Source organism: Microtus pennsylvanicus, chromosome 15 (assembly GCF_037038515.1).
Source record: "Microtus pennsylvanicus isolate mMicPen1 chromosome 15, mMicPen1.hap1, whole genome shotgun sequence".
Lineage (NCBI taxonomy): Eukaryota > Metazoa > Chordata > Mammalia > Rodentia > Cricetidae > Microtus > Microtus pennsylvanicus.
The window spans coordinates 58,306,419-58,378,507 of NC_134593.1; the positions used below are offsets into that span (position 1 = coordinate 58,306,419).

The 72,089-nt window shown below is 39.5% G+C and overlaps 1 long non-coding RNA gene across 1 annotated transcript; it reads left to right on the plus strand.

Moving 5' to 3' along the window:
• The first annotated feature begins 15,180 nt into the window (after positions 1-15,180).
• LOC142835685 (uncharacterized) lies at positions 15,181-40,998 on the plus strand. The gene is made up of 4 exons (XR_012907916.1): positions 15,181-15,243; positions 19,300-19,418; positions 36,813-36,837; positions 40,890-40,998. It is a non-coding gene; the product is annotated as an uncharacterized LOC142835685 (long non-coding RNA).
• The last annotated feature ends 31,091 nt before the right edge of the window (positions 40,999-72,089 follow it).

Genomic DNA, 72,089 nt, shown 5'->3' on the forward strand with positions numbered 1-72,089 from the left:
CTTGAGCAAGGACCCTGGGTACTCAGCATCTTCATTTTCCACAAACTGTCACCAGTCTTGCAAGCTGAACCGAATCACTTCGCAACCTAAGTCTTTGGCTAGTAATGGCATGATGTCTCCTGTGCCCACCTCCTGTTTCTCTTTGGTTTTGTTCTAAATAACAAGCTCATTTTTGAAGTAGACTTACTTTACCTATGGAACTGAGCATCTCAGGTTTTCCGGGTAACAGGGTTGTCTTTATGACTCTTCATTGTTTGATTTGAGATAAGCTTTCACTCTGTAGCCCTGGTCAGTCTGGCACCAACTGTATAAAACAGGCTGGCCCTTAGCCCACTGTAATCCTCCCGCCTCAGCCTTCCTGGTGCTGGAATGACAGGCTTACACTACCACACCCAGCTGGTTATTTCATTTGCATAGCTGAAATTATGTCACACACAATTTAATTAATGATGTTAACCGCAGGCAATAATAGAGACGGGTTCTAATCTCACTTTCGCTGTGATTATTGAGTCTGCAGTTCTCTGAGTGAGAGACTCAGACACTTGTGTTTTGTTTTTAGTTCCTGATGCTAGCTGGATTCCTCTATTAGGCCATGTCTCCTTGGGTTAGTGCTATCGAAAGTTGTGCTTCAGAAAGGCCTGACTGGGGTAGAGTGAAGCCAGACAGCCAGATGTTCACAGACATTTTGATTAACTTGCCCCCTTTCAGCCACTTTTCAAATCTAAGACTGTTTCTGCAGAACAGACAAAATTCTTTGCCCCCCTAATGCATCAAAACTGGATTAGGAATAACAGTCCAGTGACTGTTTCTTGCGTGTCTGTGGTAGGATTACTTGTTGCTCAAAGGTTAATATTTAAAATTTTTTAGACCATAAGCTTTCTGATAATCAGCAGTGATTTTTTTAGCCATATGTTGATTTTCTAAAATTGAAATAGTTATGTTGTGTGTGTGCGTGTGTGTGTGGTGTGACTAAAGACTGTGTGTGTGTGTGTGTGTGTGTAAACCAGTGCTCTACCACTGAGCCACACCCATATTCCCTAGCCACTACATCTGCAAACTTGATATTTTATATAAAACCTTGACTTCTAACTTTTAAAATTTGGAAGGGGCTAGCATCAACTGCGCAGCTTTCTTTGAATGAATGAAGTTGTGAGGTGTGATTCAATGATTTTTTTTCTCTTTACAATACCGAGTTCACAAGGACTCACTTGGGCCTGTGGTGAAGGAAGAAGAAGAAAATACTGTTCCCACTATCAGTGGTGACATCTTTATTACATGTGTTTTACATATGTGACTGTTTCTGGAACATTATATCTAATTAATTTATTGTCTTTTTGAGTCTGTCTCATCTCACTTTAGCATAATGGTCTCTAGTTCATTTATCTCCTGAAAATGACACAGTTTTATTTTTTCATATAGCTGCATACAACCCCATTTTGCATTTATGCTGTTTTTAAAGGGAATCGTATGTTGACAGTCACTCAGACTGACTCCCTCTTCTGACTACTCTGAATACTACTGTAATAAAAAATGAATGTTGGGGTCCTGCTGCCGTCCGTAGCCACATGGTTAAAGTAGTTCTTCCTTGTTACACAGCAAACCTCTTCCCGCTCTTGCAAGCATTCTGATTGCTGCTATTGCTGGGTCAGTGGATCTGTTCCCCCTAGATGGATCTTACAGAGCTTCAGGATTTGCCCTGGGAAAGGGTCAATCGCCGATGATGGAGTCCTCCTGCCCAAATCAGTGAGCTACAACGTGGTTGCTTGGGCATGGATCTGTTTATAACTATTTCTGTGCTGCCAAGCTTAATGTTCTGAGTTCAACTCCCCAAGCCAACAAGGAGGAAGAAGATTGATGCCACAAGTTTTCCTCTGACCGCTGATCCTCACATTCAACAGGAGAGATAAATAATTCAATTCAATTCATTAATCAGAAGATAAGGCCTCTGCTGCAGCTGTTTTATGAACTCACTAAGAAGTAATGTGCTCATATTTTTTCATTCTATCTTCACTGTTGTAACAACAGTCTACTAAATTATGTTAAATGGCTTTTTCTTCATTAAGTTTCATAGCCTGATTCCACTTTAGGAGGCCTAAAAGTATTTCCCAACCTCTTTTTTTTTTTTCTCTCAGGTAGGCCTAAATTGAGTTGAACATCAAGGGTTGTTGTGACAAAGAATGACACAAAAATGTCTTGCAGACTGAAGGGGCAATAGAAGCAGTCTGTCCTGACAGTTTGTCTTGGAACACTGGGAGGATTTACGTGCTGGCTCTGTAAACTAAAACCCCAGAGAGATGGGACTTGTTCGACAGGTCCCTCAGGAAACCCATCCGCTCCAAGCCACACCAGGCAGTGTTAGGTCCTTCTTCAGGAACAGAGATCAGAGTCACTGTCTCATTAATTCTAGAAGTCTGGCTCTGTGTCTCACCTTTTTTCTCCTCCCCATCTTCCATCCAGTGGGAGCTGTAAAAGATAGAGGACTGGGGGATCGCTGTGCACTCAGGAATCATTGGGTTTGCTTAGCTGGAAAAGGCGAGTAAATTGGGGACAGGCATGACATAAAGAGCAGCCTTCACTGTTTTAATCATAATGCCATTTTGTTCTCTAAAGTGATTATTATTGTTCGAACATCTATTTGAAACAGACCTCGCAGACGGCACATCAATTACTTCAAAGCCCCTGAATTCTCGCCCCCTAGCTAAGCCGATCATGGAACTGGTGATTGAGAACAACTGAGACATGTGGATTACCAGAATAGAGAGAGGAGAGAAAACATTATTGGAAAAGCAGAGGTCAGCTATAAATTGCCTTGCTGGAGTGTTTTTGGAAGGGAAACAGTGCTTTAGGAAGGTCATCGTCAGTGATGACAGTGTGAAGAATGAGTGGGGGGAGCCGGTGAATAATGGCACCTGACCAGGATGTGGTTAGAGCAAGAATGGCAAGGAGGGGCTGGCTGCTGCCTTTCATTACCTCCCTGTCCCTTCCCAACATCTGCACGTGAAATGAAACAGGAAGAGTTTGGATTTATATGGGAGACTTCTAGTGTGCAGTTGGTGCATTGTGACTCTTCCACAGATTGTGTTCCTCAAGTGTCTAGCTATGTCTCTAACCCCCTAAAATAAGATAACCAGTCAGGATCTAGCTCTACGTTCTTCTCTTCTGCTTCCATGACTGCCTGCACATTTCTTCAGTTGTGAAGTAAGGTAATTAAGTTGGGTAGCCTCCAAGGTCCTGACAGCTTTGACAGCTTGAGGCTCTGCCTTTGAGAAGCCAGAGGTTTTGTGATTTCTTACCCAATTTAAATATCGAGTGACATCTATACAGTGTGTGGTGATATTATAGGTAATTCCTGAACCTTCATGTATTTTACTTATGCTAGAAACTTCCAGATGCTCAACATCAGACTCCATTTTCTCCAGGTGGATTGTGAACACCTTCAAGCCTTTTGCCTGACCATGCAGTGCTTGGCATCATTTTAATGCCAGCAAAGTCAAGAGGAAGACGATGCTTGTGGCTCGGCTTATTAGGCCAGTCCAGTTACAGGCACAGTGGGGTTGGCTAAACTAAAGCCATGCTTACTGACTGATGGTCAAGTCGCACAGCACAGTGTCATTAACTCTGCTCACCTCTCAGTTTAACAATCTTTGATACTGATTGCTTTGAAGTGTGTCAGTCTATCCAAAGGCCAAAGCAACAGTCTTGGGAGCAGAATTATGCATATCAAGCATCATTAACATATCTGCCCAGAATAAATGTGTGGACTTGGCACAGTGAAAAGGAACTTGTACTAAAGTTGGTGTTCTTAGGAGTTTATCGTTTATTTGCTAGGAATCCTTAAGGAAGTCAGTAACCTCAATTTTCTAATTAATCTTAATGCTATTTATAAGCATTTGCCATGTGATTGTACTGTTTTAAAAGTTTCTCCATCATTTTAATGTTTTTGTTCGTTGGCTCATTAAATCCCTAGAACAGGATCATGGTCAAAAGGTTTTGGAGGCTGGAAACTATGTAGTACAGTCCTTACCACCTCCATCCTGCGCCTTGATTACTAGAGTTAAGTATAGTACTCGGGCTGTGAACAAGCATCCTTCAAGGCCAAAGAGCCCCCTTGCTCCTTCCGAGTGAGGGGGGGAAGGGAAGAATTTATTATATTGGTACTTCTGTATCTATCACATTTCAGGAACAGTAAATAGACTTTTAGTGGCTTGTGTTGGACAGGTGTTGACAGTGATAGTTCTCTGACCTAACATTGACGTCATTTCTACTGAAAGAAAGATCCGTTTTCATTGGTGAGGCCTGAAATTTACGTTGTTGGTATTTGCTCACAACGAAGCAAAAACTAAAATTTTCCCTGCAAGAATTATCTTCTAATTAAAATAGAGACAAATTATATCCAATGTATAAACACGTATCAGCCAATTCCTGCAATTTGATCTGGTAAGAAGTAGAAAGGGAGGCAAGAAATTCCCACAGAAGATTTTTCTCAAGAAATTACATCCGGCAATCAGAATCAGAATAAGCTTGCCAACTCGAAAGGGAATTGAGGTCATGCGTGTGAGCCGGCAGTTCTGCAGCCCAAGCACATACATGGGCTACTGAGAGCACATATCAGAAGCAAAGTCTTTCCCGTGCTCTATTTACCAGAAAGTCTTTTCAGCAGTTTCTGTAAATCCTTACCTTGTTGCCAACCACTGATCTGAGGTTCAAAAGCAACCAGAGAATAGAGCTATTATTTCTGTGACTTTTCATTAATTCTGGGCCTATGGTGACTGAACATCTTTCTTTCCAGAAACTCGGAGGCATTGTTTGCTGAGCTGCTATGCTAATTTGTACTTTGGAGCAAGGCTTGAGCTAGGGCCCACTGCAGAGATGATGCAAATGGGCTGGGGAGAGGCTATGGCACCCAGACGCTGGAGTTGGAGATGGCTAAGCAGGATTTAACCGTTACTCTGTGTTTCATTGCTCTGAATTCTGATGATATGAAAGTACCACACATGCCTTCTTCATCTTAAATTCAACAGGTCACGTATGAATTCGCTAACACCCCCACCCCAACTTGATATTCTTTGGGTATTTTATACCTTGATCTTTCAAAATACTTTTTTTTTTACTCCTTGAAAGTTCTGTACATTTAAACAAACGTATATTGATCATATCTGCCCGCCACCATCTCTCCCTTAAGCTCCCAGCACCCCCACCTTCATTAATCATTCACTAGTCATGTAGAAATCCAAGCTAGAAACCACTCCATTCCTCTTGATTCTTCTTTTCGTCCGGCATTTATACTCAATGAACGTCTCCTGACCATCCGTTCCACCTCTAAAATGTCTTTAAATCTGCTCGTTCCTCCAACCACTATCCTCATTTTCTCTCTCCTGGATCTTTGTCAGAGCCTAATGGGTCTGCCTGTCTCCAGGGCAACCACTTTCTATTCCACCCACTGATCTGTGCCAGGGTGTGCTTTCTGAATAGCAAATCTGATCTTGTCACTCACACAGTTAAAATCCTCCAGTGGATCCCAGCCACTTACGGCATGGAAATTTAGGCTCCTGAGCTCAGCCTACAAAGGCTGCTTTTAATTCGGCTCCTGCGTCTTCCACCTGCAACCCAAGCCACCCTCTCTAAAATTTTCAGTTTGGCATCTTATATGCGCTCTTAAGGCTCCATGGCATTGCATGTGCAGTGGCCACGCCTGAAACAGCTTTCCTAGCCTGCGTCCCCCGAACACCTACTCATTCCTTCTAGATGGAATTCTAGCGACACCTGTTCAGAGCAGCTCAGCTTCCTCGTGCCTCCTGTGTGCGTAGTCTCAGGAACAATCTCACATGCAGGCATGTTTTTGGATGCCTTTCCCCCATCTTTCTTTGAATTCATTTGAGCATTGTCTTTGTGTTCTCAGCCTCCAGCCAAGCGCCTGGCAGAGGAGAGGAACCCACTACGTGTTTGCTGAATATGAATGAACACCCCGAGGCAGCTGGTTTCAGTAACAGCAGAGCCACTCTGGGCATGCAACTTAAAGTCCTTTGAGACTTTGTCCTCATTTGCAAAATCAGGGACAAAACCAGAGCTATCTTCCTGTGCTGTTCTAAGTAGTAGAGAAGACACTGGCGTGCTCTGGGAACTGATGCTCTGGTATAAGAAAGTGTAATTATTGTGACTCATTACACAACATATATTTATTTTTAGGTTTTTTTCCTGTGTGTATGGGTATGTGTCTATGTGTTTGTGTAGGTGTGTGCATATGAATGCAAGTGATCTCAGAGGTCAAAAGAGGTCAGCCAGACATGGGTGCAAGAGACCAAACAAGGGTCTACTGGAAAAGTAGCCAGTGCCCTTAATAGCTGAGCCATTATTCCAGTGCCCTCCAACATATTTTAAACCTTATTTACAGATACACATAACAAGGATACATCACTAAACAGATTTGTAATTTACCTTGCCTCTACTGGGCTCCTGGCAAATTTACCTGGCAAAGTCTGGCCCACTAGTCTTTCCGAGCTGCTTCTGTCCTAGACCAGGCCAAGCTTAGCAGGCTTTGTCTCGCTGCACATAAACTTGGCAGTGCCTGCTTCTCTGGTAAATCACACTGGGCCATTTCACATGGTCATCTTTTCTGTATTCGTTTGTTTTATCCTTAAGGACAAAACGAGTCAGATTTCCAGACCAAACTGAGGATAGTGTAGACAGAATATCCACATACTGACCATTCTCCGGACTGCCCTGCTTCTGCTTGAGGAGTGGTCCAAGAGGTGCCCCTGGGCTTGTGAATCCTCCTCCAAAGTTTCCCTTGATGGCCATTTGACTTTGCCTGGCGATCTAGAGCGTGTGGGAGATTCCCCAGGTCACTGCCATCTCTGTCATTTACTTCAGAGCTCTTAGTGGGCACAGCATTCTTGGTTTCTCAGCATCAAGTCTGTGAGACTTGGCATAGCATTCCTGCTATTCAGGTGCATATTACCTAGATAAAAGCCAGTGTCTTTCTGGGACCTTCCACCCTTCCTCCTTCCTGAGCTGCTGACCTACTCACAATCCTATTACTGGCAATGTTTTTAAAGGATGGTTAATATTCCCTGGTGATTTGTCCAGTGTTTTGCCTTGTGCTATACACAACACATACGGCCAGTCACATTTTCCTTGTATAAAATCTTCGAGGAGCTATTATAATACCCATCTTTGAAGGGCAAAAGACACAGCAAGGCGTAGAGAAACACGCCTTGGGTGACGTGTCAAAAGGCTTGAATGTGCTCATGAGCAGGGTGAGATTCTGCCCCTGAAACATCCAGATACTACCGCTCTTCTCCGCATCTGTACCTTTGCCTTCCTCTGAGGCCTTTACCCTTCCTCCAGTGGCACATAGCTGAATCTACATATCTTTGACTCAAGATGAATTTGCCAACTCTCGACTGTGGTAAATCACAATCACACCCACTGTGTGACCTCCAGCTGTCTCAGTCCTTACATTTCTCTGGTACCATGCCAGGTTTCCTTCAACCTTTGAAATGGAGCAGAAAGGCAAAAACTGATGGCTCCTTCTTCTGTATATTCCTACATTCCGTCACAGGCTAGCCTCAGCCAAACCCGTTAGGCAAATACGTTAATGATCTTTATTGACATAAAAAGCAAAAGGAATGAATGAGTATAATACTGTTACAGTCCTTCTCTGTCTGAGTCGGGCTCTCAGGTAGCTGAGGTAGGTTTTCAGCTTCTGATAATTGTCCTCTTGCTTTCTCCTCTGGAATTTCAAAACTACCACACTGAGGTTATGGGATTTGAGGGGTTGAACATGGGGACTTTGCTGGAAAAACGCTATATCGGATAAGCTGAATCTGCATCCCTGCTCCCCACGCACACTTTTCCTGCATGACTTTAGGAACTGAACCAGGGCCCCACACATGCAAAACATTCAACCACTGAGCTACATCCCAGTCCAAAATTCTGAACTATCTATCATTTGTCTCATACAGCGATTTTAGTTTGTTAATTTATAGTATATTAAATAAATACCCCAAATCCAACTGTTTATGATAGTCTTATTCATTTTGATTGAATTAAGGCAATATATTTATTCATAAATGTAGAAAACTAATTTTTGTTTCGTTTTCTGTTTTTTTTTTTGAGACATGTTTTCTCTGTGTACTCCTGCTTGTCCTGGAACTCACTCTGTAGACCAGGCTGGCCTCAAACTCTGCCTGCCTCTGTTTTCTGGGTACTGGGATTAAAGGCATGTACCACCACTGCTCAGTGAGAAAACAATTTTGATAGGTAGAAATAGAGCACAAGTTTGAGACCAGCCAATGACTGCAGAGTGGAAGCTTGTCTCAAAGAAAAAAACCTAAGCCAGGCAGTGGTGTCACACTCCTTTAATCCCAGCAGAGGCATGTAGTTTTCTGGGTCTATAGACCAGCCTGGTCTACAGAGCAAGATCCAGAACATACAGGGCTACACAGAGAAGTCCTGTCTCAAAAACTAAATGAACAGAGTAGGAAAAGAGAGCCTTCTCTGACATCTAGCAAGATAAGTGAGGGAACTAGAAAAGAACATACCGAGTGAGGTAACCCAGACCCAGAAAGTCAAATATTTTATGTTTTCTCTCATCTGAGTTTCCTAGCTCCAAATCTTCAGATGTAAGTGTAGACTCCACCTTTTATCAAGGAAGCTTCTCCGTGCAATTGGTAGGGAGCATCAGTAAACCACAACAGATGAATTTTCAGACCTGTGGAGACCAGCTCCAGTGGATTCACTTGCAATCCAACTCCTGCACCTAAATCTCAGGGATCATTCCCAAAGAGGGGCAGAAAGTTTGCAAGAGCCAAAGGAATATGGAGTTTTCTGTGAAACTGTGTCTCCTAGAAACTTCAGACACTGCATCTATGAAGCTTCATTTACATGGTTGCCTGAACAGGAGCTGAACAAGGAAAACAGCAATAGATATGCTAATGGGAATGGTGAGGAGCTCATAAGGCCTCAACCTATCAAAAAATTACTGGCAACCAAGAAATGCTAAAAGTGGGAAAGATCATCTTCCCCAAGAAGAGCACACCTTTAGGTTATCCAATACCAAATGGCCAAATGGTCAGCCTTGAAACCATAAACATATAAATAACAGTAAATAGAATTAATAGGTTGTATTTATGTATTTAGGAATACACATACCACCACCACCATCTACCATCATCTCTACTACCACCAAAAGAAAAAAGGGACCACGAGTTTGAAAGAAACCAGGGTAGGGAGTTATGGGTGGTGTATGGGAAGGGTTGAAGGGAACAAGGAAAAGGGGTAAATGATATAATTATATTACAGTCTCAAAAAAAGATAATTTTCAAAAAAAGTAAAAAAAAAACTTTAGCCCCCATAAAAACATCTCATTGTACCCTCTTCTCAGTTAATTAACTTGAAGATTTTGTTACTATTAAGAACAATCATTTTGCTTGTAGTTGCTTTTCACTGCATTTCTGGGAGATAGACAAAAACAGGCAAGTACACACTGATTTTTAAAATAAGATGAACCTCATACTGAGCTTACCATTTATGGCTTTTCTTACCATCAAATCTCATGGATCTACTTGAGAAAAATTGAAATTAGACAGATGGGAAAGCAAAGTTAACTGAAATAAAACATTTAACTTGCATGTTCTTGAGCTGAATATGTTTTATTTATGTAAAATAACTTAAAACAGAAACTTTATCCCTTAAACTCCTCAACATGGCACAGAAAACAATAAACAAATGTTCTGTATGAGTCAAAAAGGGTATTGTTCTAAAATATACCCTCTAGATCCATGAAATGAAACCTATACACTTCTGTCTGTGGATGTTGTGCTGCTTTCGGCCAATGGCTAAACCAGGCTGAAAGATATGTATATGCAGAGATAGGGAGAAACCATGTAGCCGCCACAAGAAGGGAACATCTATTGATCTGATAGAATAACAGAACTCTACCTAGCAGTTTTGCTTACTCCTGTTCTAAGGACTCTTCCAGTTTACCTGCACAAAAATTAACAGAGTGGAGGTGCAAGGTAGTCTCGTTCCATATGATATGTCCTTGGTAACTCATGTGTTTGAAAACTCTCCAGCTGGTGGTGCTGTTTGAGGAGGTTTTGGAGTCTTGGGAACGTGTGGCAAGCAAAAGCAGCTCCCTCTACAAGCCTCTAGATCTCCTCTAGCTCCGTTTCCTAGTCCGCTAGAACCCTACCTGCATGATACTCACACCAGCACAGACGTAGGCCTTACACAGACTCAGCCACTTCTATCACCAGGTCTCCTCTACCATGGTGAATAGAATCCTCTGAAACTTTGTGCCTAAATAAGTTCCTTTTCTTGAAAGGTGTTTCTGCCAGGTATTTTGTCAGAGGATTAAAAATTAAAACAAAAACTAAATTAACATACAAAAAGAAGTTCTGAATAATAACAAAACATTCAGGTGTTTAGGCATGTGCGTGTGATCCCAGCACTCAAGAAGTTAACTCAAGATGATTGTCAGGAGTTCAAGGCCAGTTTTGACTGTGTAACAAGCATTAGGCCACCTACATAGGCCCTGTGTAGGCAGAAGTTTCTGTCCTGCCTGGTCCCACAACCATTCAGTCCCAACAAAACACAGAGGTTTATATTAATTGTAAACTGGTTGGCATATTAGCTCAGGATTATTATTAATTAGCTCTTACAACTTAAATTAACCTATAATTCTTGTCTATGTTAGCCACATGGTTTGGTACCTTTTATCAGTAAGGCATTCTCATTTTGCTTCCTCTATGTCTGTCTGGTGACTGCAGACTGAGCCTTTTCTCTTTCCAGAATTCTCCTAATCTGGTCACCATGCCTATACCTCCTGCCTGGCTACTGGCCAAATAACATTTTATTAAATCAATACAAGTGACAAATCTTTACAGAATACAAGAGCATTATCCCACAGCAACCCTGCCTTACACACAAAAATAAATAAATAAAACAAAGCAAAAATAGCAACAACTTAAAAGGAGAACTGCCACATCAATAAACATTAACAGAACTTTCAGTCTTTAGAGTACAATGAACTGTATGCTTCTCTTATCTACTAAAGAGAGACAGAGACAGAGAGAGACAGAGATAGAGGAAAAAATAGGGAAAGAGGCTAATTTCATATCTTCACTTCTCCCTCCATTTCACCACGTCCAATCCCCCAGGCTCACACCCAGCTCTGTAGCAGACCACCTAGGGTGACCACCCCTTCCTCTCTGCTCTCACCACTAGATCACACAAATATTCCCCTATTGCCTTCCTTCCAGCACTCTTTATGCCAGTCCCCTACTCCATCAGGCATCCAGCTAAGGAAACAGGTAGCCTAAGTGCAGATAGAGCTCCTTACCTCCAGATCGAATCTCTCAGTCTCATCCTCAACTCTTAGTAAACCACCTGTTGCCACTTCCTCTTCTTCTTTGCCCCCTTCTCTGGCAGATCACCCACATCTTCTACAAACTTTCTCCGCTCTCATCCTGTTATCCCATCCCTCCAACCCCAACAGGAATTTTCCAGGAACCTTTCAGCCAAGCCTGAGAGGGAAGAAAGTAGGCTAACAAAGCAGGGAGGCCAGCTTCAGATCTACACTCTGCCTCCTATCCTCCATAACCAGTACCCCAGTCTCATTCTCAGCTCTGTCGCGGACTGCCTGTTGTGACCTCTCATTCCAAGGATCTAAATAGATCCATACTTATCACCCTGCACAAAACTCAACTCCAAATGGATCAAAGACCTCAACATAGAACCAGCTGCACTGAATGCAATAGGAAAGAAAGTGGGAATGGTTTTGAAATCATTAGAATTGGAAAAGGCTTTCTGAATAGAATGCTGTTAACACAGGCACTAAGACTGATAATTAGTGAATGGGACCTCGTGAAACTGAAAATCTGTTACACGACAAAGGATACCATCATTCAGACAAAGTGGTAGCCTACAGAATGGGAAAAGATATTTACCAACTCCACATCTGATAGAGGGCTGATATGAAAAATATATAAATAACTCCAAAAACTAGATATCAGAACAACAACAAATAATACAATTTTTTAAATGAGGTGTAGTTATAAAGAGAGAATTATTAAAAAAAACCCTCAAATGGCTGTGAAACACTTAAATATTCAACAACCTTAGTCATTAGGAAGATGGGTACCAATTTACCTCAAAACCCAGCTATATCACTCCTGGACATATACCCAAAGTATGGCTCATCTCACCACAGAGACACTTGCTTAGCCATGACCGTTGCTGCTCTATTCATAATAGCCAGGAATTGGAAACAAGCTAAATGTTTCTCAACAGACAATCGTATAAAGAAAATGTGGCACATTTATACAATAGAGTATTACTTCACTGTTAAAAAAAAAGAAAGCATAAAATCCACAGAAAAATGTATTGAAATAGAAAAAAAATGCACCCTAAGTGAGGTATTCCAGACCCAGAAAATCAAATACAGTATTTATTTACGTATATGTGGGTATTAGGTATGTCAGTGATTACCAAGCTGCAATACATGGAACTGCAGAGGATAGGTATCAAAGACGGATCTCCCTAGGAGAGAGAAATAGAATAGACAATTGTGGGTGGATGGGGGTGGAGGGGACTGGGAATGGGAGGGTCAAGTGGAGAGTGTTGTCAGAATTTCTTTTTGGGACCACCAGCTCCCAAATAATGACATGGAGACTTTGTATTGATTATGAGAGCTTGGCCTTAGCTTAGGCTTATTCACAGCTAGCTCTTATAACTTAAATTAATCAATTATATTAATCTACATTCTGTCATGTGGCTCTTTACCTTTCCTCCATAATGTATGTCTGCCTTCCTCTACATCTCTGTCAAAAATCTGCCTCTCTTCTCTCTATTTCTGCTCAGAAGTCCCACCTAACCTCTCCTGCTATTGGTCAGACAGCTCTTTATTAAACCAATCAAGTGCCTTAGGCAGGCAAGGTAAAACAGCAACACATCTTTACAGCTTGCTCAAATATCCTCCAATGGGGAGGGATACGAGAGAGGAGGATAAAGAAGTGAATACAGGCCAAATAAAATTAAGGGCCATTTGAGGGCTAGTACGGAAACATACTACAATAGTTGTTTCCTAAAACAAATACATATATGAAGATGATCTAAAAGAAATCGCCAAATAATGGGGGAGATAGATCACCAACTGGCCACCACTTTTTACCAAATGAAGCTTCTAGTATCAAGACTGGGTTACATCCTATTGAGTTATTGGCCAAAGGGGTCCCATGGGAACTCTTAACCCAGGCTGCTGCCAAAGCAATAGGTTGCTCTCAGCAAACTGACAGCAAGGTCCTATTGCTGAAGACAACACCAATACAATTCCTTTGAACATGGAGAGGGTGATCTGGTACTTACATTGAACCTTCACCCCTGTGTTCTAGTATGTTTGTTACGGGAAAGAACTCTCCAGGCTTCCAAAAGAGAAATGTAGGCACGAATCCAGCCAAAACCAAACAAATATTTTGTAACCTTTGTTTTATAATGTGTCAAACCTGCAAAATATGCTAGGGCAATTGTGGCACAAAACTTGTGGGAATGGCCAACCAATGTCTGATTTGACTTAAGTCCCACTTCATGAGATAGAACCCGTACCAGATACTGTTTGTGTGACCAACACCGGAGACTAGATAAGCCATGGACCTAGGATAAAGCAAAATACTACTTTTCTTTTTAAAAAAATGTAACAATACAATTTTTTTGCTAATAAAAATTCTGCTAATGTGTTGGGGACTGTGGACCCCCAAACCCTGAATTTCCTGTGACCACCCCCTCCGCCCCTGCCTGCTGGAGTAAACAACTTGTTTTTTTATGCTTGATGCTGCTCTGAGCAAACAACTTGTTTTGCAGCTGCTCTGAGCACAAGACCCTCAGGAGTTCCTGATGGCAGGAGAGTGGTTTCTGGTGGGCTTGCAGCTGAGAGTTAGGGCAAAGCCATTAGTCAAGGAGACCCTATATAAGCTTGCGTAGAACACAATAAAGAGGGAATTCTTGGGGAATTTTTGGAATTACCCATCTCTCTCTCTCTCTCTCTCTCTGAGTGTGTGTGTGTTTTAATCTCCAGGCCCTTGCCCAACTCGCAAACTGTACTGTAGCGCATAGAACAGGTGTTGCGCTATGCTAATGTTCCTAATGATATTCTGCTGCACTGTAGATCAGGGCCTTATTTGGTGGCCATCAGGAGCGTTGCTTCCTGCAGCGGATGGGAACCACTGCAGAGACCCATTGACAGATGTTATTGCAGAGAGATAAAAGACCTTGGAACATTTAGCCCTAAATGGGCTGTCTCCCTCAAATCCTCCCCTCCTCTGAAGGGGAGGCAAAAGAATATAAGAACCACAAGGGATGGAGGACATCAAGAAAACAAGATTCTCTAAAAGTTAGTATCACCATACATATGTATGTACTCATAGATACTGAGGCAGTGTGCACAGGTTTGTACCAGATAGGGACCTAGAGCTGAAAGAAGAAGGGGACACATGTACCCATCCCTAATCCAGAAGCAATCTCCAATTGATAACCACTTGCAAATGAAATTTTAGTTTCCTCCAAAAGAATCTCAATGGGGAAGCAAACTCTTAGAGGGTGCATGCTCAGCAGTAGGTGGCCAATGACAACAAACTCACCGGCATCCCTGGAGTTTCCTTATGTTATAATGTCAGGGACTTTCCATTTCTTTTTTCTTTTTAAAAATTTTATGCTATTCTTTATTTCAGTGTGTGTGTGTGTGTGTGTGTGTGTGTGTGTGTATGTGTGTGCATGTGTGTGATGTTCTTTCTTTTTACTTTGCAGGAAGAAGGGAGGAGAGGGAGATGCCAAGGGTTGGAGAGCAAGCAGGATGGGCACTGCAGAGACGAGATAATAAAGCCTTGAGGCAGAACGTAAGTTAATAGAAATGAGTTAATTTAAGTTATAAGAGCTAGTTAGAAACAAGCCTAAGCTATCGGCTGAGCTTTCGTAATAAATACGTCTCCATGTCCTGATTTAGGAGATCACAGGTGGGGTAGAGAAAGATTTACTATATTAAATCAAAGCCATTTACATTAACACTGTAAAATGGCTCTTTGGTTTATTTTGCTTGTTTAAGCTTTGAGTTATCTGCCTAAGGACTGTTTCTTGCTTGTGTTATTTGTAATGGCTAACAGTACTACCTGAATATGCAGCAGTGGAGCCCGGAATGCCTTCTTAGGAACCTGGCCAGTGTGCATATCTGAATCTCACATCTGAAACAAGGTACAATATGCTCTTCGCTATTACTGTATGTCACTAAGTGTCTGTGCCATTTGTATTTGTTAGAAAATATGATCTGTGACCCGCCTCACAGAATTATTGAGGACTAAGATTTAAACGTGCCCGAGAGCACAGCACACACTGAAGCCTCACTCGTTTAAGTCTGTTTCCCTCTCCCACGTTTGCTTATTTTAAAAAATGAGCGAGAAAATGTTGCAGGGAAAACAGAGAGCCCACAGAACAGCATGACCAGATCCTCTTAGAGATAAATGCTATGAACATCTTATGGAATATTTTCTGTATACTTTTAAATTATTAAAACTTTTAAAGATGTGTGGTGTAGGAGGTCCTTCTGTCTATGTGTTGCTTTCATTGGTTAATGAATAAAAAAACTGCCTTCGCCTTTCGATAGGTCAGAACTTAGGTAGGCAGAGAAGACAGAACTGAATTCTGGGAGAAAAAAAGCAGAGACAGAGAGCCGCCCTGGAGCTTCCAGGTCAGATATGCTGAATCTTTCCTGGTAAGCCACAAACTCGTGCTGACATACAGATTATTAGAAATGGGTTGAACCAAGATGTGAGAGTTAGCCAATAAGAGGTTAGAACTAAAGGGCCAGGCAGTGTTTAAATGAATACAGTTTCTATGATTATTTAGGGTATAAGCTAGTCTTTGAGCAGCCGGGACAAACAAGGGGCTCTGCTCTCTGTAACAGATGTGCAATATTATAAATGTAGTATTCTCAGATAGTTTTTATTTTTTTATGAAAGGAGATCATGCCATGTATGTTTCATATAATTAATTTAAACAACCATTTGACAAACACTTATTTGTCTCCAGGTTTTGGTTAGTCAGCAGTGAAAAAAATACACACACAAAAAGCAAGCTTGGATTAAAGAGCAGCCATGGCTGTACATAGGGACAAAAATACTAAACATGGGTAAGGAGTACTAACTGTGTAATTGCTGATACCTCAGCAAGCCCCGTATTTATTGCTCGAACTGCTTTTTCACATGGGTCTGACTTCCTTTGCTTCAAATGATCTTGGAATTACTTTATTTAACTGGGTTGTTTCTGTGGCCAAGCCATACACCGCTAGGGATAGGAAAACACGGTGACACATATGAAGACTGGGCAGCATGAAGCCTGTGACTGTAACCTTAAGAGAACTGGGGATGGGGAGCCTGGAGAGGCCTAGTGTTGAGACAGAAAGGGGCCCACTCTAGTTTTAAACCTTGGGATTTTCCTGGTGTAATGAAAGTACCTTTGGATGAGGGAAGGACTGTTAGGTAGGTTAAGAAGTACCAGGGAATCAGGTAGGATCCTTCCTGGACATGGTTAAGCATGAGTTTGTAGGACGGAAATAATGAGTAGCCCCTCAAAAGGAATGGGGTGCTACCTGACCTACAGGAACTCCCCTTTGGGGGAGGGGGTTAAGCCTTTTGTATTAAAAAGTTCCAAACACATGCTGCCTACATTAATATTCTGAAAATGAAAGGGGGAAACGGATGAGTTGCTGCTGTATTTATGAACTCGGGTGACTGAAAAAGGACATGGATAGTTCCTCACAGCTGCACTGAAGCTCTCGAGCAAACCTCACATAACTGAGAAGCATGGCCCAGAGGAGCTGCCATGTCTGGAGTGGCTTGGTCCTGCTGGCACATTTACTGAGTCCCCAAGGAACTATGCAGAACATTTGTCCACAGACTACTGTGTCCTCGTGCAAAACTAGCTTTGTTTCTATTCCTGTAAAGAAATATGTTTGGAAAGTGTCTGGTATCTTTTGAAAACTTGCCTCTCTGATGACATGTCTGGTTGACTGACATTTAGGCCACAGTGGCACGAGAAAATGGCCAGCGATTGGTGCAATGGATACACACGCCTACCTGATTCATCCACTGGGCTCAGCTTGGTACCAGTGTTTTTTGTTTCCCATTCATTAAAATTCCTATCAGGGCACAAAATGCTGAACATCACTGAAAACAAAACCAACAATGCAGCCAACCCCCAAAGTTCCCCCCAAAAAAGCTTAGGCGCCAAGGCAGCAAAGTTGTTCGATAAAGAAACAAAGCAAACCATTTATATATTGCGTTTTCTTCCTTCTTAAATGCTTTGTGGGATTTTTAAGCTTGAGATTTTGTGACATCTGTAAAACCATGAGCACTGAGGTTTTGTTTCTTTTATTTCTTCTCTGCTTTACAAAGAAAAGCTAAACAGTGTAAAGGATAACAGATATTCTTCCAGACTCTTTCTCCGTTGGTCTTTGAGGCTCTTTCTACACATTCAAAAGTAACACAAAAGATTGGTTTTGTGTCAAGTTAAGTATTTTCTTTTTTAAAGTGTTGCTTTTCTCTTGACTAGTTGGAGAAGCATGGAAGGGTTAAAACAGGTATCTCAATAAATACAATAAATCTACATCAAGCAAATGCTACACGAATATACAAATATTTGGGTCTCTATTTTCAAAATCTGCACATGCAAATTGATTCCAATTTCAGGAAATGGAATTATATCTTAAGGAAAAACCATGAACTATTCTGAGACAGGGTTGTCATCTGATATATGCTATTGGCTTTTATTTTATTCTTTATTGAATGCATATGGACCCACTGGTTTTACTTTTTCTTGCATTAGGGAAAGAGGTAGAGATTGAATAGGCTGCATACACTGCATTATTTTAAACAGACATTTGCTACATTAGAGAAAGAATCATTTCCAGTGAGTGTAACAGAGGCTTCTGAAAGAATCATTTCCAGTGAGTGTAACAGAGGCTTCTGGTTGTCTCCACAGGGCTCGTTATCATTTTCTTCTGTGATAACAGAGAGTTTGATTTGGGGTTTGGCACAGTGCCACCAGCTCAAGACCATATTTCCCAAACTCCCTTGCAAGGCGTGGCCTTGCAACAAGCTCTACATGTGTGCTCAGCTTCCCAGCACACATGCTTCTCTCCTTCTTCCTTCCCTCCTTTCCTTGCTTAGCATGAAGCATGGTGGCGGCCTGCCATCCTGAACTGTGTGAATGGGAACACATTCTGCTGATGGTAGCACAGAAATGCAGAGGCAATTCATGTCCCAGGTTGACAGGTGATGAATATGCCTTTCTATAACTACCCCAGTTCAGACTTCCACGCAAAAAGAAATGAGAGTTCCTCATATCTACGCTTTAGTTACAAAGAACATATATCATGAGAAGACATATCAAAGCTCAATTAATAAGTTATTTAGTGCCTAGAAGTGGTCATTGGTAGTGATAATGACTAAAACATGGGTTCTACTTAGGTAATATAAGGTCCAGGTGAAAAACTTTTTGGTACGCTGTGTTATATGTAGGGTAACCCTGTTACCATGATGTCAGGGCAGGATACATACTTTGATTACTGATTAAGAAATTTCAGGAATGAGTCAGCGTATTGTCTTATGCTGGTTACTTTTTGGCATTTTAGATGAGTCTGCAAAAGGAATGAACTCAAACATTGGTACCTGAATGTGCTTACAGCAAATGTTGGCAAGAATCTACCAATTTCAGTTATGTATGGGCAGTTATTTCCACCCAAATGTGCACATAATGTGCCACATACCATTTTAGTATTTTGTGTACTTAAAAAAATCACAATTCTTAAGCAAAACAATGAAGTAAATGCTATTTTAATTGCATTTTACATGAGGAGCAGAAAAGTGAAGAAGTTGTCAATTGCATAGTGAATACATGGTATGTTTGACTTGAGCTAGACAGTCTGGTTCTAGAGTACATTACTGAAGTGGGATCTGTAGGCTGTGAATACCATTGGTTAATAAAGAATCTGTTTTGGCCAGTGGCTTAGCAGAACAGAGCTATATGGGGAAAACTAAACACAATGCTGGGAGAAAGTAGGTGGAGTCAGTGAGAAGCCATGTGGCCTCGATGGACACAGACACCAGAACTTTACCTGGTAAGCCACAGCCTTGTGGTGATACACAGATCAGTGGAGATGGGTTAATTTAAGATATGAGTTAGTCAGAAATACACTTACATTATTGGCCAAACAGTATTGCAAATAATATGGTTTCTTTGAGATTATTTCAGGGCTGAGCAGCCAGGAACAAACAACCTTTTACAACATATAATCTTATATTCAAGTAAATAATTATTGATGGAATTACTATAATTGGTCTTATGGAACTACATCCCAGAGTGAAGCAACTGTAAGTAAAAACTGCAAAAGTTCATGGATAATAAATAAGCACATTTCCCAATAACTTCCATCTTAGCAGCCAGTTGTGGTAAAGATGAGAAGGGTGTTGGGGCCCCACTCCAACTGTGCCTGTCAAATTGTTTTGAGAAGGCCCATCTAAAGCAGGAGAGAAGGGAGAACGAGTTCAGAGGCTATAACTAAAAGACTCCAGTTTTAAAACATGTGGTACTACAAGGCTTTTATCTATGGTTACCGATATATAGGATGGCCTAGAAACAAATGCAGTGGAGGCCTACCAGGTCCTTGAAGAAACTATGTATCTAGCAAACCAAATCCTACTGAATCCCCCAAATAATCCTAATGGTTTCAAGCCATTACAGGCAAAAGAAAGGTTATTTGAGTTAGGCAGAACTGCGCATGGTCTTAATTGCTTCAGAGGCTCTGTGGAGGATAAAAGCAGAAGGATCCCTGGAAGCACACCACAGTAACGGAAGCACTTGCTGCCCACATAGGGAGTTGCCATTATTCCTGTTCAACCAGATACAGCTTTCAAGAGAGTGCCACTGTCCAGGGAAGCTATGTTTAGATACCTTATGCTTTGGTGTTTGGGAACAGATAGCTGAAACACAAAGAGTCTTACTCGTAAGATGATGATGATCCAACAACTAAGAGATCTGAGACTCGAGTTTTAGATATTTTGCTCTTGAGGCAAGACAGAGTAGCAGATGTTTATGAAGAAACATGCAAGCAGGTATTAAAATTGACAGATGGTAACAGACATTGCTAGCAGCCCTAAAATGCCCACTCTCCCTTCCTCCTAACAAAACTGAGATTATGATTTTTTTTAAAAAAAAGACCTTAGTTTCCAGCATAACTCACAGCTAAATATGGACATGTAATTGACCTCTGACTGTTGGAATGTAAACAAGGTTTTATACTGGGTAAAGGATCCATTGCAATTGGCTGAAAAAATAAACTTTTCCATGTCCCTCTTCTGCCCAGTATTCATATGCTGGCCCTGGAACCTGAGAGTGTCACTTTATATTGAACACAAGAACTTCACAGGTGGGATTAAATAAAGCATGTTTAGAAAAAAGATTGTATTGCATTATTCAGAGTGCCTATGTTCTATTTCTTTAATAGAATATCACAATTGGGTAAATTATAACAACAGAAGTTGATGTGGATTGCAGTTCCGAAGATTGGGAATTCCAAGACCATGACACTGTCTAGGTCTTCCATGCAAAACCATTCCATGCTGGAAGACAAAGAAGCACGCAAGCATTCTAGACATACGCCCACTCTCACATCACTGTCTTCCAAGACAATGGATGTGATCCCTTCATAAGGGTGGCGTCTCTGTAACTGAACCATTTCTTAAATCAGTTCCTGGTCTTGGTGTTGTCTCAACGGCATTTAAAATTCACCATGAGTTTGGAGAGGGCATTCAAACCATAGACGACCCTAAATATAACCACATGTGTTCTTATGAGAGGGAGCTCTAGCACAGAGAGAAGAGCAAAGCAGACATAGAAAGTGTGTCTGCTCGGTAAGGCAGGCTCATAGGATCAATAGCTACAAGGATTATAACACTCATTTTCTCCAGAAGCTTTCAAGGAGGGCACTCTTCTTGCCTCAGTCCCAGTGAAACTTACAGCAGGTTTCTGTCTCTTGAAGTAGGGAAAAATAAATCGCTGTTGCTTTAATCCAGTACGTTTGTGGCATTTGTCACAGCAGCTCTAGGGCACAGACTCACGGGAAAGGTAGGAGGAAGGGAAACATGGTTAAGTCTCCAGGTGACTGTGGAGGCGCCTTCACAGCCTTGAACTTCCTTCATCGTGTTTTTCAGTGTGAGAACCCGATAAGCTGCTGACTTCTCTCAGGCACAAAGATTTGCAGTTTCTGTTGTAAGTAGCCAAACCTAAGAACAGTCGGGAATTATGTCATTTAACCTCTGTCTCCAAGCCAACAAATAACTAAGTCATACAGAACAAATAGATGTCTACCCTAGTAATAAAATTTAGTATCACTTTTTCCATACTGTCATAGGAAGTAGGTAGGTAGGGAAGGCTTTTCATCTCGGCTTGGCACCACTCGCTTGTTTCCATGACTGGAACACCAGATACGTAGAAATAATATTTTTACTGCTAAAGGCTTTATAAGTCAGAGAAATGTTTTCAGTGGTGTGAAAGTAAGCACGATACTATTCACTACATCTTTTATGGAAAATAGAAATGCAGAGAGTTCTTGAATACCTTGAAAAGTAATCGAAAATCATTTAGTCTTTGTCTGATACCTTTTTTTCTGTTGGTTGAGGATAATCTCATTGCCAATTGTCCATTTTGTTTATTTGTATGGGATTTCCTCTTATTTCAGACCCAAGGTTCACCATCTGGAGAAAGTTACATAACCTCTCTAGGTTTCTGTGTCCTTGTCAGTGAAGCAAGGTTTCTTCCTAATGTCCCCATCAGGGTGAGGAGGTTACATAGCTTGTCTGCCACAGGGTTCAGTCACCTGAAACTAACACTAGCTACAGTCATTCAGATGAGACTGGTGAAAAAGAAGAAAAGAGAAGAAGCAAGAAATATGAGTTTGTAATTAGCAGATGACAGTTTGAAAAGTCAGGTTTAAGTTTTTGCAGGCCCAGGACTGTGATCAGATTCAGGTGAATTTCAACAGCTTAGTCAGAAGTTCAGAACGACATTTAAATAAGTCAAAGAAGGAGAATGTAGGGGAGAAAACTATATAACAGACTTTGTTCCTTGGTAGTTATTTTGTTCTAAACAGCATGTCTCATTTATGCCATACACAATAACTCCTATCATACTCTTCTGTGTTATAAGAGGAATATGAAATAAATGACTCATCCAATATCAAATAATTATTTGCATCTTAATTATTATAATTACTGTGTATGTTACATTAAATTCTGTATGCCTTCCATTATATTATATCAACAATATACCATTCTAGCCGATATTCTTTCTTCCTGAAGTATTTTTTACCTTTGTATGTAAAGGATATTTGTATCTTTTGGTAAGTTTTCAAAAATATAAAGACAATTGCGAAGCTTCCCTTCAATAGTGTCTGGTTCTCTGTGCTCTAATATCTCCCCTGGGTTTCTGTGTAGATATTTTGGTGCTGACAAGTTGGCTCAGAACATATTGGTAGTGGTCATGCAGGCCTGCCAACTGACCTTAGAGTTTGATCCCTGGAACCCACGTAAAGGTGGAAGGAGGGAACTAACTCCTCAAAGTTGTGTGTTTAGCTTCATATGTGAATAGATATACACAGAAAAGAAAAAAATTCTAAAGGATTTTTGTACGTTTACTTTCTCTATGAGTGACATTCTACAGTCACACTGTAGAATAATGTTAATTGCCAAGTAGGCAGCAGATTTTGGTAAGAATAAAAATCACCAGGTAAGTTCTGTGAAGATTAAGAATCATGTATCTTCAGTTTGCCAAAGATGAATATTCCACAATAAAGAGAAAACTTTTACACAACCCAGGAGAAGAAAATAAAGACATGGTATGTCCTTTCCAGTCACTCTAGACTGTGTAGGAAGAAAATGTAATCATTGAAGAAGCAGTTGGCTTGTCTATTAGAAATGTTGTTATTGAGTTTTCAGCTCTGGTTACTCTGTTTTTTGGACCTGAGCAATATCTTTATATCCAAGGAATGGCTTTATTTATTTAATTGCCTAGTGTTCCCAGTGCTGTAAGAAGGTGAAGTGTTACCAGTGTAAGGAAGAATCATCTCTCAACAGTGATACTTAGAGATGGAGACTGTGGTAGTTTGATTGCGAATGATCCCCATAGGCTCACATACTTAAATGTTTGGTTGCAAGTAGAAGGCATTTAGGAAGGATTAGAAGGTGTTCCCTTGTTGAAGAAGGTGTCACTGGAGGTGGTCTTTCAAAAGCCCATGCCAGGTCCAGTCAGTTTTTCTTTGCTTTCTGAGCCACTGCCCCAGCACTATGCCTGCTTGATTCCCACAACAATGACTGTGGACTAATCCTCTGAAACTGTAAGCAAGGCCCTAGTTAAATGTTTTCTTTTGTAAAAGTTGCTTTGGTTGTGGTGTTTCTTCACAGCAGTAGAACAGTAACTAAAAAAGATCCCTGGTCTCTACATAGGGTTGTTGAATAGAAATGAAAGTTGGTCATCCCCAAGTGCACAGCCTTGCAGCAGATGGATGAAGTAACAAGAACAGTCTGATGAACAGTTGGGTTCACAGGGGAAGGACATGTCTCAGTTCAGGGGTCTCTTCTTATTAACATGTGGTCTCCAATGAGATAAAAAGATGCCACATGATTTGCAAAAGACAAACAGACTTATTGAAAAGAAGGGGGAAGAGAACTATCTCAGTCTGGGGAGTAGCTTGTATCCATAGCAGGCTGTGTAGTAGATGCTTCTTCTCTGCCTTGGAGCAGGGATATAAACATTGGATTGTTGCTGAGCTGGTGGCAGGTGGTGGTTGTCCTCTGCCAACATGTGTCTTTTTCCTTTGATAATAGTGTTTAGAATTCTTAATGAATACTTGGATAAATGTCCTGGGTTTCTGGGTGTGGACTCAAATCAATAGACTTGTGATACTATTGAAAGATAATACCTGCTTCAGTAAATGTAGGTATCTAAGAAAAATGCTACATAATTTTGTAGTCATTAAAAAACTTTTTTAAATAAATCCAAACAAAACACATTGGAATTATATTGTTATACTAGATAATGATTTTTAGCCAAGGTCTATTTAACACAATTCAATACTTGTAATGATTTTTAGCCAGATAATTTATACTTAATTAGGCTTGTTTTAACTTCCTCTGCATTGTCTTACATGATTACACCAAGACTTTTTTATTCCAGACTAAAATTATAAAATGCTTTTGGTAATGGAAGTTATGGGATCACAAAAATCAAATATAGTATCTCTGGAAACACAATCATGCAAGCTTTAGTTCAGTGTCAAAATGAGAACGAAAAGTACTTTTAGATGAATTATTTGACGTAGATTTTTATACTCCACAAAATTGCTTTTGTCTTTAATATATGGCAAAATTATATGCATACTAGAGGATCGTTTTACTTTGTGATTTATGTTTGATTTATATATGTATTTAAGTGCATCTGTTTATCAGGGATGTATAAAAAGTACCTGGGTGAAAAAAGTTGCGAGCAAAAGAGGTTTAAGAAGCCCTGGTTGGGAGGACAGCAAAGCAATGATGTTAGTCTTGTAATTGAAGGTGGTGATGATCATCGTCTCATTCTAGTCCCTTTTGCTTTGCAAAGTCTTTGTCATTTACTACTCAAGTCGAGATGTTTTGGGTTGAATATTTTGTTATTGGCTTTCCTGTGCTTTGTAGAGTGTATCTCTGCTCTCTACCTCGAGACCAGTCACACTTCCAGTTGTGACCACAGAAAACTGTCCTCAGAGCTTATCAAATGCCTAAGAAGAAGTTGCTGTTTGAGAATTTTTGCTTTTAAAGGCATCAGCTTTTGGAGACCAGAAATATTTGAATGGATGATTTGGACAAAGAACTGGCTAAAAGAGACATAGACCAGGAGTTCTATTTTAAATATGCCTGCTATTTGACACACCAAAAAATGGGGAAGAAATGTGAGGATACATGAACACTCTAGTGTTGGGTGTGTTTTAATGAAAATAGAGTTATGGCTTTTTATTTTGTTTTAACGAAATAATAGTTTTCTCTTTGAAAGCACAGCTCTCACTTTTTTTCTAGGGAAAAGGCATCATTGGCAAATTAATAGGTGGAAATAATGAAGATCAAATGGGTTTCAAAAGCATGTGTATTGAAGCTATACATAATTAGCTGTTAACACTGCATTCTTCTACAAATTCTGACTTTCCCCAGGGAATGTTAATCAGAGGATGCCATCTAGAACTAACATGGTATTTTACTGAGCATACACACGAACACCAAATACAAATGTACATGCTCAGTATCAACTCTAACATGGCTCTTAAGGAACAGAAAAGCAGGAAGTTGCAAATAATTCAGTTCCTGAGACATCTTGAATCTCTGAACTTTAGGAAAAGGGAGTCAGTTACCTTGTATTTTTCCATGACTGATCTACGATCAGTCAAATGGAAATGTCAGCGGCTGTTGACAGAGCAAGAATAATGAGCATACATTTATGGTCTTTGTCAATAGCCCAGGAGATCAATTGCCCTCTTGACCAAGACCAACTATTTCCTTCATTGAGTGAACTTTGAAAAAAGAGGTTTCCAACCACAATTTATATCCAGGTGTTGTGCTGGCCTGATTTGACACTTCTCAATTGCCTTTCTCCAGGCAAAGGAAATTTGAAAGTCCACAAAGATCACTAAATTTGCTTTCTTCCAGTTAATGTTTACTAAGCAATGAACTGGCAGATGTGTTCACTCTAGTGGCCAGTAAACAATTGGGAAAGGAGGGGCCAGGTTTTTAGGGTGTTTGTCAGTCAACATTTAACTCTTCCATTTATATACTAGTCACATAAGAAATAACTTAAGCTAGTGGATGTTGAGTCTCTTTTATTTGAATATGATGATCTAACTGTTGTGTCTGTAAAGGTTTGTTAATGCAGGGTAACACTTGGTAAAATAAGTGGTTGATTTTTTTTAACTTGACATTATTTTTTTTTCAAACACTACTGATTGATGTCAGAGCCCCAAGGTGGATATTTGAACCTGTGAGTTATTCTGTGTTTAGCAATTGGTCCTCTCATACCAACTAAAATGTTTTATGTGCTCAGAATTTATTTCACTTAATTTTCATAAAAGAATGTAGGTATCTAAATTGAAAAACCAATAAAATTAAAAATTTCAGGAAATATATATTAAAGAAAATGTTTCATTTACAAATATGATAAAATATTTCCCATTGATACATTGATAAATACAAATTAACACAAAAGCAGGTTATGAATTTTTGCTTATCAAATTAACAGAGATAAAAATGTTAAGATGTATGATACTGGAGATTGTGTATTACTCACAGAAGAAAGAAATATTATATATTCATTGGGAAATAATCTAACAATATGAAGAAAGTGTCTTTCAAATTCCCAAGTCTAAGACAGATAATTCTAAGTCTGGGAATTTACCCAAAGAAAATCATCTTACATACAGAAAAATTTTATGTCAAAGTTGTTCTTTGTCTTTTTATATAGAATAAAGGGAAACGAGGAAACAGTGTTGATCAATAAAAATAAAATGTAAATAACTTGTGACCTATCCATTCTAGGAATGTACATGTGGGCTTTAAACATACTAATAATTAGAACAATGAAAATTTCCTTGTGTTATAATATTTAGTAAGGAAAATATAGAAATTGTATAAATTATGCATCCAATTAGTATAAAATAATGCTTATTAAAAAGTCTGCACTATGGGAAAGTAGTGTCTACTATCTTTTCATTATAAGATAAGTAATTTTAAGTCAAATTTTCTAAAAATTGTACATTTGCCTTTATTCTTCTATACAGAAAACAGACGAGTCTCATTTCTAAAAACGTGCACACTTAGAAGTGGTGAGTCTGGAGCACTAATCTTCATGTGTCTAGCTTTTAGACTAGTAGTGTTTTTCTTTCAAATGTGAAACTTCATCATGTCTATGAAGTTACTTTAGCAACAGATCTCAAGCACAACGCTTCCCCAGTTAACCCAACTTTATCTGTCTTTGATAAAAGTAACCAGCCATTTGGGTTGTGGTCAGCTTGTCTTGTAGCTGATTCCGATATTCACATGCCATTGGTCAGTTTAGTTTCCAGGATGTGCCATATCCAGTCTCTTCTGTCACAGTCTAATTCTCCAAAATAATCAGCAAGTTAATTTGCACCACTAGTTTTTGCTTCTTTCCTTACATGCTTCCCAGTGTTCTTGCCTTTCAGGTAGAATTTCAAGAAGCATTCATTTCTGTTTGGTAAACAACAACAACAACAAAGGATCAATAGACCATGAGCCTCTGCCCAATGGGATAATAGTGCTAGGTCATCATTATGAGAGGCAGCAGCCATACTGGCACCTAGTTGCCTCCAGTGTCCAGCAATCACACAATCACTGTATTATAAACTTATGTATGCACAGGGACAGGAGTCAGGGGACATCTTGGATAGCAGCAAAAATGGAAGGTAGAAACTATGAAGATGGCTAGTAGAGACAGTGAGGATTCATGCTTAGACTATTTTCAGAAGTGCAAAAGTTAAACTCTTAAAATTCACTGGGTCAATAAACATTTAAATGAAAATCACTAAACAGATTAATGAATTGAATAGACAGTTCTCAAAAAATATAACTGGCCAATAATTTGATAAAAACTGCTTGCCATCCATAGTCATCAGGAAAATGCTAATTAATGCTGTTTTGAGATTGAATCTCCTATCAGTCAGAAGGGCTATCATCAAGGAAACAAATGACAAATGCTGGCAAGGATGTGGGAAAAGAGGAATCCTTATACAAAACTGGTAGAAGTATCAACTGTTGTGGATCCTACATAAATCGGTATGGAGGTTCCCCCAAAATATAGATAAATAGATAGATAGATAGATAGATAGATAGATAGATAGATAGATAGATAGATAGATAGAGATAGATAGGTAGATAGATAGATAGATAGAGATAGATAGGTAGATAGATATAGATAGATATAGATAGATATAGATAGATAGATAGATAGATAGATAGATAGATAGATAGATAGATAGATAGATAGAAATAGGTAGATAGATAGATAGATAGATAGATAGATAGAGATAGGTAGATAGGTAGATAGGTAGATAGATAGATAGATAGATAGATAGATAGATAGATAGATAGATAGATAGATAGATAGATAGTAGAACTACTTATGACCCAACTCTTGCTTGGGAGAAATCCAAAGGACCCTAATGATACCAAAGAGATATCCACATTTATTTCTGTATATCCATGTTTATTGCTGCATTCTTCACAATAGCTAGGAAATGGGATCAGCATAGATGTCCACCAATAGATGAACCATAAGGAAAATGTCAGATGTACGCAACAATGTTTCAGTCATAAAGAAAAATAGAATCATGGCATTTTCAGGAAAACGGATAGAAATAGAAATCACTATGCTAAGAGAAACAAGTCAGACACAAAAACACAAACAAAACTTCTTTCCCCTAATACGTAGAATAAAAATTTAAAAGTGCATGCCTGTTTGTGATGGTGGGAGATACACAAAGGGGAACATAAAAGAGAAGAAAGAAGTCTTAACAGAGTGATCAAGTGGGCAAAGGAAGGGTAATGGAGTTCATGTGGCATGAAAACACAGAAGAGGTGGTGTTTGCAGAGAATAGGGCCAGCAAGAAACAGATAGAAGGCATTAGGGAAGACAACGAAGGGGGATTAATAAAAATAAGTCATAATGATACATGTGTATTGAAAATGCCAAAACAATTCCATCACTTTTTATGCTAACATAAAATTAATTATAAAAATGCTAAAAAGATTTAAATTTTTTTTTATTTTTATAAACCTTCTTATTGAAAATTTACAAATAAAACACATGACACACCAAAATTAGCCAGACCCAAAGACTTTACATCTCAGTGAACTCTCCCATTTCTGAAGTCAGAGAGCTTCACATTAGACTTTGCACTCTCATTTTTATGTGGATTTTCCGTAATACTTAACTTCAAAGCTTGTGAAGTATGCTCAATGCCTGGGTTCCCATGTTAAACACCCTAACTTCTGACATGTCAAATATACTAACTTTGAGACATGCTGAAGAAGAAAAGGAGGATGGGGAAGACAAGGCAAGGGAGGCTTCAAAGTCATATGCAAGACAATTTTATAGAGCGTATTTCAAACACTTGAAGGTAGCCAGGTGCCTTCTAGCTTTGGGAATAATTATTCTATTCTTAATATTTGAAACTAACTTGTTTTCCATTTATTCCCAGAAACATTAGATTTTTTTTTCTCCAATCCCATTAAGAGTTTGGGTTTTCTTCCTTCTCTTTTCTAAAGCAGGCCTTGCATGTCTCTGGAAGCTGGGTGCTGAGGCAGCAGATATTCATAGATGTTTCTCTAGCCACAAGTCCCATAGGATAGTCTTTGTAGATGAGCTTCTTCTATTTCTTTGACGCGACTTCTTCAAAACACTTCAACTTGTAACTAGTCAGATTCATGTGTTTCTTTGAACAACACCTGTTGCGGGTGCTTGGTCTTGTTCACATGTGTACACACACCACAAACACAGACACAGACACACAGAGATACATAGTACACATACACATAGATACAACACAACACTCACACACACACTCTCTCTCTATAAGGAAACTCTATCATCCGCCCTGCAATCTAAATTCACAAGCGTGTTCCTTAGTTATAATATAAATCTCTACATGGATTTATTAACTGTCAGTTTGCAGCTGTATCAAATGTCCTTTGATCCACATCCTGAGAATGTCCAGAGAAAGAATCTGTAATTGTCATCCTGGATTTGTAAAAGAGCACTCCTGCCAGCCCATCCGTGTATTTCATTTCCATATTTATATTCTAGAATTCACTATCTATTCTCCAAATTCTAAGCTTACTCTTTCATGCACGGGCAATGTTCCCAGTAAATTATTTATTATGTTGCCCTCATAGAGTGTTTGCAAAGTATTTTCTTATCTTTACCCCATTTGTCTTATTTTTGTGGCTGGGTGGATTTTACTGATAGATAAGGAAAGCAATGTGATTTAAAGGATGTTAATCGCTTCCTTGCAAAACATCCCCCTTACTAGCATGGTACTAGGCTTGTGTTTGAATTACTCTGTCAAATTCCTGAGCTCTGGTCTATTTCCTTAACTCCTGCTCTAGGGTTTTAGCTCCTGAGGGTTGTCTGATAGCCAGTTCTTGTGCATTTTACTCCAGGTTAGTGCATCTTAAGCTTCATCACCATCACCTGCCCACCTGGTTAAAACAAGGGTTTCTGGGTCATCCCAGGCATCCTGACTCAATAGGTCTTGAATGGGGCCAGAGCATTGACATTCTATTAAGCCCGCAGGCTATGAGAATCTGCAGATCTGGCAGTGAGATTCAGCATCAATTATTCACTGTCTTAGTTATTTTTCTACTGCTGTGGCAAAACACTATAACCAAGAAATTTTTTTAAAGCAAACATTTAATTCATCTTACAGTTTCAGAGTGTTTGGAGCCCATGATAGTAGAGCAAAGACATGGAGGCAGAAAGAGCAGAGGGTTTGTATCTTGATCCAAAAGCAGGAAGCAGAGAGCACACTGGGAGTGGCTCAAGTCTTGAAACTTCAAAGTCCACCCCAGCGACATACCGCCCAGAAAAGACCACACCTTCTAATCCTTCACAAAGAGTTCCACCAACTAGGGACCAAGTATTCAAACATATGAGCCTGAGGAGGCAATTCCTATTCAAATCACCACGTTTTGCTGCCTGTCCCCCATAGGCTTGGATCCATGTCATAATGCAAAATGTACTTAGTCCAACCTCAAAGGTCTCCATAGTCTTTGATGGTCTCACCACTCTTTCAAAGCTGTGTGAAAATGTGTTAATCTATGGCTATATGTGTTTCTTATACATTTTCCTTTGGCTCTTTTCCTTGTCTTTGTTTATCCTAATCTTTTTTTTCTGTTTTTCTTTTCATTGAGAAAAGGAAAAAAAACAAGTTTCCGCCTCCTCCCAGCCTCCCATTTCCCTCCCCCTCCTCCCACACTTCTCCCCCTCCTCCCACCCTTCTTCCCATCCTCCCACCCTTCTCCCCCTCCCACCACTCCTTTCCCCCTCCCTCTCCAGTCCAAAGAGCAGTCAGGGTTTCCTGCCCTGTGATAAGTCCTAGGTCCTCCCCCCTCCGTCCATATCTAGGAAGGTGAACATCCAAACTGGCTAGGCTCCCACAAAGCCAGCACATTACTTAGGATCAAAACCCCGTGCCATTGTCCTTGGCTTCTCATCAGCCCTCATTGTTCGCCATGTTCAGAGAGTCCGGTTTTATCCCATGCTTTTTCAGTCACAGTCCAGCTGGCCTTGGTGAGCTTCATAGAACCTTCATCTGGTGATGGATGGAGATAGAGACAGAGACCCACACTGGAGCACTGGACGGAGCTCCCAAGGTCCCAATGAGGAGCAGAAGGAGGGAGAACATGAGCAAAGAAGTCGGGACCACGAGGGGTGCACCCACCCACTGAGACAGTGGGGCTGATCTATAGGGAGCTCACCAAGGCCAGCTGTTTATCCTAATCTTGATTTTAGGTTATCATGATTATGGTTGATGATGTTTATTTTGGATGCATGTTTGTTTTCTGAGTGTGTGTGCATGCGTTTTTGGTGTGTAGGGAAGTGGGGAGGATCTCGGAGGAGTTGGGAAAGGGGAAACTGTAATCAGAATATATGCATATAAAAATCAATTTTCAATAAAAAAGGAAAAAAAGTCCAAGTTCAAAATATTTCCTGAAATTCAGTGCACTCTCTAAACTATAACACTTTATAACAATAAAAATCAAATTATTTATTTCCAACATAAAATAATACAGAATACACATTATCATTTCAGAAGGGTGGAACTGGAGCGTAATGATGAACTAGTATATCAAAGCAAAATTGAAAGTAAGCAGGGAAAACTATAAATCCTATAGCTCCATGTCTGATGCCCCCCAGTTGGTGGAACTATTTGGAAAGATATAGGAATCGTGACCTTATTAGAGGAAATGCATCGCTGGAGCATTTCCAATGCGCTCTCTGCTTCCTGTTTGTGGATCCAAATGCAAGCTATTAGATGTTTTTGCCACCATACCTTTACTTCACCATCACAGACTCTGACCCTCTGAAACCATAAGTGCAACTAAAAACTTCCTTTTTAAAGTTCCCTCTGTCAGGGCAATAGATAAATAACTAGAGCAAAAAATTGGTACTGGGAGTGGTGCTATTGCTGTGTCAAGCTTGACCATGATGTCTTGTTGAGGAATGTAGAAGATTTAGGAACTTTGGGATAGGAAAGCATTTGAAATCTGTAAACAGGGCTTAAAGAGATATCCTAATAGAAACATGGAAGACACTCATGATGAAAGAAATGGAGACTGTGGGGGGCAACTCAAGAGGTTTGGGAGGGGAACAATATCAGAATCTGGGCCAGAGAACCATTCCCTTCCAGTAGATTATGTAATGACCGTAAGTACTGTCACCCTGTTCGTCTTCCACTGTCCATAAGCAGCAGTCAACTTGTCTCTGAACATGACTTTTTCCATCACTGTTGCTGATGTAAGAATCAGGCATTAACTCACCTGCCTCACTGTTGAGAAGCTAAGACTGAGAGGAGTTAGTTCAGCTGGTCCTGTTGGCTCCACCCATGTTGACATTTAAAGTCCCAGTGCCAAATTCTTTCTCTCTGGCGTCTGCTTGGACTAGACACCCACAGTGCATTATTAGTCAGCCTGTTACAAATGAGCACAGTCATGCTTAAACACACTGCAACCTTCCCTGTCCCCTGCCTGGGACTCTGTGCAGCTTGCCCTTGCTTGAGTCATTCTTGGAAAGCATCTGAGAGGAGTGTATGTGAAATACACCATCATCCTAGACACAAATGTCAACGGGGTGCTCTAGGAATATATCTCTTCAGGAGAAAAGTGGGGCCTTTGGAGGGCAGATGACTCATTCAGTGCTGGGATTTCTGTGCAAGCATGAAGACCTGAGTTCAATCCTCAACATCCTTGTTAAAAGAAAACAAACTGGACTCAGTGACATGGGCTTTCAATTCCAGAACTGGAGAGGTAGAGACAGGTAGGTCTCTGAAACTGGTTGACCATATAGCCTAGTTTGCCCAGCAAACATGGTGATTTGGATAAGCAATGTCCACCATAGGCTCATAGATTTGAATGCTTAGTTCCCAGTTGGTGCTGCTCTTAGGGGAGCTTTATGAGGTGTGGCATTTTTGGAGGAAGTATGTCACTCTAGCTGGGCTTTGAAAATTTAAAAAGTAGCCATTTCTACTCTCTTTCTCTCTCTCTCTCTCTCTCTCTGTCTCTGTCTCTGTCTGTCTCTGTCTCTGTCTCTGTCTCTCTCTCTCTTTCTCTCTCTCTCTCTCTCTGCTTCATGCTGTGGTTAAAGATGTAAACTCTCAGATGGCTACTCCAGCTGTATGCCTGCCATTTGCAGCCATGCCTTCCTGCCACAATGGCCTCACCCCTCTGAAACCATAAATCCAAAGAAACTCTTCCTTCTGTAAGTTTACACTCAGGAAAGTAACTGAAAAAGCAAGCTTTTATGCCACTGAGACCCTGTCTCAGTAAACAAGGTGGAAGGTGACTGGTAAACAGCACCCAGAGTTGACTTCTGGACTCCAAAAAACTGTAACCTCCCCTGCTCTCCCCTTACACACGACATATGCACACTTTGCACGCACAGACCTAGAGGCCGGCTGCTTTTCTACAACTTGCTTTAGGATATCTCGCATGGACTGTAGTGTCAAGTCCCCTTTTTTGGTAAAAATAAACTAAACATTTGTATTTTGTTTTACCATGTACAAAGACTGGCAACTGAGAAGAGGTTCTGTAGATGTTCATCTATCAGCAGTTAAATTCAAAAGTTTTATGCTACATCAGAAAAGAGGAAGCAATTTAATAACAAATTTCTTTAGTCAAAAAGTATTCTTATACTTTTGTTTAAAAATAAATAAGTTACAATGAATTGGAAATTATGCATTTAATACACTATCTGATGGCAAAGTAATACTTTAAAATTAAGCACTTTTTTTAATAAAAAAGCACAATTTTGAAAACAAGTTTGGCAATGGCACTGGCAGTTAAATGCAAAGAATGTTCTTGAAAGTGGCAGGAATAACATTAAAATACTCTATTTTGCCTTTCAATAGATATTTGATTACATTATTAACACATTGAAGTAAATTTTAATCAAAACATACACATTTCAAAGTAAGAAAGAGAAAACAAACAAACCCCTATAATATATGTGTAATCCAGAACACCTCTGAAGTTGCTTTAGAAAATGCTATGGTTTTCGGAAGGTGTTAAGTAGTCTTCTATTTTGGACAACAGTCTGGAGGTTTGGGGAAGTGCTCCCACCTGCAGCTTGAGTTGCTATGAAAGGCATCTGGGAAACCTTGACAATGGGTGAAAGATCTTCAGGTTCTTCTTCCCAGAAGTAAGTAATTCTAGGAGCTACATTAGTAAATTCATGGAAATTAAGGTATCTGCTGTGGCCCTGAACTTCCAACAGCAGCACCTGGATGGCTAAAAGCACTCACTCAGGGCCTTGAGAATGTAGGGAAGACAGGGAAGGTGTGTAGGAAGCTGGTATCATCTGTCTAAAAGCCACATGGGGCCACAGAGACTCCGCAAGGCTATGAACTTGTCCCCTCTGCTCTCTCCTCCCATAGCTCCCCTGGCTACATCCCAGGAGGAAGACTCTATAATATATACAGTATTATAAACTGAACATTCCCACGCCTTTGTTTTCATACAAGAAAGGAGTTTATACTGCTTCAGGAAGTTTAAAAGCTCAACTTGGAGCCAATACATCAGGAAACTTGCCAGGTATGGACTGGCAACATGGCCAGAGGGTAAAACACTTGCCACATAGTCCTGATGACCTGAATTTGATCCTGTGGACCCACATAAAGGTGGAAGCAGCAAACTGTGTCTTCAAAGTCCAGACTGGCCTTGAACTCCAGATCCACCCTCCTCTGCCTCCTTCAGCAAATCCTACCGGTCTGCGCCACCAGAACCGGCAAGAAAAAAAAAAAAAACTTATCAAGCAGGAGCCAAAGATTCAAATAAACTCTTACCTCTTCTGTTACGGCATTCCTTATGCCAAGCCTCTTCCCTGATGTGGAATGCCCCAGCTCATTTATGAGCTTATAGATTTGTATCTACGTATTGATGTCCCACCTAAATCTGAGTTCCACAAAGATGAGGACTGGGTCTCAGTCACCTTTCTCTACTGTGAAATGCCCACAAAGTACTTATTACTGAATGACAAACTGAGTAGATGGGTGGCGGTTGGGAAGTGAGCAGTCTGGGTGGGCCCTGAGGGAGACATTGGCTGGAGTGTGTGAAGATTGCACTGCCTGGGTCAGGAGGTGGGTTTTAACCTGCAGGGAGAAACAGAATGAACAAATCTCATGGAGAGACCTCCTGTTGGGACTGTGTCAAGGAGTTCTTACTGAGTTTTACTGAGGATCAGAATCCACTAGAAGAAGCAGAAGCAAGCTGTGACCAAGCATTATTCACAAACTTTATTTTCATAGCTGGAGAATTCTGTCTGTCCACAATCAATGTCTTGCTAGACATTTAATGAAAATCCCCTGGAGCTGCAAGTCTCGCACTCCTGTGAGTTGGGCTTCTGCTGAGATACAGAGCCACTGAGCACAGCAGCACAGCAGTTTAGATTCGGGTAGGCAATGGAATTTTTATCACAAATGTAAACTGATATTAAATAGTGTGTTATTAGAAGCATTCAAAGGAGACTTATTTAAAATGCATTTTTTTCAATCTGTTAATTTTTTTTCTAATTTTCAATTGTGATTTATTTATTTATTTAGAATGGTCTTACCCAGTCCATGCTGGCCTCAAAATTCAGTATGCAGTCAAGAATGATCTTGGATTTGTAACCCTCCTTGCCTCTACTTGAGTACTGGAATTTCAGGCATGTTAACACAATGGATTTTACATTTTGCTGGTGTCTAAGCAAAAGAGATATGGGCAGTTTGAGAATGAGTGACCTTTAACATCATGTGTAGTCCCTAAAATAAGTATATGCAAGAAATGGAAGACCTAAATGATGCTATTTCAGGTAGTAAAAGAAATATTTTATTGCCAAAATGTATTTTGCAATCTGATAGTAATCTCTAGAACTTAAAGATGAATGAAGTTTCTGAAATTAGCCAACATTTTAAGAAAGAAGTTAAAAAGTGAGGAAGTTTTGGAATCTTTTGTCATAGGATCTATTTTTGGAAATTGAGTAGAAAATATTACCCTCTTTAATTTGAAGGTTCTGTATCCTTCAACCTTGCATCAGATAGTTTCAGCTTTTGTTGTAGATGTGTTCCGGGAAAGTTCCAAATTCAGTGTTCTTAATAGCATCTTTAAATTTTTCAAGATGTATATGGGACCTTGGGAGTAAAATCACCAATAAATTCCTTATGGCAGGAGCAATTCTTTGTGCCGCATGTGCTACAGAGTTGGGATTACTGGAATTTGATATCTGTGGAGTAGAATATAATGGTCACAGAGCCGGATTTGTTTTCCTTAACATTAAAAACAAGGTTACAAGATGCTGTTCTCAAATACCATATGTCTTCCTTTCAATTGTTAAGAGTGATTTCTAAAGATCTAACACAAGAGCAGATGATCCACACTGGCTGGATTTGGAAGTAATTGGATTTTCTTTTCTCTTCACAGAAATTATGCATGCATGGAAAGACCGGTAAGAATGAACGTCAACCCATGCCTACTAATTACCATCAGCTAGGGCCTGGCTTTTGAAATCTTATTTAAGAAGAAAAAAAATGAAATAAAACCACAGGCTTGGCTGATAGAAAACTGTATAACGTTTAAACAATGATGAGGAAAGCCCGTCTTAAAGCAGACTAGACTTTGGACCAAACCCAACCAATGTTTCTCATCCATGTTTATTTTGTTACTTGACATGATTCAACTCATTAAGGATTTCAAAGGTCCAAGGGAAAGTACTTTTACTTTGCCAAGGCATCCTTAGTTAGAATGCCATTCTCTCCCATGATCCGAGACAGGGGTTTCCTCCTACTCAGTTCTGAGTAATTATGTGTAAGCAAAGCCTCGCTGTTCTCCTGGAGTGACTGTATGGAGCTGATGGTTCACCATGAATCATTCATGTGGTGGGATCTTCAATGGGAGGGTAGGGGCGACTGACGTTGATTTGCAGTATTTAGGTGAAGAATGACTTTCCCATTCTTTTCGTTTGCTTCATCAGACTTGATGCCTATCCCTGTAAACCATACCCCTCCTAAAATGATTACAAGAAGAGAAGGGAAACAAGCATATTCAATTAAGCCTCCCTGCTCTAGCAAGTCTAATTTATCATGTGCTTTAGGAAATACAGCTCCTTCTTTACAAAAAATTGGGAATGACTGTTCTTGATATGTGTCTCTCCCTTTTCTCTGCTTCATCCCCCCACCTCTAGCCTGTTTTTTTCCAACCTTCCTCTTTCCTCCCCATCTCCTCTCCTTCCTCTTACCTCTCTCCTTTTTGTATTCAACTTCTATCCTAACCAGAAAGACAAAATGACTATAAGTTAGAAAGAACAGCCACTGCAAATATTTGCTAGTTTAGATCCTTTTGGAAACTATCAAAGGTAAAGACCTGAGGTATAAATTCTCTCACTCCCACTTCACTTTCTCCCTTCTCAATGTCTGATTCTTCTAAGTTTCTGGGTGGCAAGAAGGCCTCTTTAGTACAGAACTGAATTGTGATGTTTCCCTATATATCCTAATAACTTAAGAAACTAAAAGCCAACACCCCCACCTCACCTCAAGCCAAAGGCAAGTGCAAGGGATAACATCTGAATGACTTTTTCTTGTCTCATTTCCTCTTCCACACAGGCAAGTTATTTCCAGGCAGATAGCTCAGTCTCTGTTATGTCTTATTGCCCACACCAAAGGCCTTGCAGCTACTGCTGTAGCCTGCTTACCATCACATCTTATATGTGCAGCTTTCAGAAGCCGGAATTTAATCTCCAGTTTATCAGTCACCCTTTCCTCACCTCCTCAGATTTCCCAGTCTCCAGGACTGTAGTGAATTATTTCTCTTATTTAACCCACCTAACCGATTGCTTGTTATAGCAGCTAATTAAAATTCTTCAGTAGTTCCCACTGAATCAAAGTCAATGGCAGTCTAGAATATCCAAGGTTGATATCTCTCTACTGTCATTTGATATCTCGCCTGTCGTCTATCATGTTTGTGATATTTGTCTTTCTGCTCTTCAAACATTCTCCATTTCTTCCTTCTGAAGGTTTTTGCACTTGATATTTGTGTTGCTCAGAATGACTTTCTATAAACCTCCTCAAATCGGACAGTATTCATTTTCTAGGGTTAACTCAAAAGATTCCACATCAGCGATGCCTTCTGATGCACAGTAGCTTCTAGCTATTGTTCATGTCATTAGTCACTGTTTTGTTGCTTTCTGAACTTGCCGTGTTTAGTTATTTGTTTTCTACTCCCCTGCCCCACACACTTTACCAGAGCAGTAGCTTCATGAGCAAACCGGTCTTTTCTTTTTGCCACCCTTTTCTTCAGCACTTAGAACAAGACTTGGCAAATAAATGCTTCTTGAATGGATGGATGGATGGATGGATGGATGGATGGATACATTATGGGTGGATGGATGGATGGATGCATTATGGATGGATGGATGGATGGATGGATGGATGGATGGATGGATGGTTGGATGCATTATGGATGGATGGATGGATGGATGGATGCATTATGGATGGATGGATGGATGCATTATGGATGGATGGATGGATGGATGGATGGATGGATGGATAGAAACAAAAGTGAGAACTGTTGGAAGTAAATGAATGAAATGAGAAAACTAATATTTTTGCAGAAGAAATGGGTAGTAGGAAGAAAAATAAAGGGAAAAGGTAACATGGAAGAAGATTCTGTGGTAGGTTTTAATAGGTTTGGGCTATCTCATTTTGCTCATGCTCTGTTATTTGTCATGAAATTTGAGGGTGATCTGGGGAGACTCTGAAGCTTTTTGAAGAACCTCTTATCATTGCTTAGGTTCATGAATTCATTCCAGCGCACGAGTTTCTAGAGAGTGATTTGTGACAGCTTTCTTTCCCAATAGAGCACTTGTCATTTGGCTTCCGCCTGTCATATGCACTTTGACCCTTCTTCCCTGCCTCAAACTCTCTCTTGAGATGCACAGAAACTGGAGAGCATAGCTGGTGCCATGTTGGCCTCAATGATCTTAGATTGGGTAAAGCTGTGGAGGAAAAATTATGAAGCAAAACTTTGTCTTAAGCATCTAACCTCTTGTAAGCCATAGTAGCTCCCATCTTCACTGGCAAGGGTGCATGAGGAAGGTACAGACTCCACTCAGTGTGGCCTTCACAATGAGCCTTGTCTCAAAAACAAAACAAATTAAAAAAAAATCTATAAGAGCCTGCCAGGAATTGACTTCAAATATACTGACATTGTTGGGCCTTAACTTAGTGCCACTTAAAAGAGTATTATTTAAATGGTCCAGAATCCACATTTCTCTATAGTTTCCAGACTGAAATAAATTATTGTAAAACTCTGTGGATACAAAAGTTTTAAAATGAACCCATGCACCACATAAAATTTTTCTGTTGGATTAGTTCAAAGGAGAAGGTAATGTCCTGGACCAGTTCCTCTTGTGTGCATCAACTACACACACAACTTGTAGGACTCCGGGAAGCCGCCCAGCCTTTACCTGCTCTATTGCCCTGAAGTAGGGACACACATTTTCAATGAAAAATTTACCTTAGAAATAGCTTATCTGAGTTTCTCGAGGGAATTGAAATCACCTTATCACTATGTCCTGAGAAATCTGCCATGTGCAAGGTCTGTGATCAGTGCACTGAAACTCTAACCATCTTTATCCCAGTGCCTGTACACGGGAGGAGTAAAGAGATTTCTCCAGTCTTGCGTATCAGGAGTCTCATCACATGATCTTTCTGTTTCGACTGAAGTCTTTGTACCAGACTCAGGCTATTCTGTCCAGTTGGTTTACATCATGTTAGTGAAGGGTCTCGATATTCACAGACTTCTCTCCTCACCCCTAATAGCTTGAATGCTTTGATTCTGGTTTGTTTTTAACAGGAAGGAGAATTGGTATCTGCAGAAAAGCTTTAGAGGTTTAGAATCAGGGAGCTGTGGAATTAATGATAATAAATAAAATGTCAGGAAGTAATAACACATCAGACAATAATGAAGTGGATCAGTGGTGTGTGACTGTAGAAGCCAGTTGCAACCATGCTTGGAATCCAGCCTGTTGGAATCAAGGAAACAGTCCTATGAAGTAAGACAGATATGCCTGCCTCCAGCTACCAGAGGGGTACAAAGAGGGATGGCTTTGCTTACTGAAAACTGGCGTTTGTACTGGTCATTCTCAGTATTTGAGTTGTGTGATGGATGGAGAAGTGAACTTGAAATAACTTACAGATCTTGATTCCCCTCCTCAAGGTCATTTCATCTGTATTATAAGAAGGCTGTTAGGATTTCAAATACATTAAGAGAATTTCCCTTTAAGTTCCTTAAATATCCTAAGGATGTTATTCAGCTCCAGAAGAAGTCCCCCAATTAATCCCTTTGCACCTTCAAAGACTTCTATCTGCCATATTCCACATTTCATTATTTTCAAAAAGTGGCTTTTCTTGCTAGGGAAGCATACTTTACTATTCTTTTCTTATATGAACAGAACCCTCTCTAAGAAAATGTTTGTTTGCTTGTTTGTTTTTCCCTTCTCAGAGTCAAACAGACCAAGTTGAACCATTGTGATTTACCGAATAGATTTCATTTCAGGGTCACATTGGCCAGGGAACGTTAATTCAGATTCACTAAGAGTGCTGAAAATGACTCAACTCCAGGTAAACTAAACATCCTTTCTAAAATCAAGCGAGCTCAGCTTCTCAAGGCTTGCTTCTCTCACTTCTCCCTCCCTCCTCTCCTTGCCAGATTGTCTGAGAGTGAGCTGGGCTCAGGGATGGCCACCAGGGACAGCGCCAGCTCATTAGCTTACAGGAAAGGCTTCCAGCTCAGAAGCATCACGCTTCTCCCCATATCCCTGCGGAGGGTGCACTCGAGGTTTGAGCGTGGGGTGGAAATGGAGGCGTTTCCGTGCTATTTTGGTTTATTCTACTGACTGGCTGCTCAGCTGTTCATGAGTCACCCTAACCTCAAAATCTGTCATTAGAACAGAAATAATGACACCTATTTTCTGTGCCTGCCTGAATTGCTTGCAGCATTATTCATATTTCTGAAATCCATGTGAAAATTAGTCAAGGTTAGATGTAAGGAAAAATTCAATGCAATTGCCCTTAAGTTATGATTCGTGTTTATCTTTTAGACTTTGAGAATTCTTTGTAGTGAGAAGTTAAGAATGAAATGAGATCTTAGGATGAAATTTGATATGTTTGTTTGACAAATGGTTCAAGACTATATATAAATAAACAAATATATATTAAATTACTTAGAGATTTTTCACAATTTCTTTTTTTTTAAAAGATACAATACCATGTTTTAGTCTCATGACACTCAATTCTGAAAGGACAGTCAGTGGAGGGGCAGCCAGTTTTCTTTAGACCAGACTTAGTTTTGATTCTGAGACATGTAACCATAGACACAGGTTAACACAGCAAGATCTCTGTGAGCTACGACACAGCCATAAGGTAAGAAGCTGCCATCAGACTCTGGAATGTAACAGTCAGGTAAGGTTCAGAAAGGTGAGCTTGGGGCTGGATTGAGTAAGAGGGTGGTAGAACATTCCAGGCCTCTGCAGAGACTGAAAATGCACGGGCCGTTTCCTTTTGTTTCTAGGATAGGATCTTGCTGAGAATTCATGGTAATCCTTCTACCTCAGCTTCAGAACTTATTCATTCAAATATTCACTTAATGACAAGTTCTCAAGTGGCCTGGTGCTGACTTGGATGCTAGGGAATCACTGTGATGAAAAACACTTGCTGAAGGAGACCACACGTTACAAACAAGCCTGGTGCCGAGCTGGACACTCGGGATGTGATAGAAAACACTTGCCAAAAGAGACCATGTGTTGAAGAAGATGTTAATGGAATATGGGAACAGTGTATCTATCATGACATTCAGGGGTTTTTCACTTAAATATCACACGTAGATGGTTCCTAAGGCAGCCATTAAGACCTTCAAGGAGATAAAAAATTCAGCTTAATAAGAAGGAAAATGTTCACCTTTATCTTAAATACTTTTTTTCTACAGCATGTCTTGTTTTACCTTAGTTGGTCTTTTTGATTTGTGAGTTTATTTTATAGAGGTATCTATTCATTTATATTTAGAAAAGAAATCACTGGAGGAAATGGCTTTGTCTCTGGATTCCACTTTATCTACAGTTGATATATTTATTTACAAATTGAGACTGTTAGCATTATACAATATTTACTGAATAATTTGTTAGGTGATCATTTACAAACATCTAAATAACAACTCATGTACCATTTAACTTTTTAATGTCAGCATCCAGCTACCTTATATAAGCAGGTTTGTGTGTACAGCATGTACGCATAGAGTATATGTGTGTATTCTTTATCATATTGAGTTCTCTATACAGACTGTTGCATGGCAGACCTTTCTACTAGGAGTATTTTTGCAGGGGTTCTGCTTGATTCTTCCTGCTCCACCCATTCATGGTTTCTGTCAAATTAAGCTGTTTTTATTACTGCTTCTCACAAGTATACTTCTGCAAGTCAGAACAATGTTTGTGAAAAGCCCTTGCAAATGACAAAAAAAAAATGAAGTAAAATCAAATACCCGCCCTTCACTTTCCCATCCAAGGTCCAAGAGTGCATACTCTTAAGAACTGGCTTTCCTCTGCCTAGAGGAAAGGACTCAGATATACAGCTTCTCCCATGCCCACATTAAAAGACATGGAAGAGTAGCACTGAGCCTCTGTGCAGCAACCTCCCAGCCCCGTGACTGGAGTCCCCATTTTGGTCCATGATTTCAATGATAACATCTGTCCCAGGCCTTGCTCCTCTACACACAGCTGCCTGGTCACTGGCTTCCATCTCCCAACCTTGGAGCAATAATCTTTTCTCTTGGTGCTGTATTTTATCCTCCAAAGATACAATCAGAGGAAAGTAGAATTCTGACTACTATTCTTACAAATATTCAACTTATTAAGGAGAAATAAGCAAACATACATTTTTATTCTAACAAGTTCATGTGTATATGTATGCAATACTACTTTTGATTTGTATCATAGTGTCAGTTAAATTCTTGAAGGCATGCCTTCTCAATCTTGAGCACATATAGTGGAATGTTTTGTTCTCTTCAGAAAGTGGCCTATGATGATAATCAGTGCAAATTCCATGTATACACTTTGATGCTTTGTTTACATCTCTCAAAGTAAGGTGATGATAAACAATTTAGACATACGTATAGAAATTGATATAAATTACATTTTTAAAAAATTCAGACAATTATCAACTCTATTTCTAATTTAGATGATTTTCATACTCTCCTGAAAATTTTTTCTCATTATAACTTCTTTGTTCTCACCAGATGCAATGATTCTTGCTAAAAGCATCAACACACTCCCTAATCTATCTATCTATCATTTTTCAACTCTTCATTTAAATCTCATCAAGAGGTTAAACCAAATTATAGAGGATGGAAACAATCCTTTTGTAATTTGAAGAAAATAAAGGAACACTATTTTAGCAGCTCAGATTAATCAGGATCAAATTAACCTTACAAAGCCTTCCTCTGACCTAACATCCAGTCTTCTGACCTTTCCCCAAGACCAAGTGCCCTCTTCCACTACCAGTTACTGGACACTGGATGCAGTTAGCAATCCTTGAGTGTTTCCCTGGATAAACTACTCACCGCTTTCATTTATTCTTTTATCTCCAGATCCTTCCCCTATTCTTTTTAAACATTGGTGTCCTAGTAACTCGCTCTTCTTTAGACCAATGGTTTCTTCTTTCCATCCAGTCAGACAGCCTGATACTAGCTGGTGTATGTCTAAATATCTGCCTCTCCCCCATTTCATTTTCACCATCGTCATGTTCTCTTCGACTCTCCTGAGATACCGCCTCTTTCCTCTTCAAGGACCTCCTGATCCAATGACAAATGTTATTTTAGCTCACAGCATGTTTATCAAATGTCTTTAACATTCACCTGACATTTAAATACTACTTCTGAGAGAATACACCCAAAACTTACTCAAAAGTACATTTGAAAACAAAACACAACCACGCAAGTCACAGATGTTCAGATGTCTATTTATGATAGAAAAGTTACTTTAAAAATACGTGCAGCAGTATTTAAATAAAGAATTCTAAATTGTTTTGTAGACTTTAATGGAAAAAGAAAGCTCTGTAGTTAGTGAAAACATCTCTACACTCCAATGTAATTTTAAACAAGTATTTACTTTATGACATGTAATAGTAACCTGTACATTGCTTATTGAGCTTGATTAAAGAAGTCAAAGGTAAACAAAGTAGTTAAAATGTGAATGGGTGACTGTCATGAAAAGAGCCAAAGACTTTACTTGGTTTCTGAGGGTTCTCTGAGTATTGGTTTTGTAGATAACCTCTTACATGCTCCCCTATTTACGACTTGCAGTTCACACCTGGATGTAATCTCCTCAGAGATGGATCTGTTTCTAGCCAACAGCCTATAGCCCTGGTGGTGAAATTTGCCTGCAGAGTTAGATTACAGAACAGGGAGACTTCCACTCCACAGGCAGATTTCCTTCTTGTCTTCTCAGCTCCATGCTTTTGTGGCAAGTGTCCACGTGCTCTCTAAGTATCTGTGGGTAAACTGAGGGCAGATGATAGTCGACAGCCATTGAGGACTAGAGACTTCAGCCCAACAAGCTCCGAGGAAACCAATGCTGTTTAGTACAGTGAGCTTGAAAATGGATTGTTCTCCTATCAGATGGCACTGCGTTCTTTCATAGAGCTTTGTGGAAGATCATCAAGTAGAAAAGCAAACCAAATTGTTCCTAGATTTCTGACCCTCAGAAACCATGAGATAATAAAAATGCTATTGTTGCTTGATGTAAAACATTAGGCTGCAACAACCAGCTAACACATGAAGGCTTGCTTTGTTGAATAAAAGGAGTCAAGATCAATTTGAAATGCTCAAAGATTTTGTAAACGTATCCTGAAATTTGACTGTTAATATCTTATACCTTGCTCTGAAAAAGAGAACAAAGGAAAGAGAGCAGGTGCCTTCACTGCACAGGACAGATTTGCACAAGTTTGCAGAAGAATAATATCTTGAATGCTTTGGTACTGAAGATTTTTATCCTTCTGCTATTCCTGAATGTAGAGTCATCTGAACAGTACAGTGTTCATCCCTGCATTAACAACCTGCCATAAATGTGCCTGCAAGAGGTCTTTACCCCATCATAGGGTTTGCTGATAGGAAAGGGGAAAATGAGATTCTGGATCACCAAGGACCGATTCCTCCCCCAGGAAGAGCTGATAGGGTGAACAAGCTCTGATCATGACCGTGTGGTTTTATTGGGGATGCAGAAGGACTCCATGTCCTGGGGATGGAGGGGAACTCTTCATCCTGAGGATAAAGAAGGACTCAGAGAAGTGGTTGTGTAAATCCACACAAGGAAAAGTAGGAGTTTGTGCGCTGGAGCCTTTCAGTCAGAGTGGGGCCTTTCTCCCCTCTACCTGAGGAGTCTTACCGATGGGATTGGCTGGAGGCTGGGTTTAAAGAACCCCAGACTATGAAGCAATGAGTAAAGAATTGTTCATCCTTAACCATTGACTCCTTCTCTAAGCACCTTACCAGAAGGGGAGAAAAAAGTAAAGTTGAGGAAGAGGGTTAAAAAATGGCATCCAAGTAGGTAATATGTAATTTTCTATAACAGGATTTTCCAAGGCTAAGTGTTGAATGCGTACATGTATATGGCTGAATCAGCCTGTGGCTCTTGGGGATGGAGGGGAACTCTTCATCCTGAGGATAGAGAAGGACTCAGAGAAGTGGTTGTGTAGATCCACACCAGGAAAAGTAGAAGGCCCTTCTCCTCTTGTGTACTGATTCTTCAAGTTCTTTCTCCGACCCGTGGTTCCACTTCATCTAAGTGTCCTGCCAGTTTAGTGCCTGTCCTTGGGGCCAAAACCACTTGGTAGTGAATAATGTAGTCACATTCATACTGTCCTTTAAGTATGGTTCTTGAAGCATAGCCCCATGACACTTTTGGTAGGAGAGATTAGCTAATGTAGCTTTTTACGAAGACACAGTTTCAGTTCTGGGAGGCACAATGTGTTCTAATACATAAGATAGATGGGGTACAACACACACACATTATTAGTGAGCCTTCCTGAGTCACCAACATTTATAATACCTCATCAGTTGTCACCATGAAAAGAATGCATCACCCTGTGAGAGCAAATGGAGGGCAAGTAGTCAGAGATTAATAACTAGACAGTCAGAACCCAGTCATGGATGAAAACCAAATGCCGTAGACACAAGCTCATTGTTAGATGCATTTGCTTATAAATACCATGTTTATGCCTTGCTAAATTAGCTCTGCATTAGTCAGCACATACGAGTATAATAAAGTCTCATAGATAAGGCAGTTTAAAGAGAAAAAACTTATTTCTCAAATTCTTGAGATGAGAACTACGAGGTGAGGTGCTAGCATGGTTGAGGGCTCTCTGACTCTGCATAGTCGACCCATGATGCCCTCCTATGGCATAGAGAGATCGTGAGAGAGGGAACACATACATGTTAAAGAGATCTCCACTGTCAGTGTGTGTGTGTGTGTACATATGTATGTGCATACACACATGATGTGGGAGGTTCTCTGTCTATGTGTTGCTTTTATTGGTTAATTAATAAAGAAACTGGCTTGGTCTGATAGGGTAGAACAGATCTAGGCAGGAAAAACTAAATTAAATGATTAAATGCTGGGAGAAAGAAGGGCAGAGTTAGGGAGAAGTCATGGAGCTGCTGCTGGAGACAGACATGCTAAAACTTTGCTGGTAAGCTATGACCTCATGGTGATGCACAGATTAATGGAGATGGGTTAAATTAAGATATAAGAGTTAGCCAACAAAAAGTTAGAGCTAATGGGCTAAGCAGTAATTTAAATAATATTTATTATTTTCTGTGTGATTATTTAGGGGCTAAGTGGCCGGGAAGTAACTAGTGGCCTTACTCCAACACACACACATACACGTGTGCAGGAAGAGCCCAGGAAATGACATTGTTTTTTTGAGACAAGTTTTCTCACTGAACTTGGGGGTCACTGGTTCCATTAAGGAGGTTGACCTATAGATGTAGTGATCTACCTGCCTCTTCTCAAGAGATGAGGGAACCACAACCACCACCATCTGATTCTTGGTATTACAGGTGTGTACCATCACACCTGGCTTTTAACATGGATGTGAAACTGTGGAATTGAGTTCTCATACTTGAAAGACAAGCACTTGACCAAATGAGCCATCATCCACCCCTGTGATCTGGTTTCAGAAAATTGCAATCCCATCCTAAAGTCCTTCATGAGCTCATATAATTATCATCACTTCTTCAAATTCTAGTATTTGACTTTGCACCCAGGGTCCACTCATGAATTTTTGAAGGACACAGATGCTCAGTTTATAACACGCTTATTGCCTCATAATACTTTTTCACATTCAACTTTACTTTTCTCTAGAGCAATGTTCAAGCTATTCCTTATGGGGTATCTTCTATCTGCCAAGGAATTTTGGCACTCGGTGTCTGTTTCTGATGATTATAATTACATTCAAACCTTTAGCTTATAGGGGCATGGCAGCAATCAGGCTTTACCATTCCATCTTTAAAAGCACATTCTATTTTTACATAATTGTGGTAACCAGTGTTGCAGCAGAGATGAGAAGATGGACTCAAATGCCATATTAAGGGTGATAAAATGTTGTTTTCACACAGCAAGGTCAAACCATGAAGCGCTGCCTCTGACTATAAATCCCAGTTACCTTATACACAAAAACTTGCGCCCAATGGCCTGAAATAAGGTCATTCTACACTGTGCCTGCACCACCTTCCCCCTTTCTCTGTAACGAGTGCTCACTATTATGGAAAGAATGGTGGCCTTTTCTTCACTGCTCTGTAGAGCTTGGCGGAAGTGGAGTTTAATCACACTCTCCTCTTCTTGCTTGCACTTCTGACTTCTCGAAGTTGGCAACAGAATTTTGAGTTCATCTCTGAGATAGCATCGCTTTTTAACCTTGGACGGTTTAAAAGTCTCTACCAGGACCTTTCTGGGTGTTTTATTGCTTCATTCCTTTATTCTCATGTCAAGGACAAGTTGACTTGAGCCAAAAACCAAAATTAGAACAGAGGCCTTACTCTATTTCCAGATCCGCTAAACCAATTAATACAATTTAATTAGAACTTATTTTCTTTCTCTTCTGCAGAAGGGTCTCGGGTGCAGCTGTTGTGACTGGATTTTCAGTATGCAGCTCCAACTTTATTTAACTCTTCCTGGGGATTTTAAAAGTTAGGCACACAGCATGTGACCCTACTGTATTGATCCTAAAATTTCCTATGTGGTTCTCTCTAGTAAATCGCCGCTTGGAAATCTGTGTTTTCTTCTATTTGAAAGGGGAAATTTGATTTATTTTCTTTTTGTCTGAGGAAGCAATTCTTCTGAGTGACATGTCCCTTCAGTAATCTATGTTAGTACATGTCAATTCATTTGAACAGATGCAAGTATTTCTGATGATACCGGAAATGTCCTCCAATTGTGTCAAAATATGTACTTCTACATTGCAGTTATTTTAAATAAAGATTCACAGTAGAGACACTTGCCTTTTCCACCTGCGATGTTCCATTGGGCATTTCTGTAACTTATACATGCAATATTGACTAAGTAATCTGTAGGTTATACATTTACACACACACACATACACACGTATACACACATAAGTTGTACATATATTATTGGCTAAGAAACCCTATAGTTTATACATTCACACACACACAGAGTAAAATAATCTTGTAAATTATATATACAGTATTCACAAAATTATTCACACACAAGAAAACCCCAGTGAGAAACCTTCCTTCTTCTCCTGATCTCTATTGTATTTTAACTTCCTTAAGGCTTCCTTTGATTCAGCCTTCTGTGGAAATAGAAGAGACTTCTTCAGTCTACACAGCCATAATTTCCTTCTCTGTACTCATCATCTCTACTTGGCCCTTCCTGAGTCTGTAAAATTCTTATTGAAACAAGAGGGCGAAAAGAGTTGCTCTAGCTATCTCAAAGCTGTGAAATTTGCAACTGACAGAAAGTTACCCCAACAGCTCAGATAACTCGTGTTGAATCGGAGAGACAGGCAGGTATGGCTGATGTGGCAACCGAGGGAACTGCATGAGACCCTGTGTGTCCCTTGCCAGGTTGACTAGCAGACAGCTTTAGAAATGCATTCACCATGGTCCAGGCCAGAAATGATGAAAGGCAAGAGGAAGCCGAACATGCTGCAGCAGAGGAGTCTGAGCTGTTTTGGAAGGTTTTCCAGGGAGTCCTGTCTGGTGATTCCTGCACACCTATCTAGATGCAGCTGTGGGCAAGAGGGCTCTTGGAGGTTAAATAGGTTTCTTTCTTGACATCATTATTCATTTAAATGAAAGTGGATGTTCCTAGAGTTTAAACATTTGCAAAACATATTTGGTTGGCAACTAACTCTTACCTGCCATAGCCTCTCCCTCAATCTACATAATATCTGTGCACACATTCATTTTACGATTTTACTCCTTAGCAAATATTGTAAAGTACATGAGACATTTTGATTTGTCATGGTGATTGAGGGTAATGCCAGTGTCATTTAGAGTATAGGGCCTAGTAAAGTTGATGGTTCTTTGACATGCAATATTCTAGAATAACAAGTTACTACTCCATCACTGAATATGAAGGTAGAGTACACCTTCAAGGTGGCATGTGACTTAAGTCTCAAGGATTGCTTTAGTAGTTGAATAGTCACTGGCAAGTGTTCTGTCCTGTGATATATGTTTTTCTGGGCAAACCATATGGGTCTTTCGAAAGATACCAAGTTTCTGGGCTATTTGCTCTGTGTAATAATAGGTAACAATCCCTTTGGTGTTGAGAGTAGGTTTCTGTCCAGCCATTCTGTCTGCCGAAATAAACATAAACACAGAGGTCTACATTAATCGTAAACTGGTTGACCTATTAGTTCACGCTTCTTATTAACTCTTACACTCTTCATTAGCCCACAATTCTTGTCTGTGTTAGCCACATGGCTTGGTACCTCTTATCAGCAAAACATTTTCATCTTGATCTTCTGCATCAGGGTGACGACTGAGGACTAACCCTTTCCTCTTCCCAGAATTCTCCTGTTCTGGTCGCCCTGCCTATACTTCTGCCTGGCTACTGGCCAAACAGCATTTTATTAAACCAGTACAACTGACAAACCTTTATATATATATATATATATATATATATATATATATATATATATATAGAGAGAGAGAGAGAGAGAGAGAGAGAGAGAGAGAGAGTAGGCAGAATCAGAGAGATGCCATGTAGCCACCAGAGGGGAAAGACTTGAGCTGCCAGTTGGAACCTTGCCGGTAGGTCACAAGCCTCATGATAAAATATAAAATAATGGAAATAGGTTAACACTAGATATAAGAGCAAGCTAGTAATATGCTTAAGTAAACTGGCCAAGTAGTGATTTAAATAATATAGTTTCTGTGTGATTATTTGGGGACTGAACAGCTGGGAATGAACTAGCAGCCTTCACCAACATTTGTGGACTAAGATTTATATATTAAAGTATTTAATTTATCTACTACAAAATAACCATTTTGCTAATCTCCTTGTAGTCAGTGTTTTGAGATAATTACAAATAAATAACATGGTAAAATAAACATATAATGTGGAGTTTTTCTCCAATGACTGATACCTGTATGTGGCATGAATATTTGGTGGGCTTATAGGAAAAGCCCAAGTAAATGTGTAACCACTGTCTATTGTAAATTGTCCACTATTTAGGACAGATTAGCTGTCCTAAAAAAAAATACTGTTAACCTGTTAAACCTCACAAAGTTCAAACTATATGAGGTTCACTCATTATTGGTATAGCAATCGTGAGCAATAATAATAATAATAATAATAATAATAATAATAATACTTTGTGTTTCATAATATCCAACTTTAAATTATAGTACAGAACCATAGTGACAAAACTAGCATTAGAGTCTTACAAAACCAGACATTCAGATCTGTGTAATTGAATAAAAGAAATTGTCACAGTTATAACTATTTAATTTTTGACAAAGATGTGCAAAACATACATTAAAGAAAAAACAACCTCTTCAACAAAACTAGAAAACTGGATATCCACTTGCAGAAATTAGAGCCTTATCTCTTGCTCTGCATAAAAATTAAGTGGAGCAATGACTTTAACATAAAACTCGAAAGGCCAAAACCTTGAAGAGAAAAACAACGGAAAACACTTTAAAATATGGGGATAAGCAGGAAAGTTGACAAAGGATTCAAACAGCACTGACAATGACCCCCAGAAATGAGAAACGGGATTACACTAAATAAAAATGTGTTCTCACAGTAAGGGAAGCCATCAGCAGAGAAGACAGACAGACAACAGGATGGCAGAAAACTTTCACTAGCTGTACTTCAAACAGAAGAGTTAATATTTAGAAAATACAAAGAACTGCCAAATTTAAACAAACACACACACTCATGAAACCCGTCAATCATTAATCAGCATAATGAATTGAATTTACAGTTCTCAAAAGAAGAAACAGCAATGGCCTATAATTATTTTTAAAGTGTTTAACATCTTTAGCGTCAAAGAAATGCCAACTGGAACCACTTTGAGATTTCATCTTTCCCGAGTCAGACTATGACCAAGAAAACAAATGCTGGCAAGAACTTGGCAAAGAAGAAATTTTCTTCACTGCTGGTGGAAATGTGAACTGTGCAGGCACTGTGAAGCCAGTATGGAGGCTTCACAAAACACCAAACCAGAACTATTGTATGATTCAGTTATATCACCCTTGAATATACCCAAAGAACTCAGTACTCCTATAGAGATGTTGCACTGTTCATAAGAGTTGAGGAATGAGAATAACTTGGATGTTCTTCAAGAGAGGGGTGATATACACACATATAAATCATATCATATACATTTATATATAAATATCTATGTATGTGTATGTATATCACATGGATATATATGAATACATATCATATATAGACACATGGAAATATAGAAATGCCACAATTAAATTTCCATAAATATATAAATATCATAAATAAATATGTGGATAGATGTATATGGGTATATATATACATCTTATATGGGTACATATATAATATATGGACATATGAGGAAATTCCATGATTAAATGCATTATTTTTATAATCTAATTTTTAAAATAAAAATAAACTGCTGCCTCATGCATTAAAAAATGGTTGTTCTATCTCTATTTTCATTACTAAGATAACTAAGACATTGCTAGTCATTTTGGTTTTAATTTTCATAATTGTAAAATGAGTGTAATAAGATGTAAATCAAATCACACACACTTGCTTCTGTACATATCTCTTAAAATTGTTCTCCTTTTGGAAGACAAGTGAAATCTAGAGTAAATTCCAACTTTTCTAGTACAGTCTTGCCTTATGCCTCTTCTAGAGACACCACAGGCTAGCTTCTTCATTTCTTTGGATTCTAAATCCCTAAAGTGCATCTGAATGTCTCATGATGCAGTCTGGTGTCTTAACAAAGAAAACACCTTTCAATTTAATGTTCAGCATTTCTTTCCATTAAACCCTCCTAACATTCTTTGACATACTCTTGCTCCTAGTTATCAAATTTGTCAGCACCTTAACTTCCAGTTGTGTTTCTCAATCTTGTCTTCAACACCTCCATCTCTTACTCCATCCTGTATTTATTTCGGATTTTCTTTTAGACTCGGAGAAATTAGTTCTTCATTTATTTTACAACAGACCCTGGCCTTTCCCCGGTCATAGTGAAGGATACTTGCTTTTAAAAACAGGAGTGTGATATATCTGGAGATTGCAATATAAAGCTTTTGGTTGACTTTCCCTTTAGAGAAACTTCCAATACAAATGATTATATAATTATTTTGCAAGGGCGCACCAGGTATACACATGTGCATGTACGTACACATAGGCAAACATTTATACCTATAAAATAAGTAAATCTAAAGAGAATAAGATTTTGCTACATCTTGCTACATGCATCAATGACAAGAATATAATTTTCTCAAACTTTATATGCCTTAGTCTATAAACCAATGAGTATTACTTTGCAGAGTTTCAACAAATGTTTCTTAAATAAATAATGAATAAATAATTGAATGATGAAAAGTTGAAATTCACTAGTACTACTTCAGTTACTTGATTCTAATTTAAATATGTGTCCACACACACACACATACACACACACAATAAATTTTGTTCTTTTCCAAAGTTCAAGACACTTTATGATTACTGGAGTCAGGAAGAAACTATTTCCCCCTATTTAAATATTTAAAGTTTTTTTAAATAATATTCTAAAATTATTTGGGTTTATTGTCTGATGCTGGTTTAGCCATAAGGGGAATCTAGCAACATGAAGCTATTATTAAACAACCATTGGGTTTAAGAATAGAAACAGTAAGAAAAATGTATTCCAGAAATACACACCTCTAAAACATAGTGTTCTTTGGTGTACCACAACAAACCTGTTCCTATAGTGTCTTTTGTAAGGCAAACGTATTAGGTTAACTCGTGTGTTTATTGATTTAATCTCTTTATCTGTCTTAATTTTTTATAATCCATGCCATTATCCTCCAAATTTGACTTTGTTTTATTTGATCTGTCCTCAAAATATCACCTTGAATATGGAGGGAATAGGTATTACAAGGGTGACAATGGATGATGGAATGGAACAGAACTGCCAATCAGGATTCAAATATACACTTGAGACTCTGGTGGCCCTTATAGATGTATGTGCCCATATGCTTGCAGTCACTTTTGTGCTTAGCTAAGCTACTGCTTAGTAGCCTGGTTTAGTAACACTACTTCTGCTCCTCAGCTGGTTCACCCCGAGGAGCAGGGGCATGACAGCCACAACATACCACTTATCTGTTTCTAACTAAATGAATCACTGCCCAAGAAAGGTTGGCGTGCTCGCCAATGGCTTGGTGAGGTGACTCATAAAGTTGAGTGAGACCTGCACATCAGCCTCTTTAGTGGAGTTGGAAAGTGTACTCTGGTAACCATCGTAAGCGGGGAGTCGGTGGTTCAACATTTAAAACCAATCTGAAAGTGAGCCACCTAGTCAAGTGTGCAGTCAACTCTGCCTGTGAGGGCCCAAAAGAGGACAAATTACTTGCTCTTGTATGTCTTATATTCCCTTTTATTTCTTTACCAATGACGGTTTTTTAAAAATATACATACATACATACACACACACACACATATATATATATAGTTACTCTTGCTTATGTCAATGTCTGGTTTTCTATTGTTATTTTCTTTATTAAATTATAGATTCAAGAGAGTACAAATGGTAAAAAAAAAATGTCACAGTAATAGGAGCCATGAAGAAAATGTAAGGCTTAAAGAAGCTGATCTTAAGGGTAGAAGAAGCTTGGCTATAGCTAATAAAGTTAAGTGGGGGAGGGGATAGGTGATACTTCTTCAACAGTTGTACTGAGAACACTAAAAATGCTTTTGCTTCAGGAGAGTATCACCATTTCTATCTATTGCACACTGATAAAAAGAAAAGCACGTAGCAGGGAAGAGGTTAGTGCAGGCTTGGATGGAGTCACAGGCAGTGGAAACAAAGTGCCCTTTGTCTGGAGAATATTGCACCTGCATTAAATTTACTGCTGACATCTCTTCATAGAAATTTGATTTTTCTCTACTTTGCCCCCACCTTTCATTGTTTTCGACACAGAAGAATGTCAGGCATGCCACTTGTCCTTCTGGTCGCTGTGGCATTTCTGTCTGCAGCTGTGAGCGGGAGCAGGGCTTCCTCCCTGCCCTTGCCATCAACACGTCATCTGGGCAATGCACCTGCACGGTAACACTATACTCTACCCCGAAGAGCCTCATACCTCTGTGACACACTCAAGAGATCAATTTCCTGTGGGTCTGGGCTGTGGAGATGGGGCCCTGTCCTGACAAGGAAGGGTGCTTTCAAATAACCCTGATGACTGAGGGTGGCTCAAATACACCCAGAACCTTCCGAAGGGCTATTATACCAACACTGCTGGGTTAGGAGGCACTTTAGGGAGAGGACCCTCTGTGAGTTCAGTATCTGCAGTGAGTCAACTCTGGTGAGGTTTAGATAAATGAATGAATGAATGAATGAATGAATGAATAAATAAATAAATAAATAAGACTCCAGCTATCTTCTACCAATGCAGATAATCAGAGGATAGTAGATGGTACACCATATGCAATCTTTCCCAAAAATCATTCTACCCACTCTGTATATTGTATTATTGAAGATGTGTTCTGCTTTAGTGACTATTTTAGGCCTTTGAAGCTCTCTTTGAGGCACCAGGATGGCCGAGTTTATCCCATTCTGTGCCTTGTGCTTTCCTCTGTTATCACACCAGCGATCCTGTTTGGTGTTCACTTCTTCATCAAGCTGTCACCTGAGTTTCTTACAGCAGAGCTGGCTTCTGGTCTCTGAACCCCAGTGCCTAACCCCACATTGGCATCTCAGTAAATGACTCCTGAATGCTTGGATTTTGCGTGAATGAATAAATGAGCCATCAGTCAAACGAGTCACCTGCTACAGGGCCCTGAAAGTACATTTTTTAATAACTAATTTTTATTGTTTGAGTTTATAATATAATTATATCACCTTTGAGTGATGCACATATCTTCTTGGGGCAGAGATTATTGTGATGGTAAAATAGGCATGAAGCAAGCACTATTGACCAGGTAGAGAAGAAGAAGCAGCAACAAACCCCTCTGCCAGGAGAGTGGTTCATACACTGCAGAAATCAAGTCTTTGAAGCAGAGATTGAACTGGTTGGATCCAGTTTTTTATGCCTCTCATACCAGTAGTTCAGGATGATTCTTTCCTGTTGTAAAGGATATTTTTAAATGAGTGTTTCACACCTCATAGACTCCTGTGCATCTAACAGACATTTTAGATTGTTAAATTATTTAAAGACATGCTTTATCTGTATGAAGTATCATTTATTCATGAGCCAGAGAAGATGTGGAATCTGAACCCCTAGATTTAGAGTGTGACAAGATCAACTTTCTACCATGGAAACACTGCTTTAAGTGACAGGACAGGACAGGACAGGACAGAACAGGGAGTGGACTAGGAAGCAACTGGAGACAGAGTTACTAGCAACTTCAGAGTCAAGGCATGCTGGAGGAAGGGCCTTACCTGTAGCAAGAAGGAAAAAAGAAGATGGGATGAAACCAAGAAATAAGATGACTAGTAAGAAAAACGAACAATGGTATATAATGACTTAGCAAAAACTTTTGCGAATTTGGAAGCAGAGAAAAGAGAAATAGGATGGAAGGTTGAGTAGTGAATGTGGTAAATAAGAGAAAAAAATGTGAGCCAATAAGAGGCAATCAATATTTTAGGGGGTAGATAACTTACTAAGACTACTCAATTTCCATAAACTTTCCTAGAACCTCGTGTTAATCTTCGTTGTTAACCTGACTGCATTTAGAATCACCATGGAAATGTACGTGTATGTTGTGAGGAGGGAAGACTTCCTATGAATTTGGGTGCCAATGTCTCATGGCTAGGGTCTGGACTGAAGAGTACCAGCATTCATCTCCCTGCTTCCTAAGTGAGGACACCGTGTGATCAGCCATCTCTCGCTCCCCTGTCAAGCCTTTCCTACTTTTTTAAACTGCCTCCCCTAGAACTTAAGCTAAATAAACCATCAAGGAAATACAAATCGAAGGTACTCTGAGATTCCATCTTACACCTGTCAGAATGCCTAAGATCCATAACACAAGTGACAACTTATGCTTTGAGGATATGGAGCAAGATGAACACTCCTCCACTGCTTGTGGGAGTGCAAACTTGTACAGCCACTATGGAAATCAATATGGTGTTTCCTGAGAGAGTTGGAAATCGATCTACCTCAGCACCCAGCTATATCACTCTTAGGCATACACCCAAATATGTTCCACCCCACTACAGGACACTTTTTCCATCATGATCATTATGGCTTTATTCATAATTTCCAGAAACTAGAAACAACCTAGATGTCCTCAACTGATGAATGGATAAAGAAAATATGGCACATTTACAGAATTAATATTACTCAGTGGTTTAGAAAAATGACATCATAAAATTTGCAGGCAAATGGATGGAACTAGAAAACATCATTCCTTTTGGGGCAACCTATGCCCAGAAAGATAAATATGGTATGAATTTGCTTATGAGTGGATTTTAGCCATTAAATAAATGATAGCCAAGCTAAAATCCACAAACCCAGAGAGGTTAGATATAAAGAAAGGGACTAGGCAGGACACATGGATCTTCCTACAAGGGGGACATAGGTTTATGTATGGTCTTGGCCTGTGAATGGGCAAATCAGATGGGAAGGAAAGACGGATATGAGTTGAAGGAGTGATTTTAGAAGAGACAGCTAAAATTGGAAGGCATTTGAGGGGTGGTATGGAAACCTAGTGCAGTGGAAACTTCATAAAATATATGAAGGTGCTCCTACCAAAGTCTCCAAATAACGAGGGAGACACAGTCCCAACTGGGCATCTCTTGCTACCAAATGAAGCTTCCAGTACCAGGACTGAGTTATATCCTAGTGAGTGCTTGGCCCAAGGGGTCCCTTTGGAAATGGAAACCTCCAAACAACGCAGGCTGTTGCCAAGACAATAGGTCGCCTCAGCACTGACCGCAAGACCCCATTGCTGAAGACAACACCAGCACAACCCAACTGGAGAGGGTGAGCTGATGCCTATATAAAGCCTTCATCCCTACATTCTAGTGTCTTTATTATAGGATGGTACTCTTCAGGCTACCAAAAGAGACATGTAAACATCAAAACCAGTCACAAAACCTTTACAAACTGTCCTGCCTACGAGAACATGCTAGGGCCATGGTGGCACAAAGTTTGTGGGAATAACCAACCAATTTGCCTTAAGGCCCACTCCATGAGATGTCTGATACTGCTTGGGTGACCAAAAACCTGAGACTAGATAAGAGGGTCCAAATACCTAGTGTTCAACCAAATACTACAAATCCAAAAGCAAACAAAAAGCAATAAAATAATTCCTAATGTTATTCTGCTATACTCAGATCAGTGCCCTGTTCACTCAACATCAGAGAAGCGTTTTCCTGCAGCAGATTGGAAAAAAAATACAAAGACTCACAGCCAGACATCAAACCAAGAGCGAGATCTTGGAACACACAGATCTAAATGGGTTGTCTCCATCAAATCTTTCCCCCTCAGAGCTCAGAGAACATCCCTACCCTCACGAGGAGGCAGAAAGAGTGTAAAAACCAGAGGAGATAGAGGGCTTCAACAGAATATTACCCTCTAAATCAACTGAGCAAAGCTCATATGAACTTACAGAGACTGAAGCAGCATGAAAAACATGTCTGCACCAGGACTTCTGTGTGTGTGTGTGTGTGTGTGTGTGTGTGTGTGTGTGTGTGTGTGTGTGTATGTGTGTGTGTGTGTGTGTGTGTGTGTGTGTGTGTGTGTGTGTGTGTATAATAGCTTTCAGTTTAGTGAGTTTGTTTGTTTTTTCCTTGCTGGGGAGACTTCTGAGTGAGTGGATGAGTCTTGCACCTTTTCTTGGAACTCATTTAATTCTTTTGGTTTGCCTTGTCCAACTTCATTGTGACCATTTTTGTTTGATCTTGTTATATTTTACTTTTTTAGAAAAATAAATTTTAAAAACCCAACCATTTACATTTATGTTGCTTTTGTTAAATGTTTGACCATAGAAAGAAGAAAAGAAACTGTTTTTAAGAATCTCAGTCACTAGAAACCTACATCACCAATTTTAAATATTATTAGCTCCTGACACAAACACTACACACTTCTAGTACTTCTACTTTTTCCTGAAGAAATTATCAGGAAGTAGTTCCCTTCTTTAGCTGTAGTATGTTTCTAGGAATTAAGATACATTCAGCTACTCATAAATATGTAGAATTGAAAATTGCCAATCTCTGTTGACATGGCTTGAACATTGTCACTAGTAAATACTCATGAAGAAACCCACCTACAAGCGTCAGTCTAGACCAGGAAGCACATTTGTTCATTCTTTCAGGAAATACTCAGTATGTTCTACTTGCTTGTATAGTACTCAACTCAAGATTCTGGGAATGTCGTGGAGGAGAAGATCTCAAAGAAGGAGAAAGTAATCAATATATTTTATTTTCAAAAACTTATTCTCAATAATGAAGGAAATAATAAACATTTAATCCATTTTCAAATAACACGTTGAAAAAGATTATTCTCAATATCTGTAAATACTGTGCTCAAAATAAAACAGGGCAGACAAGATTGGACTCACATGGGCTCTGAATGTGTCTCAGCTGACCTGTGAATAGTATCTGAGGAGCTCCCCGAAGACCTGAGACCTGCAGAGGAAATCTGGTACCTAGAAAGAGCTCTGTGAATGGGGTGGGGATGGGGGGAGATAAACTAGGCAGAGACAAACCATGAACATTCTCCGAAATCAGGAGCCGGAGTTCATGAGATTGAGCTACAAGTCTTGTAGTTACTAGTGCTTTGGTCTTCATGCCTTTACCTTTCTCCACCTCCATTTCTTACCTGTCAAGCAGGAGAAGAAGGGGAGTAAGTGTAGAGCACACTTAAAGTGCTTCTTTGGTTTGATGTATAAATACCTGCACTAGACAGTGACTAGTGAAAGGTGGAATTATATGACCCCATCGAGTTTTCAGGTTTGGAGCAAGAAGTTGCTAGTTACGGGGAAAGGGTTTTTGGAACGTTGATTAGAAACAGCTGAAGTTGCTTGGGTACCTTCAGGTAACTTAGAAGAGACAGGAGAAGAGGGAAGCTCATGAGAAACAACCTCAAAACTAACCACTTAAGACAGTAATTCATTATCAGCTCACAAATCTGGAGGGTTGATGAGCCAAACTCTACAGTAAGAAGGTGCCTGGATCTGGACACCCCTCAAGATTTTTTCTGTTGTATTTTCATTCCCAAGGTGGAATGGTTTGAGCAATCAGAGGCTAGGTAAGCATCTCTCCTCTCTCTCTCTCTCTCTCTCTCTCTCTCTCTCTCTCTCTCTCTCTCTCTCTTTCTTTCTCTCTCTCTCTCTCTCCATGCTGATTCTTAGCATCACTAGTTTGGGTTCTCTCATAACATACAGGTTGTGTGTGGTCAGAATTTTTTCCCTGTGGCTTCTCTTAGAATGCATGCTCTCCTGGCTGTAGGTGGCATAAACGAGTTCAGATTCAAAGATAGCACAAAAATCCAGGCTTGAATGAAGAAGGGTCAAACAATGTGGAGGGTTTAATATGTTCAAGGAATGTTAAAAGGTGGGGTTCCAGAGGGAAGTAAGGTGCCTTACAACAGTCTACCAGATATCATGTAGTCAAATTAATACTTTATTTGAATAAACTTTGATTTCTCTTTGAGAATTACTTATTTTTTATTTTATGTGTATGAGTGTTTGCCTGCATATATGCATATGTGCCTTGTGTATGCCTAGTGCCTGAGGAGGCCAGAGGATGGCATCATGCCCAACGGACAATTTTGTGAAGAAAATCCCACCTGTGTGTGGAACAACTGAGTTAATTGGAAGAATTCTCATGTGTCTGTCTCCAGCAAAATAGGGTAAATGTGTAATATGAATAACATTGCTTTCTTCTCACAGTTAAAAATTAGTTGTGTTAGCCAGGCATGGTAGAACACTCCTTTAATCCCAGTAATTGAGAGGCATAGACAGATGAATCTCTGTGAGTTTGAGACAAGCCTGTTCAACATAGTGAATTCCAAGCCAGTCAGGGCTGCATAGAGAGACCTTGTCTCAAAAAAAAAAAAAAAAAAAAAAAAAAAAGGAAAAAAGAAAGAAAAAAATTAGTCATGCAACTCAAAACAGTATCCTTCTTTCTCATCATTTTTGAAAGCTTAGGACTAACTTATAACTATAACTAATCTTTTCATCATTACTGCCTAGGAGATGTGAACTGTTATCATTGTTCCCAGTTTCACTAATGAAAAAGATCAAAGTCAGAAGCACAGCTGACAAGTGACAGATCTGGGGTTCGAGCCCATGCAGCTGAATCCAGAGTTTGTACTCTGAAGCACAACCCATAGCTGCTTTTATTTCCCCACACTGGCACTACTTTAGCCTCTGTTTTAGTTCCCGACTGTATGATTACTTTAAACTTTTTGCAGTCCTAAGTCTCCCTTTTTCTTCTGCCCATCTGCAATATCCAGCATTGTATTTAGTAAATAGAAGGTACTGAGGAAATGGTTTACACACACTCTGTTTATAAGATACGTAAGTGTGTTTGAGCACTCTGATCTATTTGCGATAAGACTGTAGTGACAGCAATACCACGTTTTTTGAGTGTGTAGAGGGAGCTGGAGTTAGGTTCTTATATGTACCAGGCTTTTTCATTTAGGCTACCAACCAGCTCCCAAATCATGACATGGAGACTTATTATTAGTCATGAATACTCAGCCTAGCTTAGGCTCCTTTCTGGCTAGCTCTTCTAACTTAAATTGACCCATTTCTCTTCATCTACGTTTTGTCTTGGGGCTTTTTACTTTTGTTTCCTGCTGTGTATCTTTCACAGCTTCTCATGACTGGCTGACTGACTGCTGCCTGCTTTCTTGCCCCCGTCATGTCTCTCTCTTTCTCCTCATTCTCTTCTCCTTCTTTTTTCTTCTCTCCAGCCTAGATTTTTTCCTCCTATCTATTCTCTCTGCCTGCCAGCCCCACCTATCCTTTCCCTGCCTACCTACTGGCCATTCAGCTTTTCATTAGACCAATCAGATACTTTAGGCAGGTAAGGTGAAACAAATGTATTACATCTTTACAAAATTAAATACACATCCTTACATCATTAAACAAATGCAGCATAAACAAATTTAACACTTCATTGCATAATTAAAAGAATATTCCACAACACTCATATCACCCAGGTTGGTCTGGAATTTGCTCTGCAATTGAGCATGACTCTATCATGAAAGTACATCCCTTGCACCTATAATCAATCAAGTCACAATATTTTGACTTTGCATCGCCTTGGGCTTTCTTATGAATATCTAAGCCTTTATATTTTATTGCTTCTAAAGAAAAGTGAAGTCTAGAAAACCAAATTTTAAGAAGCTATTAGTTGATAAAGATTACTCAAGCAGTGACATTATACATGAATCAGAAGGTCACCAAGCATTTCTGGACCAAATAGCTCTTATAGTAATGATAATTATTTAAATGGTGTCTTGACAAGGTTTCCACTCTTTCCATATCTATTCAATATAGTTCTTGAGGTTCTAACTAGAGCAGTAAGACAACAAAAGGAGATCAAAGGGGTACAAATCAGAAAAGAAGAAGTCAAACTCCCACAATTTGCTGATAATATGATAGCTTACATAAGCAATCCCCAAAATTTTACCAAGAAACTTGTATAATTCATAAACAGGATATAAGATTAACTCAAAAAAAAATATTAGCCCTTCTTTTAACAGATGATAAATGGGTTGAGAAAGAAATCAGTATCACCCTTCACAATAGCCACAAAAAGCATAAAATATCTCGGAGTAACTCTAACCAAACAAATGGAAGACTTGTATGACAAGAACTTTGAATATTTGAAAAAAAATTGAAGAAGACACCATAAAGTGGAAAGATCTCCCATGCTCTTGGGTAGAAAATTAACATAGTAAAAATGGCAGTCTTACCAAAAGCAATCTACAGATTCAATGCAATGCCCATCAAAATCCCAGCAAAGTTCTTCACACACCTCAAAAGAATGGTACTCAACTTCATATGGAAAAGTAAAAAAGCCAGGATAGCAAAAACAATCCTGTACAATAAATGGTGTCTTGAATGTTAATGATTTTTAGTTCTTTTATGAGATCATGGCTAATAATCTCTATAAGCTATAAAATACGAAGCTGTACAATCTTTTTAAGGGCACTATTGACAAATGTCTGTGTTATAGGAAGTCACTGAGCAAATATCATCACTTATCAAATTAGTCTAGGCATTTAGAATGGGTAGATGTCAATAAATGTTCATTTTGTTTATTTACTTTATGGGTTAGCACCATCTACAGTGCCTACAAATTTTATGATACAAAAATCTATAGTTTAATCGTAAAACTACATACGTTCAGTTTATATATATTGGAAAGGAACTTTTGAGACAAGTTTTTTTTTTCTAACTGTACTCTGCAGCAAAGGGCAGCCTTGAACTTGTCAATAACTAACTCACTTCCCTGCTACCCAACTCTGAGGGTTTCCAGACTTAAGGCAAGCCTGCAGCCATGCAAAGGGCAGAATGTAGTTGTGACTGTTTCTAAATTTACTTTTATTAACTTTCCCGAAATTGCCAGGCTGGGGCAAGAACTTATTCACAACATAACAAACTGGAAGAGATAATGAAGATCACCAAATCAGTCTCTTCTACAGTTTCACATTAAAAAAAAAATGAGGCTGAGAATTATTCTTGAATTCCCACAGATATTTGAGATCTAATTCATACCAAAGTACAACATAAAGTACCAAATCCCCAACGTAATCATTTGGTTCACATGCATATAGTAAGACAATGGCTATAAAAAATACCAAGAAGGCAGGGAAATGTTATCTGTATAAGAGAAATAGATTTACAGACATCCTACTTGATCATTTCAACGATACTTATAGTAGTAACTCAAATTTTAAAATGCTTTTAGCATGAGATTTCAATGACTGTTTCTGTTACTAAATCATGACTGTAGTTTTTTCAGTGAATGGTCAAATAAACTGAAGTCTCCAGAGGCAGAATGACTCGTTCAAGGGCATGCTGTGAGTTGTCAAGCAGACAGAATTGCCAGGCAACCGAATCCTAGTCTGTAACTTCCTCCTACACCATCCCTGCTTGCTCATCCTCATTCTAGAGAAACGATGTGCTTTAGAGACAGGCAGGAGAAGCAGACTACATTTCAATATCTTAAGGATCATGACTGGGAAAAGGGGTAACTTTTTCCTTGCTCAAATAGCCAGCAGGGCTCAGCAGTTTAGGCGAGGACAGACTGAGGGGAACTCTTCCAGAGCTTAGGGTTTACAGCTGTTGACGGTGCATTATTGAGGACACTGACTGATGCCAGCTTGTTTTGCCAATAGGCCATGTTGTCACACTGCATGAAGCCCAAAGGTTGTTTTGGAAGTCATTTCTGCTTGCTAGATTTCAGGATATGAGACAGCATGTGCAAGGGAAGTAAAGCGAGAAAGGTTTGTATCATTGTGTCAAAGGGAAAAAATAGTGAAGGCTTGTTTATTCAAATAACATCTGAGTCAGGATCCATAAACTCATTTCTCTTAGTTTAGAGCAAAAAAAAAAAAAAAAAAAAAAGAAAGAAAGAAAAAAATGAAACATCTTTTAACCCAGTGGCAAAATGTGACATGAAATAGCAGAATGAGTTTAATCACTCACTGAAGGAGAATCAGGATCAGCCCGGTGCAAAGGAACTTGAAGGGTCTGGTTGCTGTCTGCATGGAATTAATCACAAGAAGCCCATGCTACTGCATTGGAGAATTTTAGCCTTCTGAGAACTACAATGATACAACCAGGACACGCAAACCCATTACAGTCTTTACTAGTCTGTGGCCCTGAAGTGAGTACCAGAAGCCCTGTGAGTTTACAGCCGTCTGTGTTAACTTAGTGTTTCAGTACATCTTGCCACCATTGACATTGGCACATACTGTTTCTGCCTGAGGCATTCGATGTCTAATTTGATCAATTTCAGACCCTATAATTTGAATTCAAGCCAAACCACAATCAAATCATAAAATTTCTATAGCTGCCACCATCTTGGAAATGGCATACGTGGGTAGTGAAGCAAGAAATAGCTATACAAGAAATAAACGCAGCCCGCTTTAATTAATTCTGCATCTGATCCTTAGGTGAGGCCACCAATCCATCAGCTGCAATTTACACATCTTGATTAACCTTTCATTACTTTATATGTCTGCCGGAGAAAAATATTCTTTCTCCGTGTTGCCGTACATACCAAAGTGTCCTGCACTTAGCGTTTCAGAGTGCTGAACGCAGTGTTCTGTGGCCCCTAGAAGGTATCTACAGTACGCAGAGAAGCATAAACAGTAACCTGAGAGGAAGGGATGCTTTCAGACGTGCAGAAAGTAAAGCTGTTAGAAGTATAGCCTGCTTTGGCAATCACTGTCAGGCCAACTTGTGTATGAGGAACTGTATGCTCGATTCTAAATCCTTTTGGAAATTGCCAGTTTGATAGAATAACATTGCAGGAAACCACTCAAATTGAACATGTTTGTTGTTTTATGTTCTGCCAGGCAAATGTCAGAACAAAGCCAGGAGACCAGAGTAATTTAGAATTAGAACTAGCAGGAGGGGAGGAGTGGGATCCAGAAGGAAAACAGACAATGAGAAGAGGATGGAAAGTCACTGTAGTGAGGGAGTTTTATAGTAGAAAATGAACTTTTGGTTTTGAGAATTAGACGCAAACTAGATTGTGTCGTCTAAGTTGTTTTGTGGTCAATAGGATGGCATCTAATGTGAAAATTGTGTTGTAGAATTTAATTACTGTGGTCAAAACTTTTCTGTTAAATCTCTATCCATTGGTTAATGATGTTGGAAGCAATGACTATTAAATAGATGGCTCACTTGGAGAATGTGCTGGTAGAGAGACTCGTTGTTACAGTTTTATGATCTTCTTTGTGTTCAACCTTTTACTACCGGATTATTTTCCCTTTGCATTTTTCAGTTATATAGCATGTTCAACAAATCATTTCAATGATTCAGAACAATTTACCCTAATTGTTTTTTCCTTCTCATGTAGGAAGACACAGTGAGACACAGCCCCACCCAACCTAATTTTTCTAATTTTCCTGGGACTGGTAGTATATTAGAACTTACTGGTTGAAATATCAAATAGTCGGGCAGGAAATTATCTTGCCAGAAAGATCCATATTGGGGAAAGCTGCATGAATGACCTTGCCAGCTTAGCCTTGGCTTCATTTTGTTTTAGTGGCTACTCATTAGGAACTTGATCCTTTCTTCCAGCCTATGGGTTATTTACTAATAAACACAAGGGTTGCTTTTTTTATTTGTTTACTAACCTTTCAGGATCAACCCCAATAGCACTTCCTGCCTTAGTGACCATGCTTGTCTTAGAATTGTAGGCATAGAACATAGGCTAAGGTTATCAATAAGACCTCTTGCCCTTCACTGAAATACTAAACCCAGCACTGAATACGTGCTTTATAACTTGCTACATTATTAGTGCATCTAAACAAATTTCAGGCTAATTAAAATTAAATGCTATTGGTCTGTTTTGTTATCCATATTAGGTAAAACAAAATAAAACTAAAATTCCTGTAGTTTCCTTTCAAAAAATAATGTAAATACACTTTGGTAGAAGTCAAATGATGAAAAGTATCATATTTTCAAACAAGTAGCATCACACTCAATAATTTTTCTCACATCACTGGTGTGGGAGAATTGTCTGTGTTCTGTCAATCATGTTATAAATAAACACTGATTGGCCAGGCAGGAAATATAGGTGGGAAAACAAGACAGGAAATAGAAATGATATAATGAGAACAGGAGAATTCTGGGAAGGAGAAAGTTATTCCTCCCACTCCTGCCCAGACCACCAAAGCAACAGGATGTGATCTGTCCCACTGACAAAAGGTACTGAGCCACATGGCTAACATAGATCAGAAAAATGGGTTAATCAAGATGTGAGAGTTAGCCAGTGAAAGGCTAGAGCCAATGGGCCAGTCAGCTTTATATCTTACAGAGATCTTTGTGTGATTTTCTTTGGGGCTAAACAGTTGTGGATACCCGGGGCAGGACGGAAACCCAAACAAACAGGACAGGCCCCCCTCATGTTACAATCAGAATATGGGCACATAAATTATTTCTTAGGCAATAATGTTTACTGTTTGTGGTGGTTTGGATAAAATGGCTCCTATAGGCCCAAAGGGAGTGGCACTATAGAATGTATGGTCTTGGAGGAGGTGTGAGTTTGTTGAAGAAGGTGTGTCACTAGAGGTTGGGGTTTGAGATCTCAGATGCTCAAGCCATGACCAGTCTACAAACACTATCTGAGGTGCTAGACTTAGAACCTGATGTTCACTTCCTCGAGTGCTAGAAACCAGAACCTCAGCATGTATTTTGGTAGAACCTGTTTCAACTTACAACATCAGAAAAAAAAAATCTCAAAATTAATCTCCTTCCACAGATTTGCATGAAATCAGACATAACCGAAATTTACCTTTTGAAACATAGTAACCTTTCCTGTGATACAAAAACATTTTAGGTCTTGGTGTGAAATACAATTCTTGGTTCACAAATTCAAAGGCAAGGTTTTGTTCATACTTGTTTTCCATGCATAAGCAGGCCTTCAGTAGTCTCCTAGTGGATGCCATAGCACAGGAACACCATGATGTCATATTATTTTCAGCGTCTGAGCAATGTTTGTGCCACAGTGAAATATTTTCTTTAGTTTATCTGGTTCTTCATTCATTGTAACAGATTTAGATATTAGATCAGATCTCTTTAAGTTAGTGGTGCAAAGGAATTCACCAACTAATTACCTACATGACACCTTAGTTCTAGTGCCCGTACCTTTTTACAGAGTACATATTCTTCTTAGTCTATAAAGAATAATTTGTCATTTTCTCTTTCTGTACCTGTTAAAAGTTGGGTCCAAGTGGACTCTGAACTTTTGGCCTAAATAATACAATAATATAAACTTAGTACATCTTGGACAATCCTTGGCTGTCCATAACTACCTCTTATACTGGCACTGGGTTCACAATGTCACATATAAGTTAACTTTTAAGTTCCAAGTAGTTTGCAACTATTTTTTTTAAAGTACAATTTTAACCTCAAGCCTCTAAGCATGTTACTTTTTACAAACCTTACAATGTCAAGGATTTCTTAGGGAACACCACAGAAGAGGGAGCAGAGAGGATTGGGGAGCTGGAAAAAGAGAGGAGCCGTGAAATGCTGACTTCTGAATGCAACGTAGCTGCTGCACTTATCAGTTTGCAGTACCTGTAGCTAACTGCCAAGACCTGCACAAAGTCACACTCGTCAATATCCCAACATCGAAGGGGGAGGGACTCCCAAGGTCCCACCCTTAGCAAAGAACTGTTGGCAATAGATGTTTGCTGAGGGAGGGAGAGTCAATCTCCTTTGGGGACCTGGATGCTAGTGAGTTACCCATATCTCCGTGGACAGCCTTACACCCAAGGGCATATGGACAGTTCCAGATGGACTCAGGGGTCTCTCAATAACAAAAGCCAAAAGCAAAATGGAGGACATGAAGTTGGGAGGGAGATGAGTTGAGGTTAGAATTGAAGAAAAATGATGATGGATGGATATAATCAGAATATTGTATTAATGTACAAAAATTTTCAAAGAATAACAAAAATATTGTGAAAGTGTTAAAGGTTTCTTTCATATACTTACTTCTGTGTTTCCTCTCCCTCTCTTCTTACCTTCATCCATCTCTCTCTTGCTCTATCTCACACACACAGAAACACAGAGACACAGAGATGTAGATACATACAGATAGATATACACACATAGACACACACATACACACCTCCGTCTCTCTAAATGGTTTGCAGAGAAAGAACTTCTGGTACGGAAATACATTCAGATAGACACAAATTTAGAATACTGGAAATTCAGGAGGATGATATATCACGAAGAAGACATTGCAATATGTTGCTTTTTAAATAGGAGTGACCTGGCTGAAGTATAACACAATACAGTTCCAATTCACCCTATGTGCCTGCCCACTGTACTCCTCGTCGTTTTCGTTTTAATTTAAAATCCTGAAAGTTTGAGAGTTGAGCTGTCCTCTCCATCTGTGTCCTTGATTTTGGACTGTCTCTAATTCTCTCAGTCTGTGTTGACATCTCAGATACCATTCAATGTTGTGGTTGGATTGAGTGGCCAGTCTGTTTTGGTTATCCCATGAGTTGTATTTTTTTGTTTATCTTTTGGTCATTTCTGCCAGAAATAACATTTTGTCTTTTAGAGAGCAATGAGTTTGCCTGAGCAACATGGTGATGCTTATAAAGGAAGATGAAGCAGCTATAGCTCATGAAGTCAGGAGTGGCCACCAACAGTTACCTTCAGTTCTTCGAGTGAATCATGGTGGTACTCTAATATTGGCTCAGGAACACTCCTTCTGTAATAAACACTGCCTGTGATGAATAGGATAAAGTCCATTCAAAACAAACATCAGTCTCTTGAGTCCCTGCAGAAGCCCTTCCTTCCCATTCACTGGACTCGTCCTTACTTTAAATTCTCTTCTCTTGTCCTTTTACTTTAAATTCTCCATGTGTACTAATCCCTTGTCTGTCACATATCAAGTGTGATATATAGCTGTCTACATAGATGTGCTTCTGCACATTCTAGCGGCTACCACTTGGTACACTTGGGAATTGCAGTTTATCCATTTTCTAATTGTTGATTTATTGCAGCTGCCTTGTTTGGGTTGATTTCTTTACCTGTGTCACATTATGGCTTCTTCTGTTTGGTATTCTTTTTAATCCAATGTGCTTTTTAAATTCAGATAAAGTTTGTTAATTCTTTCTTTAATGTTCTTAGTTCTTACAATCAGTAGGGAATCTTGTATTTATTATTGTAACCCAAATTATTGTAGTAGACTGACTCCCATATGAATACCATCATACTAACCTCAACTCTTCCTGGAAGACTAATAAAAATTTCCCGGAATTCCCCCAAGTCCTTTCTCCATCCTCATGGTGTACTTGTGATATCAGTGCTTTGTTTGACTTGTTATCTCTGAAGACCTATTCCCAACTGAGCATTCTGCTCCTGGGGAAAATAACTAACACAGCTGGATTCTCTTTACCAAGCTTGCTTAATGTTTAATGGCACCACAAAGACTTCACCATGATTAACACAACTCTACTAAGAATTTCACAAGGAACTTTCACAAGCCTGTGATCATGTCTTGGAGTCTGTGTTCACGTTATGTCTTTGCTTCCTTCTGGACCTAAGACTGAAGCAAGGTCTGGTCTTTACTACATAGTGCATGTCACTTATCTCCCTATGCTATGGGATCTAAGACGAGGGCTCTGGTTCCCAGAAAGAAGAAAATTGTAATCTCAGATGTATCTATCCCCTGAGTCCCTTTAGGGCTTATTTGACTCTCTTCCTGTATTGTTGACCATGAGGATGCTCCTGTGTTTAAACAATATTCATTTAAAACTACTATTCTGAAAAATTAAAAAAAAAAAACCCTAGTGACTTTGACTTCAAACAAGAGCAAAAAATGTTTCCATTATGATGATCTGACCTTCACAACAGGTCTCAGGGTTTGAAATTAAGTGTTCTTGCTGTTTCTCCTGGGGACTCTAGCAGGGAGTTCACTCCCTTCCTGTTCTGGCTTTGGGAAACTACCTGCACTTCTTAACCAGACTCTCTGTTCATTTTTTTAAAACAACAATGGCCGTGGAGTCCTTTCCATAGTCTAGGACTCCCAAGCTCCTTCTATTGTCATTTTCTCTGACTTTCCTGCCTCTTGTTCCATGTTTAAAGAATATTTGTGATTTAATGGGGATCATTGGACAATCTCCTTGAGTTCACGCTATTAAACCCTCTAAAAAGGTACATAGTTACAGGCTGTGTGCATAAAGTCATGGGCTTCTCGGGTAGTAGCCATGCAGCTAACCACAGTGACAAAACATTCAGTGACCAGGGTTGTTGTTGTTGTTCTGAAAGGACGTAAGGATGTAATTATTCAGTGTAAGTATGTTGACCAAGTTCCAGATTATCTCTCTTGACTTACTTCGTGTGTGGGACTTCTCCAGCTCTTCCTAAGGTCAGCTGCATCAAGTTGATGGGATCTAGGAGCGCCTAAGCAACCGGCTGTTGCCTTCCCTATGAAGGGTTGTCTAGATTAGATTGGCTGACTAGTTAACTAGTTAACACACCATTCCTTGGGCTGGAGTCCACAGATGAATAAAGGGAGCAGGTCAGCTCAGCAGTCACCACTCTCCGTTTCTCCATCATCGACATGAGGTCATCATGCTTGTCCCACCGGGACGGACAGACCTGTGAACTACAAGTCAAAATAAACCTTTTCTGGAAGTTGTCTTGGTCAGGTACTCTGTAGAAGTAATGAAGAAAGTAACTAATAGGAAATCCTAAAATGGAGAGGCTATCATCAGGTCTTTATGCCTCCCCCACTCCAGATTTCAGGGTTTACTTAACCATTGTGTATGGGCAGTTGATAGGCAAAAGTGTATACATGTACTCCGTAAAATCATGATATAAAAAGTTAATATTAAAAGTGTTAGGAAAGAAACTTGTCTATTGGAAAATAAATTCTTTGAGCCCTCCAATTCCTAACCGCACACTCCATTTTCATTACTAAACTGAGCAACTAGCCCCTCTGTGTGTGCTGTCTTTGTTTTAATACCTTACACCCTGCTCTTCCTATGGATGTGAGTGGGTGCTTTTGTATGTATGTATCCGAGAATTCCCACTCTCCTTGTAACATATTTTTTAATAGAGCAACAGGAAATCTGTTCCAAATTCAGTTTTGCTTCCATTTTAGAGGTTACAAAGCAATTTAAAACACAGAAATGATGGCATCTGTCACTTAAAATTTTCTAAGGTCCTGTCTCACAGATTGCTGGGTACATATTGCTAATCTTACTGCTCGGAGATGAGACATCTAAATATGAAGAGATTTGCCAAGTCTTTCCAGATTTTCAAGTATTTGCCTTAGTTGT